This window comes from Chiloscyllium punctatum, chromosome 12 (assembly GCF_047496795.1).
Source record: "Chiloscyllium punctatum isolate Juve2018m chromosome 12, sChiPun1.3, whole genome shotgun sequence".
Taxonomy (NCBI): Eukaryota; Metazoa; Chordata; class Chondrichthyes; order Orectolobiformes; family Hemiscylliidae; genus Chiloscyllium; species Chiloscyllium punctatum.
The window spans coordinates 5,066,258-5,127,205 of NC_092750.1; the positions used below are offsets into that span (position 1 = coordinate 5,066,258).

At 42.8% G+C, this 60,948-nt stretch overlaps 1 protein-coding gene across 1 annotated transcript; it reads right to left on the reverse strand.

Moving 5' to 3' along the window:
- Window positions 1-3,971: 3,971 nt before the first annotated feature.
- Window positions 3,972-56,218, reverse strand: rab7a (RAB7a, member RAS oncogene family). The gene is made up of 6 exons (XM_072581785.1): window positions 56,056-56,218; window positions 34,037-34,097; window positions 12,496-12,622; window positions 8,761-8,979; window positions 7,349-7,477; window positions 3,972-5,004 (listed from the first exon to the last, which is right to left on the reverse strand). The coding sequence occupies exons 2-6, from the start codon at window positions 34,087-34,089 to the stop codon at window positions 4,909-4,911; spliced, it is 624 nt and encodes a 207-aa protein (XP_072437886.1). The 5' UTR covers window positions 34,090-34,097; window positions 56,056-56,218; the 3' UTR covers window positions 3,972-4,908.
- Window positions 56,219-60,948: the final 4,730 nt, after the last annotated feature.

The window sequence follows — 60,948 nt, forward strand, 5'->3', positions numbered from 1 at the left end:
TACTGACCAATGAAAGTCAGGGTGCCAATATACCTGCATTCAAAAGCAGGTATGAACCTACACCCTTTGGCCTTCGTTGAGCCCTGGGGAGTATTGCCGAGCTGTCCTTCCCTGGTTTGCCTTACCAAAATGCAACACCTCGTTTTTGAAAAAAACTCCACCTGCCTCTCCAACCCATTTGAAGATTCCATTGTAATGACAATTTCACTGTCCACAGCACCAATTTTGGTCTTGTCTGCAAACTTAATTTGGATGTGAATATAGGAGATATGTTGAAAGCAGCAAACCCAGCACCAAGCTGGGTAACACACTGATCACAGGCCTCATCTGAAAAGCCCCGACCACCACAGCCTCGTACAGTTAAACAAAGATTGGTGTCCTATTGGCTAGCTCCCCTTAGATTCCATGTGATGAGGAGTCTATGTAGAATCTTATCTATATGCATTTGACAGCATGACATCTACCCCTGTCTTTGTCACTTCAAAAACTCAGACATATGCACAAAGCCACATAGAAAGATTGTAATCAGTCCTTGCCTAAAAGAATTAATCCTGTAACTCCAACCCCTCCAATTCACCTAACATTGATGGATTGCTGAGCCGATAGTCCCTTGGACTTTCCTTACCACCTTTAAACACCACATTAGCCATCCTCCAGTCTTCTGGCACCTCACCCATTACTATTGGCCCAGCAACCTCTTCCTTGGCTTTCCACAAAAATCAGATACATGTAATCTGGCCCAAGGGATTTGTCTAGCTTTAAAGACTTCTAGCACCTCTGGTGTGGACACATAAGAGGTATGTCATCCCCCCAGTTCCCTAGCTAATCACATCCTTTGCTACAGTAAAACTGACAGGAAATATTTTAGTCTCAAATGCACACCAGAAGCAGACCCTTCAGTCCAACTCATCCATGCCAAACCAGATCCTATAAATCAATCTAGTCCCATTTGCCAGCACTACTGTATTCTAAACCCTTAGATAGCCATCCAAATGGGTTAAGTGTTGTAATTATACCAGTCTCAAATTCTGGCCGCTCACTCCATACACCACCCTCTGCAGGAAGTTGCCCCTTAGGTCCCTGAAATCTTTCCCCTCACCCAAAACCCTCTATCTCTAGACTCCCCCACACCAGGGGAAAAAAAAAAACTCTTGTATGGATCTTATCCATGCCCCTTGTGATTTTACAAACCTCCATAAAAAAGTCACTCCTCAGCCTCCAACACTCCAGGAAAAAACCCAGCCTTTTTAGGCTCTCCTACATCTCAAACCCTGGCAATATCCTAGTTCATCTCTTCTGGGCCTTTAAATTTCAGAACATCCTTCTATAGAAAGGAGACCAGAATTGCACAATATTTCAAGAGTGGCTAAAACTCTTATAGCCATAAAAGACCTCCCACCGTCTATACTCCATTCTGACCAATAAAGAAATGCCTTCATTAGCCTATCTGCAACTCCACTTTCAAGCAACTATGAAACTGCACTCCAAGGTCTGTGTAGTAACACTCCCCAGGACCTTACCATTAAAAGGTAATAAGTCCTGCTAATGTCTTTCCAAAATGCAGCACCTCACATTAAATCTAAATTAAACTCCATCTGCCACTCCAGTCCATTGAGCCATCTGATCAAGATCCTGTTGACGTAACCTTCACTGTCTGTCTATTACAACTTCAATTTTGGTCCTACCCATCTGTGGTTTCACAGGTGGTGGTGTTGGCCTTTTGGATCTTTGGGAGTCTGTTCTTTCCCTGGTTTATCCAAAAGTGTATTTATCAAATTTGTTGGATTCTCTAACCCTTTTTACCCTGATTTCCCTCTCATCCTTACCATGTGAGATTCACTCAAGCCCAGATGTCTGACATGCCTCAGGTTGTTTGGAACTACAATTTCTATCATCCAGCATTCAACATCTACCAGCCTTGCCCTAACAGGAACAAACTGTCTCTGCACATGTAGCTTCTCCCCAGTCAGCATGGTGGCTCAGTGGTTAGCTCTGTTGCCTCAGCACCAGGGAGCTGGGTTCAATCCCTGCATTGGGTAACTACTTTCCTCCTACAATCTGAAGATGTGCAGGCCAGGTGAATTGGCCATGAGAAATTAGTGTTCAGGGATGGGTATTAGTCCAGGGTAAATGTAGAGCATAGGGGAATGGGTCTGGGTGGGTTACTCTGAAGGTCAGTGTACTTTCAAGGGTCTGTTTAAAGGGTCAGGTACATTTTGGCACCGATCATTTGGTCCCACTGTTTTGGACCTCATTAGTTTGGCACTAATTCAGAATAAAAGTCATTTGGTTAGTCATCCTCTAATGACCTGATTTAATTCTCAACTAGCAGGATTTGATAGTCAAAAGCCTAATGACCTGTAGATTCAAATCTCATTTTGTAATCACTCATTTAACAATTGTCATCTACTGCCTTGATGATACTTAAGCCCTTCTGTCTTCACATTGTATTACAGCTTTCCAATTTTTCTACTTTCTTGTAGAGCCCATACCAAAAGTGGCTGAAAACATTCCAAGAGAGACAAACCAAAATGCTCCCTATGGTTATCTATACACATTTGATAGATGTAGAAATTCACTTACGAAAAATTAGATTCTTCCAGTGCAATAAAAATGAATTTCATACAGGCTACACTTATTCTGAATTGGTGCCAAAACAGATCAAAGTAATGAGTGCCAAAATGGTGGCACCAAATGATTAGTGCTAATAGTCCCATTTCACTGTTTAAACACTATAGGGATTTGTCACCTTGACCGTTCCTGTCTAAACTTGAGACAGAGGCCAATTTTGACCTTCACTGATCAGTTCTATTTCCATAGTTTGGAAACTAGACTTTCCAAGGTGTTCTTCCATTGACAATGGTCACTTGCCCTGCTTTATTTCAGAGATGGGTTTTTCTCCTCTACAGGCATCCAGACAGAATATTCTTGTCCACTTAATTGCTCTCTATCCAGTCCATTGAGATAATGATACCCCCTTCAGTTCCACCCACAACTTAATTGGGCATACTCCCTGAAAATTATCTTCCAAGTACTACTAATGTAGTTATCCTTAACCAAAACTACTTATCCCTTAAAACATCTATACCCCCTCCCTGAACCACATTGTAATAGCTATGATATCCCATTCCCAACCATGACCATACCCCTTGCATTATTAATACAGTTAAAATCAGACCTCATTCTCTGCTCTTGCCCACCTTGATTAACTTGCTCCCCATATCTACTTTAGCAGCCTCAGTGTTCTTTTCACACCATCTTTATGTCCCACATATCCCTTTAGTGGGAAGCCTCAGTACTGGTGAGTCTCCCCATCAGGGTATTGGTTCCCTTCCATGGGACTTCTTCCCCCTAAAGTCCCAGTGGTCCAAGATGTGAGCCCTTGCTCCTTAGCTGGGCATTTGTTTGCCCTATCTTTTCCTACTGACTAGCCCATGGCACTGGTGCAATTTGGATATTACTAGCCTTGAGAACCTCCTGCCTAATTTCTATTCTCTGCAGAACCTGTGATTGGTACCAAGGGACAGGTGTACAGCTACCTTCTGCTGGTCACTCCCTTCTCAGACTGGGAAGAAAAGTTAAGCACACAAATAGCCTACAGCAAGTTGCTTGCTGTGGAAAGTTACATACAATACTTCGAGGATAGCAAATTGGTCATTAACTTGGATTGCACAGATCTGGCTCCAGTTGTACCTAGTAACACAAGGCTCATTAACTTGGGTGGCCTGGAACAAACTGCAGTAAGTCAATGCTTCCCCCTACACTAGTCACAGGTATGGATCCCCATGACCAACTGACTCTGAACCAATGTTAACTAGATAGTATGGAAAACAGAAGCAAGGTAGTTATGAGAATTCAAGATAGGCAAAACCTGGGTTGAGTTGGGGTTTGGGAGAAGGGGGAAATTGTCTGGATGAAGCAAAAAATAGACCAAAACCATACATCTGAAGAGACAAAAAAAAGAAACAAAGTCACTCCTGTTCTATTTATTGGCAATATCCTCATGATTACAGAAATTTATCCCATTTACTATAACGTGAACCTTTGCAGGAAGTAGATGGAAGTGTAATTTAAAGCTAAGAAGCAAGACTAGCAACTTTGGCAAAGAGTCACTAGTACCAGACATGAAGTCTGTTCAGCAGTAACTTCATGTTACTAATCTTCTGTGGGTAGCTGCAGGCAAAACAAGTTGACTTTAATACTGATTTTTGCATACAGTACTTCAAAGCATAAGTAAATCAAATTTAAGAACACTTATAAACTGAAAACCCAGATGCAAAGATTAAGCAATTGATGTATTTTTTGGAATATTGGACTGAAGTCATTTACTTTTAATTGCCAATAAAAGTATGGCCTGGTCATACCATCTCCCATGAATTGCTGGTGCTCATTGAGCATTTTATTCCTTGTCCCAAAAATCAGTTCAAAGTAAATGGTGTTTCAAATGAGGTCACCATGAACTGGGAGGCAATGTGCAACACTAAATAGGGAGCAGATAAAGGAACAGGATGAACATAATCCACAGCAAGATGACTTTCCCTCAATTATCTCCAAGAACAGTTCAAAAAAATGGACTTTGAAGATTGGGAGAAAGAGCACTGGTCATCTCCAGTTCTCACCTTTTAGACAGAACAGATTTTAAAAATCATTTAATCATTCATTTTACAGTACAATTGTAAAACATGGGTCTTCAAACAATAAACTTTGTTCAGTATACATTAGTTTCCTTCCAATGTTACTACCAGTTATACAACAGCTCTGCTAATGAGATGCAACTCTTCCTTGTGCACAGAGGGCACTACGCAGTGTGCACAATGGAATCTTGGCTTGTGGTTGGTTGAGGGAAGGGAAAGGGCAGGGGTGAGGACTGGTGTCAAAGGCCTAATTTGAGGAAACTTTCCCACCCACTCAGCAGCTGCAGCTCTCTGCTGGAGTCTTTGCCCGGTCATTCTTGTCTAGTTTGATTGGTTCTGGAAATTCATTGTAGAGTTCCACTTCAGTTTCCTAGGAAAAATTAAATTATGGTTTAGACTACATTTAATAAATCTTGTTTGAATAACTTAAAAGCCTAATCCAGAGTCACTTAACATGCATAGGAACATTCACTACAGTTTTGAATTCTGAAGTACCCACACACTTCTGTCCCTGGAATTTAAGGGAAACCAGCCTGCTGCAAACTTGCTTAACAAAGCAGTCTTGTATTAGGGAATTATATGTTGATTCAAACTTATCAAGTCAGATTGTGGGCAGCACGGTGGCACAGTGGTTAGCACTGCTGCCTCGCAGCGCCGGAGACCCGGGTTCAATTCCCGCCTCAGGCGACTGACTGTGTGGAGTTTGCACGTTTTCCCCGTGTCTGCGTGGGTTTCCTCCGGGTGCTCCGGTTTCCTCCCACAGTCCAAAGATGTGCAGGTCAGGTGAATTGGCCAGGCTAAATTGCCCGTAGTGTTAGGAAAGGGGTAGATGTAGATGTAGGGGTATGGGTGGGTTACGCTTCGGCGGGGCGGTGTGGACTTGTTGGGCCGAAGGGCCTGTTTCCACACTAAGTAATCTAATCTAATCTAATCAGTTATTGGGGTCAGATAAAGCACACTAGGTGCTGAGTGATATATACTCAGCTCATGCCTTTGGTGATACAAATTGGAATTTAAAGTAGGGTTGCCCAACTGGAATGCCTAATCAAAGTCAAAGGCAGCAAATAGCTATTTTACAGTAAAGACTGTCTCTGGGAATTTTCTCCCCTTTGAGCTATTTACTGCCTGCATTTGAGTACAAAGGGCAGCCATTGAGGCACAGTGGAAGCTCCTTGAATGGTTGACAGAAGTGGTACTTGGAAAAAGGTACAGTGGTAAATGACAGTACAGATAGACAATCCTAAACTCCAGAGGCTGAAGGTTTGTGAAGTTCTTGATGTTGAGGGGGGGGGTGGAAAGGGAAGAGATCCTATCACCATAGGCTTTGATTTTGTTACAAGGCCCATTTTACTTAGTCTGCTGTTTGGCAAGACTTAAAATTTCAATGTCACTGAATTCCTCAAATGTCAAAAACAGCTGGCTAGGCACTTGTACTGGGATTAAATGCTAAATCTCCATTCAGTGTAGCTCTAAAAGAGACGGGTCTTCAAATTGTGCCACTTGCTTCTTCCCCCACCTCTCAAAGTGGTGTTTGACAGTTCTTTTCCCTGCTAGTTAAAATAGGGAAACAATAGGAATAGCAGGGAGAGCACTGGATAAAAAAGGCAACTAGCAGAATTCGCCAAGTGAGAAAAATGCTGGCGATTAGAGTCATGTGTGGTGCTGGAAAAGCACAGATCAGGCAATATTGGAGGAGAATAGACTTCAGGCACAAGCCCTTCAAATAAAGAATGATCTCATCCCTAAATGTGAACTTTCCTGCTCCTTGGATGCTGCTTGTCCAGCATCACTAATTCACTGTAGTCAACTCCCAAATTGATGTTCAGACAAGCAGATGCGGTGATAGGACTCCTTTGAGGACTGGCTACTTGTACCAGAGAGCAGGGAAGAGTTATGTTTTGGAAAAGTGGACCAAGAGGAGGAACAGTTTAAGCAGGTTGTAAATAGGTGAGAGCATGAGACATTTTGCCTGAAGTTATGTACAAAGGTTACTTTGGTATGATGCTGAACAAACTGAAAAGGAAAAGCAGTAGAGATTACACACCTTTCACCAGTGTTTGCTCAAAGCAGATAGTTGGAAGACAAGTATCACAAGATTAAAACGAGGGAGGGGATGTGTGTGGGGTGGTGTTGCAGGTAGGGAAATGTGCCACTAGAGACCAAAGATTTCACTAACTAAAAAGACAAATGAAACCAAGAGTCAAAGTCATGGCCCACTGAAGGGGACTTCATCAGGAAGTACAAATAGCATATTCAATTCAAGCTTTAGACTTCCTTCCTATAAAGGGTGGATCTTTTACCTCTGGTAAAACTCAATCTATTGATATGCCCTTTTAAAAATCACCTAGGCAAAGATAGCAAACACATTGAGTGGAAATAGTTTGAGGAAAACACAGTCAAGTGAACGTACACTCCAATTTTTACCCTGCTGCAGTATTTCAGGGTGACCAGTGTCCAATTTGTCTCAAGGGAATTAGCTGAATTGATTTCTCCATAATGATTCTTGGCTTTTTGTCTAAGAATGCTAGGGGAGAAGGATAAGCCAATATGTAACATCCATTCCTTCAGAAGTGGTCACAAAGTCCAAGTGACCAGAGTTGTGATCACCTCAAAAAAAAAGAAACTGTGCCTCTAAATAGATCATGTTTGAAAACTGTGGTGCTGACCAGGTGACTTCATATAGTATGCAACTGGTTTTAAAGTACAAGTCATACCTGTTTAAGTGCATTCCGTGCAATTGTTTGAAAAGCCTGTTCCACATTTATTGCCTCTTTTGCACTGGTTTCAAAATAAGGGATATTATTTTTGCTCTGACACCATGCTTGTGCTCTTTTTGCAGTGACCTGAAGGAGAAAAACAAAGTTCATGTAGTATCACTTTCATGCAGATGTATCTGGACAGCTATAATCTCAGTCTCCACTCTGGGAGACAGTTTAGCTTTTAGATGCAAGTTTTGTATTTATTGCCTTCAAATAGGTGGTTCTACTTAATCCTGAATCCTGGAATCTAAAACTAAGAAAAGGCTTTACATTCCCAGTGCACTACTGAGGAAGCACCACCCTGTTGGGAATTTAATATATCCCATGGCACAATTCAATCCTTAGTGTCAAGACCAATATTTATCCATCATGAAATCAGATTAAACCATTAGCCTTTGAAACACTTAACTGCCAATTTTCCTACAACTGGTGTCTAAACTTTAAAAGTAGTTCATTGGTGAAATCATGAAAGCCACTACACCAAATGAAAGTCTTTCAAGTGACCTATTTGGTTCACAAGGCTAGAGGGAGGGTGGGCTCAAAGACAAGATAATGAAGACTCTACAGTGAAGTGATAAAAAACTGACTGGACACCAAAACAAGTTTTAAAAAGTTGCTGTCCATTAGTGTTCAACTGCTTTTAACATTGCTCAGAGGCTCATGGAAATAGATCCAACACCTGGTTTGTCCTGTTGCAGGAAAAAAATATGTTTGTACATCTAGAATATAAACTTCAATTTTAGGTAAAAGCAAGCAAAGCATCTGAACACATTATCCAGAGAATGGAAATCCAAATCCTGTCAAGGCAGCTTGGAGAATTTCAAACCCCATTAAACAAAGTGGTAATTAAACTCCCAGTCTGAACAAGATTCAACTATTAGACCCACATGCTTTTCAGGTAGGAAAAGCATGATTCAGCCAGTTTGGCTGAGATTCCAGTCTCACCATTTCTTACTCCCATGTGAATTGGCTTGATGAGCAATAAACAGCCCTAACAATTAACCACTGGCTACCCACAAGTGAATGGTGTAAGAAGAAAATTCTCAAACTGCAGATGCTGGAGTTCAGAAACAAATCAGACTGGAGAATCTGTAGGTCTAGCAGTATCAAATATGGAGTTCAGTGACTTCAAAAAAAAAAAATCAGAACTGGACACTAAACATTAGCTTCCTTCCCAGATGCTGCCAGACCTGCTGAATTTGAACTTTCTCCAGGTTGCTGAACTGGAGAGCCCAGCTTGTAGTCTAGTGTTTGGGATGACAAGATTTAGTAGGTTAAGCACCAGACTGACATGGGAAACCAAACCATCAAGCAATTTAGGATTGCAACACCTTAACTGGTGATACATAATGCAAAGTTATACATACTTGTCGGTTTTCCAAATCAATCTTGTTTCCAAGGACAACAAATGGAAAGTTTTCTGGATCTCGTGGACTAGCTTGAATGAGAAACTCATCCCTCCAGCTGTCAAGAGTTTTGAACGTATTAGGCGCCGTTACATCAAAGACCAGCACACAGCAGTCAGCTCCTCTGTAGAACGCTACACCCAATGACTGAAACCGCTCTTGTCCAGCTGTATCCCAGATCTAAAGGGGAAAGTTTAAAATTCCACAGCTTCAAAATTTAGATCTCTAGGAAAGTATTCCTAGACCCACCACATGTACAAGCTTTCATTGCCTGGCAAATATTTAAGACATTTATTCATCCACTGGTTGATTTTTTAACAACCAGAGGCATATGCAACTCAAATGGAGAGTTTAAATACTTGCATTAAAATTTAAACTTTAGATTGAAAGACAGAAAAATTCTTGAATCCACTGTCTGGTCATGGTTAAGACTATTGGTATGATGGAATGGCATTCAGAGCCCAGGAAAATACTGGGGAGAGAGAGAGTTTAAACACCATGACAGTGGATTTAGATTTAAATCACATTAGTTTGTAAAGGTGAGTTTCAATAATATTGACTGGGCAGACCTTATCTGGTTCATGCTATTGTAGAGCAAGGAAGATGACCATTTTCACTTAACAGGACACCAGATCCACTAAAGTGCTACAGCAAGCCAGTTATATAGTTAACAAGTGCTGGCCTTGCCAGTGACTTGAAAGTAGTGTTGGCCAACACCAAAAACCTGCAGGGACAATTGGTATACAGACATTTTAGGTAGTAGAATGCATGTCTGGAAGGCACATTGAAAGGCTTGGCAAGTCTACTCTATAGGATGCACTATATTCTTCCAATAGAGGGTGAATGTTGGAGGTAATGGATGGATGCCAGAAGGCATGCTTTGCACTGGCTTGTAACATTAAGTTGCACATGCTACTAGAACAGCATCCATCCAGATGAGTATACCATTACTCAAGCAGCATTTTGCAAGGCTAAGAATGAGACAAAGGAGGTTCTGGCAAGAATTCCAAGCTTGCCTAGTAGCATTTATACAGTTGATCCAGGCAGTTTGAGATTGTCAACCCTAGGATGTTATTGTAGTCTATGAAGTGTGGTAGCACCATTGAAATTACATGGCATTTTACCATGTAAAGTTACAAGTGTCTGGCTGGCGAAAGGTGGAGTTTAATTCAGATAAATGAGGTGCTGCATTTTGGGAAATCAAATCTTAGCACGACTTATACACTTAAATGGAAAGTTCCTAGGGAGTGTTGCTGAACAAAGACCTTTGAGTGCAGGTTCATAGCTCATTGAAAGTAGTCACAGGTTGATAGGATAGTGAAGGCGTTTGGTATGCTTTCCTTTATTGGTCAGAGTATGGAGTACAGGAGTTGGGAAGTCATGGTTTGGCTGTACAGGACATTGGTTAGGCCACTGTTGGAATATTGTGCACAATTCTGGTCTCCTTACTATCAGGAAGATATTGTGAAACCTGAAAGGGTTCAGAAAAGATATGTTGCCAGGGTTGGCAGATTTGAGCTATGATGGAGAGATTGCATAGGCTGAGGTGGTTTTCTCCAGAGTGTCAGAGGTTGAGGGGTGACCTTAGAGGTTTACAAAATTTGAGGCATGGATAGGATAAATAGACAGTCTTCTTTGGGATGAGGGAGTCCACACCTAGACAGTATAGGTTTAGGGTGAAGGGGAAAGATATAAAAAGAGACCTAAGGGGCAACTTTTTCCACAGAGGGTGGTATGTGTATGGAATGAGCTGCCAGAGGAAGTGGTGGAGGCTGGTACAACTGCAACATTTAAGGCAGCATCTGGATGGGTATGTGAATAGAAAGGGTTTGAGGGAAATGGGCTGGGTGCTGGCAGGTGGGACTAGATGGAGTTGGGATATCTGTTTGGCATGGACAGGTTGGACTGAAGGGTCTGTTTCCATGCTGTACATTTGACTCTACAGAACTCAAGCCTAAAATGTTGAGATCTTGCTGCATGTGGGCTACTAGTGCCATTAGACCTCAGATCGATGAAGCAGTTGAAGATAGTTGAAGACAGTTGAAGACAACTGTCCTGAGCCATGGTGGGGACCATTAACTACAGCTATCTTCCTTCAGAGATAGAGCAGTTTTTCCTTCACATTCCCACCTGACTAAGTTTGATTAACATGGCAGAAAGGAGCTACTGAATGTTGCCATTTAGATCAATCACCCTCACCTTGAATTCAGCTACACTGCCCACATTTTGATCAATGTCAGGAACCAAATGGCTCCAGTGATCAAGTTGTTCATTTCCAAGTACTGCTTAGTAGCAGAAATCAACAGAAAGGGCAATTACAGAAAAGCAATAAGTGCTGGCCAGCTGGCAGTGCTTAGGTCAGCAGTAACTAAAAAGTATTTTCCACCACTGGACAGCAGTATCAGGTGTTAGTTGACCAGGCTGAATTAGTCCTGCTTGATGGTTTCACATTGTCAGATGCCAGTATTGTAGCTGTACTGGAAAACATGGCTTTGGGTGCAACTATTTCTGGGACAGTTCAGTACTATGGCCAGAATGTGGGCACCATTAGAGAGGTAAAAACAATTACCGCAGATGCTGGAAACCAGATTCTGGATTAGTGGTGACTATCATATTAGCATCCATGTAACCAGAGTGTTCTTAAAACATCCAACTTCAACACTGCATGGAATGTCATTAGGGGACTAGGTTATTCACATTCAATAAAAGTCAGTGATTTGACAGCAGGCCTTTTGTCTGCCCTCTTGGGAAACTTGAAAAATTCTAATTTCTCCAAACAGCTGGAGAATTAAGTTCAACAGAAGTCAAATTCAAACTTGACAAACTCAGATTGCAGGGTAACCTGTTAAGATGGAGGCAAATTTGTATTCCTACTCTGGAAGTTTACTGACCATTTCACCAGAGTCCTTAAAGGCCAAATATTGGTTTTAGCAATTGGTGGCCCTCAGTCAACCAAAGGGAGACTTGGCTGCAAGCTGACCAATTATTCCTATTATTTTCCCCAATGAGAGCAGCTTTATCTCTGCCCTTTAGGAAAGGGTCTATTGGCTCATGCCGAGCTTGTAACAAGATTAGTTCACAAAAGTTAAACATCTGTTTAGTTAAATCAGTGTATTTTCTTTAAAGAAATTAGCGGCTGCCAGTCTTATTTTTCTGGTGGCAAAATAGATGCACTCAATCTTCTGCAGCAACTTCACAGTATGCAGGCGATCAGTTCCAAGACACTAGTCAGCTTCCAGTCCCCTCAAAGTGTACTTTGACTTGAAGCTCAGCTATTTAGTAACAGCACCTGTAATTTCTTGAGTGGATGAGACCAATTGAGAAAGCTTACAGGGACTAATGGATTTCCACTTTTATGGAAAAAAGTATTTTACCATTCCTAGCCTTCTCCCTCATGTCACTCTACTAGCTTCTAAAAAGTAGCTTTTCCTGGTTTTGCCATTAAATTTTAGTATCATACAGGCTTTCAATTTGAAAGGGTCCTCAGTTAGCTGGAGATTTTAGAACTGGAGGAAAATTTGAAGGATGTATCTAATAGCAACCAGACCCAAAATTCACTGAACTGACTGCAAGGAGCCAAGCTTAGTATTCTGCTTACTTGTTGAGCAGAAAAAACATGCAGGATCTGAGAGACCTTGTGAATTTTATTATTGCTAAATAAACCAAGCAGGCAAAGTAAATTTGGTTTGGCATTACCTGCATAGTCACCAATCGATCATCCACCATCACTTCCTTTGTGAGAAAGTCTGCACCTATAGTTGCCTTGTACTGGTTACTGAATTTTTTGTTCACATACTGGTTCATCAAGGAGGTTTTCCCTACCCTAGAGAAGAAAAAAAAGGGATATTATTCAGTTTGCTTCAAATTAAAAATTCAGCTCCTGCTAATAGCAACTGTTTCACAGCAAAATTTACAGTAAATGATTCAGTGACAGTTAACTGGAACCTTGAACTTTGGACAGTGACCAAATGCTGGGAAAAAAGGTGACTTAAATGCTACCCTTTGTGAAGACAGCTAACTTGAAACAAGTGATAGACTGCATTTGTGGCCTCTACATTCCCTCAAGTGACAACCACATGGCAGAGTGGAGCACAGCATTCTGAAAGGGTGACATGAGGCCTTAAAGCCAATGACAAAAGTGGGAAGAGTCAGATTGGTAAGAGATAATGAGGAAGATTAGGGTAATCTTAGAACAGATTGGGAGATAATAGAAAAAGCTATACCAGACCTGTTTGTGTTGTGTTGAGATAGGATTGTGATCTCAGAGACAAGACCATGAGGCAGCAGTGACCACTTCCTATTTGGAAGAGGGAAAGGGGGGGGTGCGGGTAGTGGATCAAGATTAAGCACAAGTGTGATATCAGACTGAGGTGGACAAGATAATGTGACCAGGTTTAGTCTAAACAGGTTTGAACTCAAGCTTGGAACACTGCCCCTTCATCAGGTGACTTTACCTGAAGAGGCAGCACCCAGCTTTATTTCAAGTTATTAGACTACCCTTGTCATTCAACTTTCACATTAAAATTAGGGAAAGGAATGAATAACTGACTAAAATGAAACTGCATTTCAATTGACAATTTGTGATTTGCTGTGGCAGACTAAAATCAGTCATTTCAGAACAGGGGAGGCAAGGCAGAGTAGCAGTTAGGCAATCCAGTCACCTGCTAAAAGTTCAAAGAGATTTGTAGCTCAGGTGCTAGTTGTGGTTCTGTTTGCCAAGCTGGGAATTTGTTGCAGATGTTTTGTCCCATCTTGGTGACACCCCAAGTGGGAGCCTCCTGTGAGGTGCTTCTGTTTCCTCCAGCATTTAGAGTGTTTGGTCTCTGCTGCTTCCAGTTGTCTGCTGGAGTAGCTGGTATATTGGGTCCAGGTCCATGAGTTTGTTGATTGTTGTTATAATCTGAATGAGCTGCAAACACAACGTGGACCCAATATACCAGCCACTGCAGCTGACAACCACAAGTTGCAGAGACAAGCCACAATGCTAGAGGAAACATGTGCTTCACAGGAGGCTCCCAATCACTGAGGATGTCACCTAAACAGGGGACAACACATCTGCACCACAAATTCCCAGCTCAGTGAACAGAACCACAACAACCTGCTAAAGTCCAAGACCCACAGCACTAGTTGCCTGAAGAGAGATTTGGAATGAAACTAGACTGACCACCTGGCAAATACTGGAAACAGGTTGTTGTTCCCACTCAGTATGGAGACTGTGGAATCAGTCTCAGCCTAGTCAAAAAACTAGTCATTATACAGATCCACTTAAGTGTCCCAGACATCACCCAGGTTGTCCCACTGATGAATGGAACCAAGAGTAGGATTAGGCAGTTTAGCCTGTCAGGTCCATTCTGCCATTTAAGACCAGCTATACTTTCCTGCTGGCTTCCCAGAAAGCTCAATTTTTGAGCATTGACTGATTCTACCTCCACTGCATTCGGACAGAAGTTTTGAGCCTACCTCACTAGTTATGGCCTCAAGACTGTCCTATAAAAAAGGACATTTGTTCAAGATCCACCTTAAATCATTTCAGCTCCAGGATAAAGGACTCAACCTAACCAATTGTTTCAGTGAGCTTCTGAGGGGAGAGGGGATGTTTGATGACTACAAAGAGTCCAGGACCACTCAACTTGGTACTAAGTCCAATAAGATCAGAACATCCAGGACTTGGGTTGACAAGTGGCAATGAACATTCATGCTACAAATGCCAGGAACCTGCATCCAACTACACCTCATTCAATTACTATCAGAATCCCCTATTGATGCCTCAGGTTCTGGCCAGAAAGTCAGCTGGACTCCATTGAAGTAGCTACAGTAGGTCAGGCTAGGAATACTGCAGCCAGTACACAGACTCCTAAAACCAGTTCACCATCTAGACTAATCAGTAACTGAAATGCAGAGTACTGGGCTAAAATGGTAAGATTCTTGATAGTGTAGATGAGCAGAGAGATCTGTGTCCAGGTACACAGATCCTGGAAAAGTTGCCACCCAGATTGACCGGGTTAAGGCATAGTGTTTTAGCTTTAATTGATAGAGGGATTGAGTTCCAGAACCATGAGGTTATGCTGCAGATGTACAGAACTGGTGCAGCTGCACTTGAGTATTGTGTACAGTTTTGGTCACCACATTCTAAAGCTTCCACATTCTCCTTGTAAAGGGTGCTGTTTTTGTTAAAAGGTTGAGAGGTGACAGATGTGATCAGAGGGTTAGATAGAGTGGACAGGGGGAGCTTTTTCCCCAGTAGGGTGACAGTGAGCACAAGGGGACATAACTTTAAATTGAGGGGTGATAGATATAGGACAGATGCCAGAGGTAGTTTCTTTACTCAGTCAAAAGGGTATGGAATGCTTTGCAACAGTGGTAATTCGTCAACTTTAAGTACATTTTAGTCAGTGGACAAGCACATGGACATACATGGAATATAGTGTAGTTAGATGGGCTTCAGATTGGTATGACAGGTCGGTGAAACACCAAGGGCTGAAGGGCCTGTACTGTGCTTCTATGTTATGTTCAGATGGGGGTGTAATGAAATACTCCTGACTGGTCAGGATAAGTGCAACACTATCTAGTACAGTAGCTTGATTGGCACCACAAATTTCTAGTTCTGATTATAGCAGAAGTGTGTACTACAGAAATTCAAGGATTATGACTGCACCTTGCAAACCCCACCTCAAAGGGGATAGCAGACTGGAAACACTACCAGCAAGTCCCCCTCCAAGCCATCCACAATTTGGATTTGGAAATATTCCTTCAGTGACTGGATTAATTCTGGAATTCCTTCCCTAAAGGCATTTGATCAACCCAAAACATAGGGATTGCACTGGTGTAAGTTAAGGGCAACAGAGCTTTCATAGGGTGCTTTTATTCCAACATTAATCTTGTGGCATATAGCATTACCATTGCTGCTAATGCATAGAACTTCTAAAGAGGGTGAAGATGTTGACAATTAACTCACTAGAGGCATATCCAAGACTATCCTTAACCCAGTGAATTTTTGGGCTGAGCTCCGAAAGCATTCAATATCGCATTAGCATTTCTGGCTGGATATTCCATTCTTGGTCTCCAGAGAATGGAAGACCACAGATTCAAGTTCAGTTAGCTGAACTGACTAAAGACACTAGAGGCACTGGATACTACAGTGGTTATGCTTCCAGTCCACATTTTGGCAGTAGTATATATAGATGCGCTCCAGAACTTGCTGGATCTAGTGCAGCTGTTCTGCTACAGCTAGATTAGCATTAGTTGATCAGAAAGCCTGTACACAGGCAAACAAAACCTCAAACTGTATGCTGGAAAACAAAAATCAAACTCTAGACTGGTAGGTCCAGTGACCCTTCAGAACTTTTCCTAGCTACCATTAGTTTCTTTGAAGATAGGTGCAGAGTGAGAAGGCAGAAATGTTTGCCCCAAAGGGAAAATGTTGACCACTACTATCTGTCAAGTTTAGTTGCGAAGATCAGTTTGGAGGAGATGAATATTAGTCACTGACAATGGGTAGTGTAAAAACAAGGTCTAGTATATGGGGATTAGGGGAAAGCACAAGGAGAAAAAGGCACTCAGCTTTAAAAGTAAAACTCCAGAGCACTTCAGGGTTCCCATTGGAAGTGGAGGTGCTTTTAGTTTGCATTGTGTTTTGCTGGAACAATGCAGCAAGCTTGGAGGTTGGCCAGACAGAACTGATATCTTGAAGTGACAAGGAAGATAGGTGTCTGTTCGTGCTACAGATCTCTAGTCCAACTTCTCCATACCTGAAGAGATTTCCAAACTGAGCCAGCATTTAGTCCATATCCTTCAACCCTTCCTGTTCATGTGCCCACCCACATGCCTTTAAAGTGCTGTAATTTTACTAGCATCTACCTCCTCTGGCAGCTCATTCCATACATGCACCACCTTCTTAAAATGTTGCCCCTTAGGTTTAAGATGAGGGGAAGCTAAAGACCTATGCACTTTAGGTTTTTGAATCCCCTACCCTGAAGACAGACTTTGACTATTTACCTTATCCATGCCCTAATTTATAGGGCTTTTAAAAAAGGTCACCCTCAGCCTCCAACAAAGTGAGAGTTAATTCAACCTCTCCTTAGCTGAAACCAACAATTCAGGCAACATGTCAAATCTTTTCTGATCAAAGTTCAACATTCTCCTATAGGAAGGAGGCTAGAATTGAATGCAGTATTTCAAGCAGCCACTCTCACAACATGATCACCCAATTCTTAGACACTGACCAATCAGGCAAGCATACCAAATGCATTCTTCATGATTCTGTGTCTCCACTCAAGTATGAACCTGCATACCAAAATCTCAGCAACACTCCCCAGGGCCTCACCATTTATGTATACAAATCCTGTCCTGATTGGCCCTTCCAATGAGCAGTGCCTCATTTATCCAGAGACCAGGAACTACTATTCCTCAGCCCATTAGATCAAAGTCCTGTCAGCTTCTAGTCCAAAAAGCAACCTTCTGTCTACTTAAGAGTTCTGCAGACAACTGGCTTGTTCTTAGCCCACCGTCACTTCAAGAAACCCAAGTTAGAGATCTAGGATTTCCCAAAGCCATGCCAACTACTCCAAAAAAACCATTGTATTTTTAAAACTCTTTAAAAGGCATTAAAGGACAAAAAAAAGGTAATGAGAATAGGGCCCCTCAAAAGATCAGCAAGGTGGCCTTTGAGTGGAACTGCAGAAAATGGGGGAATACCAACTGTGGAAAAGGATATGGAAGATTAGACTGTAGGGAAATGGATGGTGACATCTTGAAGTGCCCCTATTACAGGAGGAAGTGCTGGATGTCTTAAAATGCACAAAAGTGCATAAATCCCCAGGACCTGATCACGTGTACCCTAGAACTGTGGGAAGCTAGAGAAAGGATTGCTAGATTAGTGGTGCTAGAAGAACATAGTTCAGGCAGCATCCAAGGAGCTTCGAAATCGATGTTTTGGGCAAAAGCTCTTCATCAGGAATAAAGGCACTGAGCCTAGAGTGTGGAGATAAACTAGAGGTGGGGGTGGGGAGAAAGTAGCATAGAGTACAATGGGTGATTGGGGGAAGAGGATGAAGGCGATAGATCAGGGAGGAGAGGGTGGAGTGGATAGGTGGAAAAGGAGATAGGCAGGTAGGACAAGTCCAGACAAGTCATGGGGACAGTGCTGAGCTGGAAGTTTAGAACTAGGGTGAGGTGGGGGAAGAAGGGGAAAGTGAGGAAACTGTTGAAGTCCACATTGATGCCCTGGGGTTGAAGTGCTCTGAGGCAGAAGATGAGGCGTTCTTCCTCCAGATGTCTGGTGGGGAGGGAGCAGCAGTGGAGGCCCAGGACCTCCATCTCCTTGGCAGAGGGAGGAGGGGGGGGGGGGGGGGGGGGGAGAAAAAAAAGTTGAAATGTTGGCCCGGGGGGGGGGGGGGGGGGGGTGGGTTGATTGGTGCAGGTGTCCTGGAGATGTTCCCTAAAGTGCTCTGCTAGGAGGCATCCAGTCTCCCCAAATGTAGAGGAGATCGCATCGGATACAATGATATTGTGGATGTGCAAGTAAAAAACTTTGATGGATGTGGAAGGCCCTTGCCTCTTGCTGAGATATTTGTATCAATACTCAGGTGAGGTGCTGGAAGACTGGAGGTTGACAAATGTGGTACTACTGTTTAAGAAAGGTCATAAGGACAAGCCAGGGAACTATAGACCAGTGAGCCTGACAGTGGTGGGTAAGTTGGAGGAAATCCTGAGGGACAGGATGCATATGTATTTGGAAAGGCAAGGACTGATTAGGGATAGTCAACATGGCTTTGTGGGGAAATGTCTCAAGCTTGATTGTTACTCTTCAAAAAGCTCAAAGAGGATTGATGAGGGCAGAGCAGTTGGTGCAATCTATGGACTTCAATGGATTTGGATGAGAGCACAAGAGGTACAGTTAATAAGTTAGCAGATGACACCAAAATAGGTGTAGTGGACAGTAAAGAGGGTTCCCTCCGCTTACAACAGGATCTTGACCAGATGGACCAATGGGCTGATAAATGGTAGATGGAGTTTAATTCAGATAAGTGTGAGGTGCTGCATTTCAGGAAATCAAATCTTAGTGGACTTATACACCTTGATGGCAAGGTCCTAGGGAGTGCTGCTGAACAAAGACCTTGGAGTGCAGGTTCATAGCTCCTTGAAAGGAGAGCGTCACAGGTAGATAGTGAAGGCATTTGGTATGCTTTCCTTTATTGGTCAGAGTATGGAGGACTGGAGTTGGGTCATGTTGTGGCTGTATATGACATTGATTAGGCCACTGTTGGAATATTCTGTGCAATTCTGGTCTCCTTCCTATTGGAAGGATGCTGAGAAACTTGAAATGGTTCAGAAAAGATTTAAAAAGGATGTTGCCAGGGTTGGAGGAGTTGAGGGGTTGAATAGGCTGGGGCTGTTTTCCCTGGAGTCTAGGTTGAGGAGTGACCTTAGATGTTTACAAAGTCATGGGAAGCATGGTAGGATAAATAGACAGTTTTTCCCCCCTGGGGTCAGGGAGTCAAGAACTAGGGGGCATAGATTTAAGGGGAGGGGGAAGATAGAGACTGGAAAAAAGTTGGCCCTTAGAGGGTGGTACATGTATGGAATGAGCTGCTGGAGGAAGTAGTAGAGGCTGGTACAATTGCAATGTTTAAAAAAGGCATTCTGGATGGGTAGATGCATAGGAAGGGTTTGGAGATATGGGCCAGGAGCTGGCAGGTGGGACTAGATTGGAATCTCTGGATCAAAGGGTCTGTTTCCATGCTGTACACTTGGTGAAAGATGTAAACCCTACATGTCACCACTGATGTCAAGCTCACTGGTCTATAGTTCCTAACTTTTCCTTAACATCTTAAACATTGCATTCATTAGCCAGCCTCCAGTCTTTTGGCACCGCACCGGTCAGCATGGATTGTATAAACCTGAGGAGCCAGCTAGTCAGTTCCCTAGCTGGCTACAAAATTTAGGGTATACCCAGTAAGGTCAGGTTTAAAGATATACAGCTCCTTGTCTAGAGGATGTGGATGCACTCCCTGTCCCCCTCTCCAATGTCCTCTCCACATTGAGAAGTTTCAAAATACTTAAATGAGTATGGCACCTGTCTGGCAGTTCCAGTCAACCCAGTGATCTTTAATGGGGCCTATTCTCTCTATTCCTGTTCTTCATTTATTATTGAATCCCCTTGATGCTCCTTAACACCATGCCAAAGTTATGTCCCATTGAGGGGAAAATCAGGGCACAATAATACTCCCTACTGCCCATGTACTTTCAGAGATTCACTTGATCCTATCTATACCTGACATTTTCCTGGAAAGCCTCAATTTCTCTAGTCATCCAGCATTCCCCATGCCTACCAGAGAAGGTGGCAAACAGGAGCCTAGGAGAATCATTTTGTATAGTATGCAGTGTTCAGTATGCTTTCCTTCATTGTTTAGATCACCGAGTACAAGAGTGAGGTCATGGAGGTTTTAAACAGGATGTTGGTGTGACTTCTAGAGTACTGTGCAGAGTCATGTGCTTCAACTATATAGGCATGGTCAACATCTGGAGTATTAGTTACCTTAAGGATGCAAATACATCAGGTAATTTGAACTTTGATTTACTGCAGTTTTAACAGTCCACTTAGTTTTAGAATTTAAATTGTGGATTATGAGAAATTTTACCTGGAGGGCTGAACAGTAGCAATTGATTTCTAAAGAGGACTTTGCAGCTCCGTGGAAAAAAAAAAGTGTTACTTTATGGCTGTATTTAAGGTCAGAAAATTATGGAGTCAGACACTTGAAAGATAGGAAATGAAATTAGATTAAGTGAAGACTGGTTTTGTAAAGAAAACTGGTTTCTGACAAATTAGTGTAGGAGTCAAGATACCAACTGAATTATACTTCAACTGTTTCACACCTTATATTTTAATTGTAGAAGCAACCCAAGGGTTTAAAAGCTAAGCTTTTTGCTGTTAGTAGACCAAATAAATTTGATGACATGGATATTTTGGGATCACCAAGCTTGGACAGTAAAAATCTTGCAACTGTTTATGAAATTTAGTGCATGAGAAATGTTTACCACTGGTGGCAGTTGGTTATAGCACTGACTTTCTGCCAAGCCAAATAGTTTTAATGTTCTATTCCACTGTTTGAAATTGCAGTTTTACACATTCCCACCCACTTGGAGAGAACAAGTCAGCTGTTGATTAACCACCAATTGACAACACAAGCAGGTAAATTGTTACATTTTACCCATTAAAAATGAAGTTTTTAAACAGCTATGGCACATGATTATGCTGGCGTTTACAGACACTTGAAGTGGGAACAATTCATTGAATCTTTTAGTGCCACTATCCATTTTATTATGCACCACTTGTTTCACTGGGCTTGAAGGCATGACGTCAGATTTGTTTGTGCAAGCTGCAGCTCTAGTTACAGCTGAAGTACAGGACACAGCAAAAGCTCTTTCATAATCTGTAGCTTTCCACAGAAGATATCAAGTCAGCTACACAGTTGGAGAGAATGCCAGTTCTTACTGGACTTTGTACAGCATTTACATAACACCACAGCCAAATCCTGAAAGTACACAAATATTTCTCCAGTAAATTGTATGATTAAATGCCTAGAATCTTTTGTATGATCACAGGTTCCAAACAGTTGGCATATCACTAATATTGCTTTGAGTACCAGATCAGACCAGTCACATCTGAGGTCTATAGAAGTCACTGCATTTGAAGATACAAGCTCACTGCTACCACCTAGGAGGGCAGATGTATGGGTACATATGCAAGTTTGGAAACCTCAGGTGTTTTTCCACTGTTGCTGGGGTCAAAATCCTAAAACCTGAAGTGGGTGTATCTACTCCCATGGATTGGGCTGGTTCAAGGTGGCAGTTCTTGACACCTTTCAGGAGAGTCAGGCACATGTTAGACACCTACATTCAAGTACTAGCTCTTTCAAATAGTGACAGGGCAATTGGCTCAGTTACTGAAAGGAGGGCTGTTTATCACATTAATTTCCTGCTGATATGCATTCAACTTTAAGCTTAGTCTAGTCATCATGACAGCATCTCTACTTGAGCCAGGAGGTCTGGGTTTGTCTCACTTCAGTTGGTGAGATACCATCCCAGACCAGGATGGTTAAACACAGGCCAGCTCTTGGTCTCAGGTTACAGCACTCCCATTTTTGGGGGAGTGGCTTCTAATCAGGTGCCACTAGAGATTGTGACTTCAGCCACAAGTGGCATTCAATTTGACCAAGGCTCAAACAGTGAAGCCTCCTTACACCACCACTTTCAGCTCAGATGGAGAACATCCTGAACTCTTGATTCTTCCTCATGTCCATCTCCTAGTCATCATTGAAGTACATAATGTTTCTTGCATTGAAACACATGGCTTGGTGTACACAATCTGTGCTCTTCATATTACTGATTCAGTACCCACATGCCAGAGTGGAGACTAGAAATTTGGAAAGTTTTAGATTCTTGGGAAATTTGGATCTGCATTATGCTGGAAAATGGGGGTGATTATTCTAGAACATGGTAGCTAGATTCTCAATTATTCAATGTGGTCAGGAGAGAGAATGAGATTACCAGATTTCAACTTTCATTTAAAAAGCAGGCTCAGAGAAAGTGGCAGCTTCTTATTCCAAATTGTATGGTATTGTCAACATTGCTCACGCATGGAATAACTTTCCAAAAATTAAAGAGGTCAAGCAATTAGTATACTCAGCCCAAATAGCAATGTAGAAAATAGTGGACAAGAAGAATGGCCAGCAAAAAACCATCAAACCCATTCACTAAACAGGTATCCAAGTTTAAACTATAGAAAAAACACTTGCCACCAAACAGCAGTTAACCTGTGGCCAGTTGTGGTAAACCCAAAATACCTGATTACATTAATCTAGAAATGACCTGCAAGAGTTTTGTCTATTTAAGTTGATCGGTTCAGTGAACATTGATTTATGCACAGTGAAACTGGTTAGAAGGATGAAGATTTTGCTTGGTTGAAGAGACTATTTATAGCAATTTAGAGCATGGCAAGAAAACTGTGGTAAGTATGGTAAAAATGGGGGAAAAGCCAAGAATGTACTCAACATAAAGAATCCTTGGATCTGTTAAATCAATAGGTAAAGCAAAGATACTAAGCTATGTAAAAAAAAAATTAAATAGGATGGTGGTCTGGCTAGTTTTTGGTGCCCTTTCCATTTGAGGGCACAAAGTGGCCACTGGATGATACCAAACATGAAATTCATGAAACTCTTCAGCCTTGTCTGCAGTGTAATGACAGGGGAGGGCTTTTCTTTAGTTTGAGGGCAATTAAAAATCTATTTGTGGTCATAGAAAGTGTATAATGGGGGGGGGGGGGGGGGGGGTGCAGTGGAGGTACCTCTGCTAAGATTACAAAGGACAAAGGGTCAGAGGAAAACCGTAATGGGGCAAGGGTATGTAGTTGAATTGTTTTTGGAAAACAGCCACAAATACTGCTATGGTCCTAAGGGGAGGTGCCCACTGCAACCTGAAGTCAGATTGCTGATACATTTACACATTTAGACACTAAGAGATTGAAGGGTGGCTATAATCTAGCCATATTAGAATCAAGTCCAATTGACATCTTACCAATGTCTTCAAATTTGCTTTGCCAAACATTCCCAGCTTGTCCCTTTTGGACTAGTTTGTCTTTTGGGATCTGTTTCCTTGTGCAGCTTTTTCATACTTCATAAAATCTTAGCATAAACTACACATGGGAACAGGTGCCAAAAAGACACTATTCCAAAGAGGGGCAAGCTGGGGAATGAAAATCTGCTTTACCAAACATTTAAAACTGGTAAAAATAATCTTCAGTTGAAAAGCAGCAACAGGGTGAACAAGCTAAAAAATGAAGCTATACAAGATTGCTCACCTTTGACTGCAAAGCCAAGTCTTAGGGAACCTCAAGAGCAAACCAATTTATGCTTTAAGTGAAAATGGAGAAGCAAGCTTTAGCTAAAAAAAAATGGCTAGGGCATCTCCTATGCAGATTTAAAGTGGTAACCTGGTCTAAAGCAAGCCAAAGTTGGACTGCAGAGACAAAAAAACCAAGGAGAGGTCTGCAAATGCTGGAGATCAGAATTGAGTGTATGTTGCTGGGAAAGCTCAACAGGTCAGAGAGTCTGAGGAGCAGGGAAAACCTGAAGTTTTGGGCTGGAGCTCATCAGGAATGAGCCTGGGAGCCTCTGGGGTGGAGATATAAAATGGGGAGGGGTGGGGCTGGGGAGAAGGTAGTGAGGCTTCAGAGACAAAGCCAAGTCATGACATTAGTCATAATTGGTGCCTAATTGGGAATATTCCCAAAAGTGTATTAATGATTACACAAAACACCAAGCTTACATTTGAAAGTGAGTTCCTTAAAATTTAAGGATTCAGGATGGCCATTCAGCTCATGCTCAGTTGGCATAATTCACTGAATCTCACTCAATCCAAAGATTTATAAAAACTTCATATTTTGGCAAAGAATGAAATAATCTACTTTCAAGAATGCATTGCAGATGGGAAAATGTCAGTAATTGCTAATCCTTCTCCCCTTTGGCTCGTTGAGTAAATGGCTGTGGCTGAATGTTAATGCTCAATATTGAGCAAGTTAGTAATGGTAAATTAATGTTCAAATAAATCCACAAGTTCCTCACCCTGTATTTTGGATGCTAAAAATGTGAGCCCCTATGAAAGGCCATTCATACAATTTGATGAATTTAACTCATTGATACAGCAATCTGATTATCCTACAATTGGAAGGCATCTTTTCTATTGGTTTTGCAAACTTCAGTTTCCTTTACATTCTAAATTGGATGGCAGTTACTGAGTCTGAGCCATAATGTTAGATATACAGCATGGAAATAGGCCCTTCAGTCCAACTTATCAATGCTGACCAAATATGGTCAATTAATCCAGCCCCATGTGCTGGTATTTGGCCCATATCCCTCTCTAGACTTTTAAAGTTGCAATTGTACAAGTGTCCACTAGCAGCTCATTCTACACATGCGCCACTCTGCATGGAATGTCTCCACTAAAGTCCCTTTTAAATCTTCCCTTTACCTTAAAGGTATGCCTTCAAGTTTTAGGCAACCACCCTGGAGAAAAACTTTATTCATCCTATCTATGCCACTCTTTCAATCAACCAACCTCTTAAAAAGGTCACGCTCAACCTCCAACACAGGAAAAAACACCATATTCTGGATTAGTGGTGCTGGAAGAGCACAGCAGTTCAGGCAGCATCCAAGTAGCTTCGAGCTACTCAGATGCTGCCTGAACTGCTGTGCTCTTTCAGCACCACTAATCCAGAATATGGTTTCCAGCATTTGCAGTCATGGTGTTTTTCCCTGGTAAAAACACCAGCCTATTTGGCCTCTTTCAGTAAGGAGTTTAATTTAAAAAATGTTCCTCAATAGCTATTGCACAAAGAAAGGATTAAGGGAGATTTAGCAATTGATCAAATTAGCTAGCTGGCTGATAGGAAGTGTTCATCCTGGAGTTCAGTTACTAGTAATATGGAAATCTGTTTGGGGCCACTGCTGTTTGTCATAAGTGATTTAGAGGACATAGAAGGATGCAAGTGACACTAAGGTCAGTGGAGTGCGGATAGTACTGAAAGAGGCTTAGGTTAGAGGGACAGATAAGCTGCAAGAGCTAGGCTGTGGGGCAAATGGAGTTTAATGTGGAAAAAAGGTGAATCAGGAATACACAGTACTGGGCCAAGTGGTAGAGTCTCAGCAGTGTAGATGAGCAGAGAGATCTGTGTCCATGTACGTAGAGCCTGGAAAGCTGCCACCCAGGTTGATCGGTTAAGGCATATGGGGTGTTAGCTTTCCAAAGGCAGAGGGATTGAGTTGGAGCCATGAGGTAATGCTGTAGCTGTACAAAGGACTCTGGTGCAGTTCTAGTTAGTGCATCATGAGGGGTATGAAAGCTTGGGAAGAGGGTTTGGAGATTTACTAGGATCCTGCCTGGTATGGAAGGTAGGTTGAGGAACAGGAGGGACTGGAGGCTGTTAGTGAAGGTTAGAGGTGACTTGAGACACAAGGGTTAGATAGGGTGGATGGTGAGCCTTTCCTCAGATGGTGATGGCTAGCACAAGGGGACAGATATAGAATGGATGTCAGGGAGTTTTACTTAGTAGGGGTGTGGAATACCCTGCCTACAATAGTAGACTTGCCAACTTAAATGCCCTTAAAGCAATTGTTGGATAAGCAATGAACATTGGATGAAAGTGTAGGTTAGATAAGCTTCAGTTTGGTACCACAGATCAGAGCAACATGGAGGGCTGAAGGGCCTGTACTGTGCTGTAATGTTCTGTTCTATGAACACCCATTTACCTGCAATTCATTTTAACTATAAACCTGTACTCAAGTTCTTGTTCAGAACACACCCTAGGACTATACCATTAAGGTGTACAAGCTTGGCCCTGACTGGCCCATCTAAATACACTACCTCATCCAAATTAAGCTTCATCTATCATTCCTCAGCACACTGGCCCATCTGATCAAGACCTTTGCACTCAGGTAATTTTTGCTATGCACTAGGTTGGATTTGTGCCATCCGCAGAGTTACCCATAATTCCTTTTACATCAAGTGATTTGGATGTGATTAGTGACAAAAATGGTTGACTCAACACCAGTCCTTTTACAGCCAGCCACTTCAGACTGGAAGCCTATCTACCCAAACAGAGCTCTCCCTGTATCTGGGAGATCTAATATGCTAACCAGTCTCATGAACTTTGTTAAATGCCTTACTGAAGTCCAGAAAGATCACTATTGATCAGTCCTCAAGTCTTCAATACTTCTGCAAAAAACAAAAAAAACCACAAGTGGAGACATTTCCCCATTCAAAAACCCATGCTGACTATTCTTAATCAGTCCCCACTTTTCCAAGTCATATCAACCCTCAATTTCTTCCAACTTCCCTAGTAAGCCTGACACTGGTCTATAGTTACCTGGCTTTTCCTGATCTTAGTTTTTAATTGAAAAGTTGTATTTTGAATTGCTGCAAGAACTAAGAACAAGTAAACCCAACTTCCCCTCATGTACATGTATTATTTGTATATAAAATTAATAACTCCACTTAGACAAGACAGCCATGTTTGCAGTTCCTCCTCTGGAAATTGGGCTTGTAAAAACTTATATAAAAACCAGTTACTTGGGCACATTTGTCTGCCACTATCCCAAAGAGGGCTGCCATATCTTAAAATTCAGTTTTGTGGTGTACCATACTTGAGAAAATCCAAGTGATATGCTCCATGACAATCTGGTCAACCTGAGGAGTTTTGGATACCCAAACGGAGATATCCTTTGCACAAACTTATCACTTTCTGCATCGGCAGGGAACATACTGGGCAGGTCAAAAGATTAGGTCCTTCTCCACCCAACATCCTCTATTGCACCCACTTCAGTAGGTTTGAAGCCTACCACAGGCCCAGGGATAACAGGTAAGGAGTGCCTGTACAGACCCTGCACTAGGGACTTGAAGATACCACTAGTTTAAATTTTGACAAATGGTCTAGAGGCAGAGGACCCTGGAGAATCTTTCAACTGCAAACTGATGAGTTTTTGCAAATATCTTGCCATGCTGAGGAGACCTCAATACCTAGCTCTCCCACATCCTGTGAACTGAGGGGGCACCTTCCAATTGGTGATAAAGTGCTGACAGAACATGTACTTGCACCAAGTACCCTCCTGTCAGATTTAGACAGTCAAAAATGTAGTCTTTGAATGAATCCCCAACTTAAGGTTGGGTAGCTAGCTTGTCCTTTGATCAGTCAGCATGGAAATACATGCTTGCATCTCCCTCAAATCACCCATGCAAGACATGCCTAGCTACCCAATGTTTAAATCCTGAGTCCATCATCTCTGGTTGAAAACCAGACATACCCACTGTAGGTGTAAGAGAAGATGTTTTGCCAATATTGCCTTCCCTCTGCCAAATTGCACTTCATGCTTGAGCAGGATTGCTAACTACTGGGTTATGGCAATATCCCTGAACAGTCCTCATTTTGTCCAAAACCAGCAAGCTAATAAGGGGACATCTTGCCTGGGAAGTTGCAAGATATAAACCATAAAGACTGTTGGGGAGGAGTTATGCCCAGGAGCTCCAGATCCTTAACTGTGGCCTGCACCTCCTCAAGCCTAGATTGTTATACCCAATTGAAATGCCTAATTTTTGGAGTCCATGTTAGGTTCCCAGACCTGTAATTGCTGTAATGGCTTGAGGTACATTTTTGGCAATATATGCCAGTATTTGCCTGACCTGTCACCATGCTTGTGTAATCTTTGCTTTGCAAGAGCTCTTTTGTCTGTGAACACAATTCAATGCAGACTGCAGCACCATAATCCCTGTAGTTTGACCAAGGGCCTGTCAAAGCCAGGCTTGTCAGCTGCCTTCAGCCATGCTTTGAGATGTTGCTGCTCCTACTGGAAGGGGAAATAAGTAACCCTGGCATAGGCTTTGGCAGTTTCCCCAAGGACAGATGGGCTACTAACAGAGCTAGAGTCATGGGTAGGAATGCCTGAAATTCCCTAGAGAATTACTCTACAAGTAATCTTAGAGTAAAGGGATGATTTGCCAGTACATCAGATCCATTAGCATCCTTATCTCAAGAGGTAGAGGTACACTGGAGCATGATCAGTGATGGTAATATTACCTATTGTACAAGATGCCACTAAGTCCAGTGTTACTGTGGGGTCAAAAACCCAAATTTGCAGAGATGGCACCAGGATTGTAAAAACAAAATCCCTGCCTAGAGTGGATATTCCTCAGATCCACTAATTGTTTAATTTGTAGAGGGGTCTTTGGGCAACCTGTCTATTGTGGGTCATGAGACATTTAATCTCCCCTATAAGTGATAGGTCAGGATTCAAGACTGATTAGCTTAGAAAGCACACCTGCCAAAAATTTGATGGTATGGGCCAGAGGGCAATAAATATTTCAAACCATACCCTTCCATTTGTCAATACTTTGATCATTACAAAAGCTCCTGTCTTGAACATTAGTAACTTAAAGAGAAGATTCCTAACCAATATATGGTTAGCACTGTTGCCTCACAGCGCGAGAGACCCGGGTTCAATTCCCGCCTCAGGCGACTGACTGTGGAGTTTGCACGTTCTCCCCGTGTCTGCGTGGGTTTCCTCCGGGTGCTCCGGTTTCCTCCCACCAGTCCAAAGATGTGCAGGTCAGGTGAATTGGCCATGCTAAATTGCCTGTAGTGTTAGGTAAGGGATAAATGTAGGGGTATGGGTGGGTTGCGGTTCGGCGGGGCGGTGTGGACTTGTTGGGCCGAAGGGCCTGTTTCCACGCTGTAATGTCATCTAATAACCACTTTCTGGCTTAGAAATGAAGTAAATCTGACCAAGCCACTGTTATAGATTCAAGTGCTCCCTATCATCCAAGGGAGTCTCCTGCAACAAAGTACCTTCTTTCTAGGAATTGAAGAGCAACTCCCTTGATATTCCAGGTACACCATCTAATTGAGTCTTAGCCATAACCTCCTGTAGTAGGATTTAGATTCTAGAGAAGGAACTGAAGCCACAAAAACTGATCCTTAGTGTCACAAGATCTACAAAGCCAAAAATAAAGTTATATACACAAAACCAAAATGCTAATAGGGGAACTCACCCTTCTGCCCAAAGGGCAACCACCTAGCCCAAAACCCAGTTTCCCCATCCTGCTGGGAAACTGCAACCTGGGCATTTAAGTACTTGAACTGGGTATAAATTGCCTGCAAGTATGCATCTAGCCATCCCAACCTTTTCTCCTTTTCCTACCTAGAACCACACTGCAAACAAGCAAACAAACACTATGGAACAGTGAATAAAGTTTTTTTAAAAAGGGGTGAATATCCCACACATCCTTTAGTAGAATATGAAGGTGCACATCAACTGCCAAACATTGGTTTAAACCAGATTACCAAGAGAAAAAAGTCCTAGACTTACTGTTTAAGAACAAAGTGAGGACTGCAGATGCTGAGTCTAGATTAGAGTGGTGCTGGAAAAACAGTAAGTCAGGCAGCACCCAAGGTGCAGGAAAAAACAGATGTTTCAAGCCAAAGCCCTTCATCAGGAATGATTTGAAGGGCTTTGGCCCAAAATGTTGATTTTCCTTTTTAAAAAAGGACACCTAAACACTTTAACTTAATCTGTACAATTTTCAGTAGGTACAATGTCTAGTCTCCGGCCTAGAAGGTGTCAAAGCAATCTAAATCTCCATCAAGGGTGATCCTAAGCCCTGCCTGATGGGACCCATATAGATCCCAAGCTCCCTCAGCCTTCTCTTGAGGAAGAGATTATCTTTTCTGGATCACCATTGCTAAGTACTAGAAAAAAACCTTGTTAATTAGGGCTTTTGGAATCTTCCAGACTCTGGAAGCTTCCAGAATTCTCTACCTCTAAAAAAGAAACTGTAGAATGAGGACATTGACCCAAACCCAATCTGTGCTGTGACCCAGTGAGCCTTCTTGATCAAGTCTCATTTTAGCCTCCAAAAAAAGCATTTCAGCAACCAGCCCTCATTCTACCAGCTGCTCACCTTCCTTACCCTCCAGCAGACTGACCCAAGTATTTCTCTCCTGTGCAAGATCATCCACTTAGTAATGCAAATTGATTCTACATTTGGATCCTATCCTTGGAGGAACTGGTATCAGCTTCCAACACTGACTGCTCAACCTCATCGGTCCTCTTTCCAGGTCTCCTTGCTGTTAATGCTTCTACAGCATGTTAGAATAGAGACCAACTTCTCTGCCTACCAGGCCCTGGTGAAGGAGCTCCGAAGGGTAACCAATCTAGTCAATCTTACAGGCTGGGCCATGGACCAGACATTGGATGCTCCTTCTCTGGATGGAGAAAAATTCAGGTAATTTTGCAGTAGAGACTCAGCTTTCAGGAGTCCCAGGATATCAATGGTCCAGGTTGGGTGGGTTAGAAATTCATCCCACTTGTTGCTGAGCTCCATGCCACAGCACATCTTCTTCCTAGATAGCCACCATCTTTGCCTCAAGGGTGGTGGGGAAGGAGAAGAATCCATGTTAGTCTTCTCACACCTTGCCTGTCACTATCAATAATACAAATGTCAGCAAGAGGCCCAGCTGACTTTCCTAGCTTCTGGGTACACTGGTTCAGGTCCTAGGGATTTGTCCAGCACTACCATAAGTAACATTGAAAAGTATCATTTCCCCCACAATAGTCTTCCATATCCTTCTCCATGGTAAGGAGATGTGAAACATTTGTGGTTCCACATTTGGCCTTGATCTTTAAGAGGCCCTATTTCCCTCCCCCCCCCCCCAAAGTTACCCTTGTCTTGAAGTTTTAAAATCCCTTTGATCCCTCCAAAACCCCATTTGCCATGCTCTTGCCCCTTTTTGCCCTGATTACCCTTGCTTTTATACTACTCAGGGAGTCAAAGGGTGCAAATACATTACAACCTTTACTCTTGACCAAAACCGGTTTCTTCAGTCAGCATTTCCACATTACCAGCCTTTCCCTACATTAACAGGAATGTACTAACTCAGTCTGAAAGACTTCCCAATGAGTTAAGATTTGTAGCTCAGGTGGAGATTCTGGATGTAGGTTTGCTCACTGAGCTGAAAGATTTCCAAACATTGTCACCTGACTAGGCAACATCTTCAGTTAATGAGCACTGTTAACAAGTCCTGCTTTCCATAAGATGTCTATTCAAACAGAAAGCAGGACTAGTGTTTCATCTGAGGCCCACTGAAGGTGTTACCTAGTGGGGTGACTGTCTTGAAGGCTTCCCATTTCCTAGCTGTCCCTGAACTGCAAGGTTCAACTTCTGAATGTTTTTACGATATGGTCAAACCTAGCTTTCTTCCAATTTAGAACTTCAACTTTTAGATCCAGTCTATCCTTCTGTCTATTTTAAGGCTAAGAATTATGCTCACTACTCAAATGCTCCCCTTAAAACTCAGTCACCTGCTCTTTAATTCCCACAAGATAATGTTTTATTCTCCATTGGGTACATCTACATCCTGAATCCGAAAACCTTGTACACATTCCTCTTCATCCACATCCTTAACACTATAGCAGTCCCAGTCTGTTAAGGGTCCAACATCACTATTCTTACAAATAGGGTTATGGTTAAGATATTTGCTTCTCCATTTCCTGCTAACAATAGGGTCTATTGTACAACCCCAATAGAGTGGTGATGTTTGAGATACAAAACCTCTGAACCTATTCCTAGGAATAGGCTCCTAAACACAGCTATAATGTTAGCCACTAAAACACCACCCCCTCTTACAAGCTCCCATAATAAGACCTTGAAGTTCAACTATCCCATAAATCCTGTTTCCAAGTTGGAAACAAATTTGGGTGAGATGGGTTAACATGTGAATTTCTTAACACATATGCTCAGATCAACTTGCAGAACAATTGTCCAACTACCTTTAAAGCCTCAAGTCATGCAGCACAGAAACAGACCCTTCAGTTTAAGTCAAACAATCCTAAACTCAATTAAATGCACTTGCTCACTGCCCATATGCTATGTGTCCAAATGGGCAAGTACCCACATCCACCACCCTTAAATCTTTTAGATAGGTGTTCCAGTCTTTAGCCCTGGATGGGGAATAACTACCTAAGCACTACAAAAAAGTCAGAGGGGGTAGAGTAAACCAGTCAGCCATATCAAAACAATGTTTTTATGAGGTGCCACAAGCAAGGTGTCTTAAACTAAGCGACCCAAATACTTTAGTTTATCACCATAAGAGGACCAGAACAATTCTCAGATTTGAAGTGCTCATTAGCTATAGACTTTGACAGATGACCCAACATAGCAGCCAGGACCCAAAGTAACGTCAAGGGATGACAACTTGGGGTCATGAGCTGTACTCATGTAAATACAGAATGTGGTTTAGATCTTGCAGTGTTAAAAAAAATTGCAAGCAATCTGATATTTCCCTTCTTGGCTCAAAGTTTTGAGAGAGCTTCTATGGAGTGACAGCATTGTAACCCTTTCCTTGATTAAGTGATTGGGTATATGTGGGATAACTTAGTTTGCAGATGACAAGTGAGCAGACAAGTGATAGAGGAACTTCACTGCAAAGTGAGGTGAACATTTGGTAGTAAGACACCAAAACAAGAGGGTCAATTCTAAGCAGGAGGTGGAGTGGAGGGGTACATGGATCATTGAAGATAACAGGACAGGTACAGCACAAAAGCCAGCCATTCCCAACTCTTCTTGGATATCTGCCCTCATCTTCCCAAAAAAGTGGTCTTCATCAGGTTGCAATATTGAAAGAGTACAAACAGTAGGAGTTTTAGCTCCAAGAGGCAGCCAGGAAACATCTTGCCAGCAAGCCAGAGAAACTGCTCCTTCCATTACACTGCCCACTTCAGTTACTCCCCATGGCACCATCTATGCCACTGCTAAAATTGCAAAATCAACCATTCATCTCTTCACTGTCCAAGGTCTAAAATCAGACTGATGCAGAGCTTCACTTGCTTTTTCTTTAATCTAGTCTATTTGCCTTTCAATGGTCTCCTTTACATTAAGAACAATGCCAACTGGGTGACTGCTTTAGAGAACACCTGCTTGGTTTATAGCAATGATCTGGATTAGTCATTCCAATCATTCAGACCACAACAACTTGTGCCAGGAACACTGTTTAGGCATGTTATAGCCTAAAGCTTAATTCAGCTTCTGAACAGTGACTGTGGTTACCACTATTGCTTCAGTGCAAGTGAAGCAGGTTGGACACCAGCCTTGGTAACTGGAGAGTTTGCACAATCTCTCCATGTCTGGTTTCCTCCAGGAGCTCTGGTTATCACCTGCAATCCAAAGTGGTGGATTTAGGTAAATTGGCCATGCTAAGTTGCCCAGTGTTCAAGGGTATGTAGGTTAGGTGGATTAGTCAGGGTAAAGTGTACAGTATGGGAAGGGAATGGGTCTGGGTAGGTTACTGAGGGTCAGTGTGGACCTATGGGACCAAAGATGGCTGGTTTCCACATTGTAAGAATTCTATGCATACTTGTTGTTACAACTTTCCTTCCCCATCTTATTTGCTCAGTAAGAGCAACTGTTTTACACTTTCATACTTAAACATTCCAAGCCCTTTCAGTTCTGAAGAGTCATTGGACTTTACTAGTTTCTTTCCAGGTCTGGTAAGATGTGAAATTTCTCTTGCATTTGTCTGCAAGTTTAAGGGAGCAAGTTGGGAAGCAAAGCTTAACTAGGATTTTGTACAAGTCATTTGTTGATAAAAAAAGGTAGCTCATCCACAAAATCTTTAAAAAGTGATAAAATAACTTACCCTGAATCTCCCAAGATAATGACTTTCAGCAAAACTTTCTTCCTAGATGTCATTTTTGTGGCTGGAAGAGAAAAAGATTTTGTTCAACATTTGTACAAAGTTGCTGTTTACATTACTCAAGTACCAACTAATGAGAATGAAACAATATTTACAACTGAAGTGACACTGAATCAGCTTTAGTACTTGGCATTATTAAAATGTTTGGGAAAACAAGCCTAAGTGCTGGAGACTTGAACAGGTAGGACACTATCCTTGCACTACAGGAGCCACATTAACTTGTCATTTGGCTATGAATCTACTGTTATTATTTTGAAAGACTAGATAATCACATTAAGATGCACTTTTCTAGCAGTCAGGACCTGAATCCAGGGTTGTTTCTACTCCACAAAATCCCAAAAGTGGGATTTCACAAGGTTATCCTTGTGCAGGAGTGATGTCCTATTCCAGTTTTAGTATTTGTTTAGTGATTTGACAAATTTACACTACTAATGGTAAAATATTTCAGCTAGTTCATATGCATATCTAGGACTGGACTTTAGCCTATGGCTCAGAGGCAGGTTTATCATTAAGAGTGGGGTAAAATCAATGACTGCAGATGCTGGATTAGTGGTGCTGGAAGAGCACAGCAGTTCAGGCAGTATCCAAGTAGCTTTGAAAATTGATGTTTTGGGCAAAAGCCCTGGCTTTTGGTTTAACTTACCAAGAGAAAGAGTCAATATGGCATGTGATTCCAGTTGAAACCCAATTGATTCAATGCTTGGGTGTCAAGAACTGCTTATTGCAGGATCCTTCATACCCTGACTTAGAATATTGTCAAGTATAACTCCATTTAGACAATTCCTTCAAGTGTCTTAAGTTTGTTTTTTGAAAGACACTCAATGGATAGCCATTTAAAATGCACAATGACTGCTGTGAAGTCAGAACACTGTTGGACACAAGCTGAACAATAGCTTTAAATGAGCTTTCAGTTTGGATTTTAGTGTATTTATAGTCTAAATTTTAAGTGATTAGAACTGTGGGATGTGGCCAGCATTTATTGCCCATCCTTAGTTGGGATGGTGAGCTGCTTTATACCATTGCAGTCCACCTGTAGTGCCATTGGAGAGAATTAGCCCACATGGAAGGCCAGTTTGCTGCAGGCCAAGCTGGGAGAGTTGAAATGCTCAAGAATGATCTGTTGGTACTAGGTTAAGTAGTTTAATTGGAAGCACTAGCTTTCAAAGCACTGCTCCTTCAGTGGTGGTGGTGAAGGAGTGGTGTTCCAAAAGCTATGCTTCAGATTAAACCTGTTGACTATAACCTGGTATAATGCAATTTTTAAACATTGTACACCCCACTCCAACAGTGGCATCCCCAAATCATGTTTTAATGGCTGAGTTAGAAGTCACGACACTAGATTTAAACTCAGCTTTGAGAACACTGCTTCAGAAGCAGTGGCAGAATACATAGGTGGAGACATTAAGATAATTCCAGGTAGTTAAGTGTCAGACAAGTACAAATAGAGTGCAACTGTTTTGCCAATAAGAATGTTTGCATTACCTGTAAATTGTAGGACTTAGTCAAATATTATAGAAACTGCATGATTGCTTTGCAGGATCTTTATTCTGAATAAGAGAATTAACCTTGAAGGTGGTGACGCACATTTGAGTGTGCAAGGGGGACAAGATAATCTGTCAAGTTTTTAAAACATTGCATTAGACCTGGTCAAAAAGTGAACCCATGGTGTCCAGAGCAATTTGGATAACTGGGTCCATGTGGACTTGATCTCTAGCCAACTGCACCAAGCCTATAACTCAATGTGCAATATTGCAAAGTTACTCAAATAGTCAGTGAACAGAATTATTCAGCCCAGCTTCAGACAACTGAACTGGCTAAAAGAACAAAAAGAGCTAAAAAAAGGGAGCCAATTAAGCAGCTTTGTATAACCAGTAGGCTCTAGACTATGCTGATTTCCCCTCAAAAAGAAATGGATGTTCATGAAATGACAAGAGCAAAGGAGGCCATTTCGCTGATTTGGCCACACCAAATACTGTTGTCTATTAGTCAGGAATGTGACAGGCCTGTGCTGACATCTTGCCTTCATGATTAGTGACAGACCTTCAGGCAACTTCTAAAAAAATTTGAATCTATTAGTCTTATTAGATCAGGTGTCATCTTGATGTTTACATGTAAATCAGACACATTTCCAGATGTTCTCAATCAATTCCCATTACAAAATTAAGTGACAGGTATTTTAAGACACTAGACAAACATTGAAACGTGAATTTTAGACTTTAGCTTGCCTCAGCTGTATAGACTTACAGGTTATGAAAAGTTGAACCAATGGGAAATTCTCTCCAAGGGGGTGAATATTCTATTTTCAAACTATAGAGTATTAAACAGGAATGCATTATGAAATAATTAGGGAAACTATCAGTAAGGATATCCAAGGAACCTTAAATTTGGTGCCCTGAACAAGGCAACTTGTACCAAGTTAAACAAGTTCATTTGAAATGTAGAAGAGTTAAAATACCCTCACCATTAGATTAATGTGCTTTGCTGACCTGCAGGATATTGGAAAGGGATGGTAATGTAGATTCTTACATTGAGCCATCTGCATGACCTATTATTCAGATATAATTGGGCAGCAGTGGTTAGCACAGCTGCCTCACAGCACAGACCCAGGTTCAATTCCCACCTCTGCAAACTCAGGCAGTTGCACTTCTCCATGTCTGTGGGTTTCCTCCCAGTCTGAAGTGGGCAGGTTAGGTGTGAATTGACCATGCTAAATTGCCTGTCATGTTAAGTGTAGGGGAATGGGTTGCTCTGGAGTGTCAGTGTGGACTTGGGCTGAAGGGCCTATTTCCACACTAATCTGCATCATCTGGAGACATTAGTTGGAATGTTGACTACTCCTATAAAAACAATTCAGATTTTGCCATTGAGGAGATTTTATGTTGTTTCTGGAAATGTGGTCACTGCATTGTCTTGAAGAGGCATGTGACTAGGGGCTAAGATTGTATAAAAAGGGCCTGTTTCCTTGTTCAGAGACCTCTCTACATGCTTCAAGCATGAAGAGCTTAAACAGTTTCTCCAAAGTTTATACTGTATTTGCTTAGAAGTTTGGCTGTTCAGAGAACTTGTGTATTGCAGTTAGATCATGTAAGAATCTCTAGAAGACATTAGAGGTTACAAAACCTGAAGGGCCTGGATAGGATGCAGGGGGAAAAAGGGAGGCTAGAACTAGAAGGCATAGGTTGAGGGCAAAGATATAATCAAAGACCTAAGCAGCACCTTTTCAGAGGATGGCACATGTATGGAATGAACTGCCAGAGGAAGTGGTGGAGGCAAGTACAATTGCAACATTTAAAAAGGCATCTGGTTGGGGTATGAATAAGTAACTATTTAGAGGGATATGGGCCAAGTGCTGGCAGGTGGGATTAGATAGGGTTGGGAATAGGTGGTCAGCATGGACAATTTGGACTGAATGGTCTGTATCTATGCTGGAAATGTCTGACAACCACCCCCATAAAAAAACTTTACTGCCTCAGCACCAGAAATGAGGTTGGATTCCAGCTTTGGGTGACTAGAGTTTAAAATGTCAGTGTCTGCATTGCTTTCCCCAATCTGGGCAAGTATATTGGCCTTGCTAAAAATTGTGTTGTAGTGTCTAGTTCGGTGGGCTAGCCATGGTAAGGGGGAGGTTGGGATTGGATGGGATGCTCAGAGGGTTGGATCAGACTTGATTGACCAAACAGCCTCCCTCTGCATTATCCTTGACACAATTGAATCTGCATAAAGAGAACAAAAAAAATTATGCCCAGGAACAGGCCCTTTCAGCCCTCCAAGCTGGAGCCGATTCAAATGTATTGTCTAAGCCCAGTCAGTTCCTATGCACTTGTATCCCTCTGCTCCCACCTATTCCTGCATTTATCCAGACATCTTAAATGAATCTATCGTGCCTGCCTCTACTGAGCATTCCAGGCACCACCACCCTCTGAAGTACTTGCTGCATGTATCCCCTTAACTTTCTACCTCTCCTTGAAAGAGAACGCTTGCTATTGAATCCTTCACCCTGGGAAAGGGAGGTCTCTATCCACCTTGTCTATACCCTTCAAGATTTTGTACACCTCCATCAGGTCCCCACCCCCAATTGTTTTTAAGGAAAATAAGCCTAATCTACTCAACATTTCATAGCTAGCACCCTCCATATCAGGCAACATTCTTGCCAACCTTCTCAACACTTGGTCCAAAGTGTTCACATCCTTTAGGTAATGTGGTGACTAGAACCATACACAGTACTCTAAATGCAGCCAAACCAATGTCTTGTACAAGTGTTGTGGAGATGCTGGTGTTGGACTGGGCTTTGTACATGTTAACATGACTTGCCAGCTCATACCCCATCCAAAGGCAAGCATACCATATGCCTTGACCACTAACCACCTGTGCAGGAACCTTCAGGGTACAATGGACCTGTACTCCCAGATCTCTGCCCAACTTTTCCCAAGGCTCTTCTGTTCACTGTATAATGTGCTCTAGAATTAGTCTTGCCCAAATGCATCACCTCATTTTTCTGGATTGAAAGCCATCTGCCACTTCTCTGCCCAACTCTCCAGTTGGTATTCTCCTGTATTCTGGCAGTACCTTGTTTTCTGCTACTCCAATCTTAGTGTCATCTGCAAACTTTATCAGTGCCTTCTAGAAGATGGATAAACTTTCTCCATTGAAAAACTCCCAACTACTTCTGTCTCCTGTTGCTCAGGCAGTTCTCTATCCACCTAGCTAGAACACCCTGCACACCATGACTTCACTTCTCCATTAGTCTACCACAGGGAACCTTGAAGTCCATGTATAGAATAGCCCTTCAACTTGGTTACTTCAAACTATTAAGTTGGTAAAGCATGATCTCCCCACACAAAACCATGTTGTCTATCACTGATCAGCCCATTCTCTTGTATGGAAGAATGATTTTAATCACTCAACTTATCAAGCAACTTTCCTACTAACATCAGGCTCACTGGTCTGTAGTTACCCAGAATACCCCTACTACAGGGGGACAACATGAGCAACCCTCTAGTCCTCTGGCACCTCACTTGTGTTTAAGGATGCCACAATCAGAGCCCCAGCTATTTCCTCACCTCCCTCAGCAACCTGGAATAGATCCCATCCAGTCCTGGGGATTTGTCCACCTTAACCTCTAGCCTACCCAACATATCTTCCCTACTTACATCAAGTGTGATCCAGACCAACCAAAACATTCATATTCCTCTCCTGAGCATTGATGCAGAATCTCACCCATTCTCAGGTTGGACAGCCTTCCTTAAGGAATCCTTTAATGAACCAACCCATTGTCTAGTTACCCATTTTATTAGGCAAGTACTTTGGTATGCTCCTTAATTCTGCTTGCTAAAAGCAATTTCATGACCCCTTTAGCCCACTTGATCCCTCATTTAAGACTGCCTACTCAGATGTGTAGGGCTTGTTTGGTTCTTAGCTGCAGATCTGGCTTACAGCTTTCAATTTTAAAAGTTTCAGTTCTATAAAGCAATTCAGCCAACCGTAACCTGCACTGGCCTTGAAAGGCTATTTCCTTCAGGTTTGTCTTTACAATACCCGACACATTCAAGTCTTACCTTTAGTAAATAAAACCATCCTTACTGTCTTGTCCAAAGACTAGCTCAATTAGGCAACAGTTGCTGGGTCAACCTTAAGCTCAATCATATACATCTTACAGGGATTTACTCAGTGTAGAGGAGCAGAAATCTTGGTGTCTAAGAACCTTACCATTAGCCCAGTACTGCATTCCTCCTTCCAAAAGGACAACTCACTTTTCTGCATTAAGCTCCAGTCGCCACCTCAGACCAGCTCTGCAGCTTATGTCCCTCTAACCTGCAACATCCTTCAGCACTATCCACAACTGAGTGTCATTGGCAAATTTACTCATCCTTCTATACCCTCTAGGTGAGTCATTTGTGACATTAAGTAACAGTGGCCCCAAAACAGATCCTTGTGGTACAATAGTAACTGAACTCAGGCAAGTGTTTCCCATCAGCCACCTTCCAGCTCATTTTTGATGCAAACTAAAATCACCCCAATTCCATGTCTGTGCAATAGTGTACTGTGGAAACCTTCACTGCTTTAAAGGAAAATTTGGGCCCCAAACTTTGAAGGACATACTGACACTGGAGCATGTCGAGCAGAGATTCACAGATGATCCCTGAATGTTAGGCCTAACATACAATGAATGGCTGAGGATCCTGGAATTATATTCATTAGCATTTAGAAGGTTGAAGGGAGATCTAAGAAATTTGGATAATGCATGGCTTAGAAAGGGTGGCTGCTGGGAATGTTAGTCAAGGAGACTAGAACAAGTGACAGCCTTAGGATTAGAGGGGTCAATTTAGAACAGCAACAAGGAGACATTTCTTCAGCCAGATTGATAAATTCTTGACCAAGGAATTAAGGGCTATGAGGAGAGGGTGGGTAAGGGGTTAAAATACCCCACCCATTTAGAGTGGGCTCAATGGCCTTATGGAAAATCTATACCCCACAACTGCTTTACCCTCATCCACCTGTTAGGTCACCTTCTCAAAAAAGAGAACCAAGGTTGAGGCATGACCTACCCTTCACAACAGTTGACTATTCCTAATCAACTTATTCCTCTATATGGAAATAAATCCTCAAAAAGCTTTTCAACACTGCTCAATTGAAAGCAGGCTCACTGGTCTGTGATTACCAGGGTTGTCTCTACTCCCTTTGAGACATATTTACTATCCTCGACTTCTGGCCATATTCCTGCCACCAAAGATTAAAGCCAAACTCTACAATCTCCTCAATGGCTTCCGAGAGAATCCTAGGATAAATCCCATCCAGCCCAGGGGACTTATCACTACAGAATTGCTAACATCTCCATGCCCTCAACTTAGTAGTCATTTCCTTGTTAACCTTAATGCTGTGTAGTCGACAGAGTATTCAACATTGGTCAGTATTCACACTGAAGAGATATCTAGTACTTTCCCTGACTCCAACTTCCCACTGGCCATAACCTTGAGATTTATTCCTGACAAATAGGATCAGGAATAACCCTAAAGTTTTCTCTATCTGCCAACTACTTATGGCCCTTCCTGGTTTAGTGTTAAAGATTAAATTGGGCAATCTCCCTGCAATATTAAAAAAGGGAGAAATGGTCTTTGGGGAGTGTGACATTCATGCAGGAATGTGATACTCCCTTCATTTGGGGAGCCATTTTCACTACTCTCCTGCCATGAAATTAAACTCAATCCAATAGTTTAGATGACATTCCCCAGGATCATCCTACTATCTGGGATAGGATGTTATGGGGAGTGGCCAGAGTATCTGAGCATTACCAACTGACCAGAAAGGGATGTGTTTCCTTTGTTCAGGACATCATTTGACTTGATGTTGCCCACCTGCGAGGAGGGTCAAAGAGGGAAGTCACCCTGCTTGCACCAGCTTTAATATTGTAGAAATTGGTGTGTGAATTGCATTGAGAGAAACCTTAGGAAAACCTAACTGGCTCTTAAGGTCCTTCCTGGCTAGCCTATATGGCAAGCAGGTAAAAATAATGACTGCAGATGCTGGAAACCAGATTCTGGAGTAGAGCAGTGCTGGAAAAGCACAGCAGTTCAGACAGCATCCGAGGAGCAGTAAAGATGTTTTGGGCAAGAGTCCTTAGTCAGGAATACCTCAAACCACCTAGTGAGCCTTCACATCTCAACCTAATGAGCCTTCAGCTTAGAAAAGCTGCTTTAAACCACATTCTCTTTACCTAAAAGTAAATACTTAAGGACATGTCATTGAACAATACCCATATTTCAATTGTGCCTATCCCTTGCAGTTTCTTTCCCCATCCTACACATCAAGTCTTGCCTAATTGTATCATAATAGCCTTTCCAAGCATTACATATCTATCCACTGCTAAAGGAAACAAATAGAATTTTGGCCACTATTAAAGTGACCACCTACCTTCAACTTTAACATTTATCAGGTTCTTTACCTAGTACCAAATTAGTGGCCTCTCCCCTTGTTGACTTGTCTACATACGGTCAGGAATTGATCCTGCACATGGGGCAGTTTTGTCCCATCTAAAACACTTGAACAATATCTCTCCAATTTGACTGGAAATATAAAGTCCTGTAACTACCCAGTTAGTCTTGCTCCTATCTAGAATTTGCAATCCTTTTCTCTGCATTTCTGGAACTATTTGGAGGCCTGTAGAAAACGCAGGGTAACCTCCTTTCCTGTTTCTAAACAGAAATCTTCAAAACGTCCCTATGGTAATTCAGTCCTTGATTAAATGCCACACCTCCATTACCATCTTCTGTTCTTAGAAGCTAAATCCCAGAACCTGCAACCACCATTCCTGTCCATGTCTCTGAAAGGGAGACAAAGTCCCAGGTACCAACCTATGCTGCAAGCCCACTTATTCCAGGTGCTCCTGGTTGAAGTAGACACTTCAAACCACATTGCTTGCCAGTGAACTCCTGCATCCTTGACCTCACTACTGAACCTCCTGGACATGACCTACAATTTAGGTTCCCATGCCAAATTAGTTTAGACCCTTAGCAAGTTTCCCTGTCAGGAAATGGAGATCCTCTGGTTCAGCTGTAGAGCATTCTGTTTATAAAGTGTCCACCTACCCCAGAATGAACCCCAATTATCTGAAGCTCTCCCTCCTGCACCATCCCTGTGGGGATTAGAGTGGTGCTGGAAAAGCACAGATCAGGCAACATTTGAAGAGCAGGAAAAACCTCAACATTTGGGCAAAAGCCACTAGCACAGGCAAACCAGAGATAACTGTTCCAACACTAAGCTGCAACCATAACTCCTGAATTTCAGCCTTTAGTCCCCATCCCTTTTTCTACCTGGAAAATTAGTACCTAGGTGGACCATGACTTGGGGCTACTCCCCCTCAAGGATCCTAGACATAGGCCATGAGCCCTGGCACCTGGGAGGTAACACCAACATGAATCTTGTTCCCATAGAAGCTATGGAGGACCTAATGAGTGCTCTACTCACCTCCCCTTTGAGGAACAGGGACAGACTATACCAGGTTAAGCCTTGAAGTACAAGTTCTTTACTGGGGTAAAGTCATTCTCCCAGTATCCAAAACTGGGATGGAGGGGACTAGACAATTGTTCCCTGCACTGCCAGTTGCCTTTGTTGCCCCAACTGTAACCCATCTACCTTCTTGATATGTGACCACCTCCCTGTAATTCCTCTCCACCTCCCAAAGGATCAGGAACTTCATTCAGCTTCTGCTCCCATTCCCTAACATGGTTCAAGGAGCTGCAGTTGGGTACACTTCCTGTAGATGCAGTCACAGACACTAGTAGTGACCCTTACCTCCCCACATCCTGCAGGGGGAAAACATTCAATTGCACTATTCTAAAATCAGTGATGGACTGAGAGAACTAGTGAATCAGTGCTTGATTTTTTATTAAAAACACAGCCAGAGAAAATGACTAGATGGAGATCAGAGCTTAAAGTCTTGCTGGAAAAGCACATCAGGTCAGGCAGCATCAAAGGAACAGGAGAATTGACATTTTGGGTATAAGCCCTTCAGGAAATGTTGATTCTCCTGACGGGCTTATGCCTGAAATGTCAGTTCTCCTGTTCCTTGGATGCTGCCTGACCTGATTTGTTGCTGGAAAAGCACATTAAGCTTTTTACATTTGCCCTGGCAGCCTGACTCATGCAGAAGGGAAACTAATGTAGGTAGGCTGTGCCATCAAGCTGTCACTAGAGACCAAATTATCATTCAGAAGTTTAAAGTCAGGCATTCAGCACAAAGACCCTTTGGTTCAACTTGAACATGCTGACCAAATATGGTTATCTAGTCACATTTGCCAGCACTTGGCCCATATCCCCCTCAACCCTCCCTATTAATTACCCATCCAGATGCTTGAGGTGCAATTGTACCAGCCTCCACCATTTCCTCTGGCAGCTCAGTCCATACACCCTGAAAATGTTACCCCCTTGGTCCCTTTTATATCTTTCCCCTCTCACCCTAAACCTACACCCTCTAGTTCTGTACTCCCACCCTATGAGGGGACCTTGGATATTTACCCTATTATGCCCTTCATGATTTTACAAGTTTCTAAGGTCACCCCTCAGCCTCCAACATTTCAGGAAAAAAAAAGTCCCACTCTTCAGCCTCTCCTTTAGCTCAAGCCCTCCAACCTTAGCAACATCCTTGAGAATCTGAACTTACATTTTACAACATCTTCTGAAAGGCAGGCCAGAACTGCATGCAATATTCTAGAGGCCTCTCCACTGTCCTATAGTCACATGACCTCAACTCTATACTCCATGCTGTTTAACAGGAGCATAAACATGCCTTCAATAGATTTACCTCTACTTTCAAGTAAGTATGAACCTGCACTCCAAGGCCTTTGTTTAGCAATGATTAGGAGATGCCAGTGTTGGACTGGGGTGTACCAAGTTAAAACACCAGGTTTAGTCCAAGCTTATTTGGAAACACTAGCTTTAAAAGGTGTTACACCATCAGGACCACCACCTGATGGATGCACTCAAAGAAAGTGCATCAAATAAGCTTGGACTGTAACCTGGTATTGGAGATTTAAGTTTTGTTCAGCAACACTCCCTAGGACCTTACCATTAAGGTGTCTAAGCCCCTGCTCTGATTTGCTTTTCCAAAAAATGCAGCACCCTGCATTTACCTCAAATGCCATTTGTCACTCAGGCCACTGGGCAGAGGTAATCTTCACTGTCTACTATTCTTGTCACCTGCAACCTTCAGCTATACTTTGTTCACATCCCAATGTGAATAGTGGACCATTGTTCCGTGGTATACCAGTAGTCACAGACCTCCAGTCTGAAAAGCAACCCACCACTACCTTTGAGCCAATTGTATCCAAATTGCTAGTTCTCCCTGTACACCATGAGATATAACTTTACTAACCGGTCTTCCATAAGGAAACTGGTCAAACACTTTACTGAAGTCTAGATTGATCACATCTACTGCTCTGCCCTCAATCTGTTACTTCAAAAACAGTAGTGAGACAATTTCCCCACAAAGCCACACTGACATCCCTAGTCAGTCCTTGCTTTTCCAAGCAAAAGCAATCTTTCCCTTCAGGATTCCCTCCAACAACTTGCTGACTAATGTCAGGCTCACCAGTCTATAGTTCTGGCTATTCTTAAATAGTTAAAATCTTGATTTATAATGTTTACATGGATCAAAGAGTTGTGTTGACAAATGGGGTTATGTTAATCTGGAGGCAGTCATTGAAAAGTTGGGACAAATTGCTAACTGGATTTTTCTGTTGTGAAGTAGTGAAAGTTACTTCATGGTAGCTTAGGCTGGAGATGAAATGTCAATTTGATTAAGTGCCAGAATCTTTCCCTTCCAACCAGGAGGGAAGGTAAGATGAATCAAAAATTTCAGCTGGCCCTCAAACTGGTGCTAATGTAGTCACCACCAACCCTAGAATGTGGTCATTCCTCGGGCCTGCGTGAAGCAACTTTACATGGTTGCTCCCCAAAGCCTTAAACTACTTGTGGGTTGATTCAACTGTATGCATTTCATTGGTCTTTATGGGCCTAAACTCAGATTATGGCTACAATTCTTGAAGTATGAGCACCTAACCAAGAGGAATGGCATTGCCAGATACCTCTGGTCACAACTAACCAATGATTCAATAAACTGGCAAATGTCAAGGTACTGAAGTCTAAGGCAGGGCATCTGCATTAGCCAATCCTTAAAAGCTCAAGCTACCCAAAGCATGGTGTGTATTATAGCAGTGAAACTGCAGCTTCAGTCAAGTTTAGTTTTTATGCAAAAAAACCAGTCCAACTAGAAGATGTTGGAAACCTGGAAACTAGTTGCTCAAGAAGCTTCAGGTCTGGCAGCATCTAGGGAAGAGAATGGAGTCTGAATATAATCCAGTGACCACCTTCAGAACAATGCAGAAAGAATTGTTCAGACCACAGGATCAACACCAACTCCACATTCTCCCTCTAGACCCACAGTTTGTCCAGCAGATTATCTACTCAACTGGTAGATAAAAATATTCATCAGCAACCTGGGCAGTACAGTGGCTAGCCCTGCTGCCTTAGCAGCAAGGACCTGGGCTCAATTCCCATCTTAGCAACTGTGATAGTTTGCCCATTCTCCATGTCTGGGTTTCCTCCCACTATCTAGGGATGGGCAGGTGAGGTGAAGTGGCCATGCTAAATTGCCTAGTACCAGGTGCATTGGTTAGGGTGGGTTACTCAGGGGTCAGTGTGGACTTGGTGCTAAAGAGCCTGTTTCCATATTGTAGGTAATTTAAAAAAGTATAATACAGCTGAATGAACTTCTCTTTGGCAGGCCCCTCAAATTGCATCCTTCACTATTCAAGTAGTGAAAATGCTGCCAAAACCACCAACTCATTTCAAGGATTTGTGGGGGGGGGGGGGGGGGGAAGAGAAAATAAGAGCTCTATGGGAGTGGGCAAGAAAAGAATCGAGACAGGATAAGATCAGCCATGTTAAATAGAGCAGGTTTGAAGGGCTGAATTGCCTACTCCCACTCAAGAATGTTCCTATTAGGAAGACAGCATATTTGGACATAAAAATACTCAACAAGCTCACTACTTGCTTGACAAGGTGTACTAAAAAGATTAGTTTGGTGCCACTATTCAGATAAGAAATTGAAAAAACAAGCCAATTGCCACCTAACCACCTTGTTCTAAAATCAGAATTACAACTATTTGCTAAATGGATGACTGCAGAAAGTGATAGCAAAAAAACATCCTTAAGCAATGGTCTGAAAACAGGAACAAATTCAGTCCAAAGTTGATTAAGAACCCAACCACAGGGAGGCAGTAATGCAAGAATTTCTGATCAGAGGTTACTTGAACAGAAAATCCAGCTTGCTCTGAAACTTGTGACCCAGTTCAGTTTCAAGTTTACAAAACTAAAAACAAAAGTCACTCAGGTGCCACAATTGGGGGTGGGGAGAAGAGACTGACTTTACGCCAGACAACCTCAGTCAAGTGTTATAATGCAATACAGGCACATCAGCCCTTGCTGTGCCAGTGTGAAATTAATCTGAAGCCCGTCTAACCTGCACCATTCCACTATGGATATGAAGAGCCATTAATGTCAGCAAGTCCACTACTGTTGCAGGCAGGTTACATTCCCTACTTGAAGAAACTACCCTGATTGGTCCTAAATCTATCATCCCTCATTAGGCTTCACCATCTAAGGATGGAGGCTCACATTCCACCCTAACCCTCAGATTATCTTGTCTCAAGTCATGTCAACCTGGTCTCCAACAAAGAAGAAAGTGAGGACTGCAGAAACAGGAGATCAGAGCTGAAAGTGTGTTGCTAGAAAAGCACAGGTCAGGCAGCATCCAAGGAGGAGAATTGACATTTCAGGCATGAGCCCTTCCTGAAGGGATGCTGCCTGACCTGCTGTGTTTTTCCAGCAACAAATTTTCAGCTCCAACAGAAACAGCCTCAGTTCCCTCAATGCCTTCTCATATCTGGAAGCATCCTAGTAAGTCTGAATCCTTTCCAAAGTGTCCACATCCTTTCTATATTGCAGTGACCAGAACTGTACATAGTACTCCAGGTGTGGAGTACGTGTCTTATACACCTGAAGCATGATCTAGTGACTCTGAAACTGAATCCCCTACCAATAATTACTTAGTCATGCCATCAACCTGGTACCAACAGTCCAGCTATTATGCACCTGGACTGATCTGTTCATGTACACCACCAAGAATATCAGCATTAACCCAGTACTGTGTTCCTGATGCTTCTGAAGTGAACTATCACTTTTCTGCATTAAACTCTAAATCTATTCCTGATGAAGGGCTTTTGCCCCAAAACATCTATTTTCCTGCTCCTTGACCTGCTCTACTTTTCCAGCACCACTAATCTAGAGTCTAGTTTCCAGCATCGGCAGTCCTCACTTCTGCATCTTATACCCCTTGTAATCCACAATATCTTTTGTCACTATCCTCAACTACCTACTTTAGTGTCATCTACAAGTTTACTAACCAGCCTTCTACACCACATCCAGATCATTGAGTGATACAGTGGCTCCAAAACAGATCCCTACAGCACACCACTGGTAGTGGAGCTCCAGGACAAATATTCTTCTCAACTACACTGCCTTTTCAGCTAGAAAATTTCTGATGCAAATCACCTGTCCAAAATACTTTTGACAATAGCCTGTATGGAACCCTAATGCCTCAAGGAAATTCATGTACACCACATCAGCTACATTACCTTCATCCCCCTGTTTGGTCACCTTAGGTCTAACTTGACTCAAACTTACTATCCCTAGTCAAATGCCTTTCTAAGAAGAGAAATCCTTAGATTTCAAGACCTTACCCACAAGGGAAGTAAGGTTCACTGGCCTACAATTTCCAGGGTTGTCCCAACTCCTTGAAAGATTGGTTATCCTCCCATCTTCTGACACTACTCCTGTTGACAATGACAAAGATCAAAGCCAAAGGGTCTGCAATCTCCTCCCTAGCTTCCCAGAGATTCAAAGAATTAATCCATCTGGCCCAGGGTCCTATTTTCAAGTCTTCCAAAATGCTAAAACCTCCTTTGTCAACCACAATCCCTCTAATCTAGTAGCCTTTTTCTTGTATTAGTGGGAATAATGTGAAAAAATGAATATTAAGCACATTTGGCATCCTCAGGTTCTAAACAACTTCTAACTGTCCTGGACTGTCCCTAATCTTACTCTAGTCATTCTTAATTCCTGATTAAATATAGAAGGTCTTAGAATTTTCCTGGATCTTATCTGGCAAGAACTCATGTCCCCACCTGACTCTCAGCTCTAGATCTTTTCTGGCAAACTCCAAGCTCCCTAATGAGCCTTCATGCCAGCAGCCCCAGAAATGTTAACCATTGATGTTGTGAAACTTGAAAGGGTTCAGGAAATATATACAAGGATGCCGCCAGGGTTGGAGGATTTGAGCTATAGGGAGAGCTTAAATAGGCTCAAGCTGTTTTCCCTGGAACAGAGGCTGAGGGGTGACCTTAGAGGTTTACAAAATCATGAGGGGACATGAATAGGGTAAATAGACAGTCTTTTCCTGGGGGGGGGGGGGGAGAAGAGGAGTCTAGAACTAGAGGGCATAGGTTTAGGGTGAGGGAAAAAATCCAAGGGGCAATTTTCCAGAGGGTGGGACATGCATGGAATGAGCTGCCAAAGGAAGTAGAGTGTGGGACAATTAACACATTTAAAAGGCATCTGGATGGGTATATTAATGTAGAAAGACGACTGCAGATGCTGGAGGTCAGAGCTAATAATGTGTTGCTGGATGCTGCCTGACCATGCTTTTCCAAGGAGCAAAAGCGACATTTTGGGCATGAATCCTTTAGGAATGAAGGGCTCCTGCCCAAAGTGTCAATTCTCCTGCTCCTTGGTATGTGAATAGGAAGGGTTGAGCCAGTTGGGACTAGATTGGGGATATCTGGTTGGCATGGATGAAGTGGACCAAGGGGCTGTTTATTTTGGAGAGCTTTGCTATCAAGTTAGAGGTCTTCAGACTGCAGGCATTGGAGGCCAAGGAGGGTCATACACATCAGGTGATGGCCCCTTGGTCATTTTCAAAGTGAAGTTAGAGGCAATAAATCCTTTTGATTTACTCAAATCTTTGCTCGCCAAACTTAATCTGATGGACCAATGCACATTAAATGGTCAACTTAATTTTGAGAAAGTTCCCTTTGGTTAAGGCAACCATTAATCCAGGAGAGGGAACTTTCAGGTCTTTGATCCAGCCCCAGTTTAGAGCAAGCTTTCAGGCCAGGTTCTTTTCCATGGAAATGTTAAAGCTAGTTGTGGTCACAGGTTCTACAGTGCTGCCATTAACACCAGTCGCTTGCTGTGCCTCATTTCTCAAGAGGTCATGTTGTGCATAATGAGAACAAGCATTTACAAGTTAATTTTTTGAACTAAATTCCTCCCCAGCCAAGCCCTTACCTGCAGTAAGGTCAGTCTGTTCAGAAAGTAAGTCTCCCTATATTTGCTCAATTTCTCACCAACTATGGGGATGCAGTACAATCCTAAAGTAATCACCCTCTTTCTAGTTAGAACTAGGTCTTCCAAAGACATCCCTTAATGCCCCAAGTATTACTGGGGCATTTTCACCAAAAACACCATGATTTTACCTCCTGTTCTATTCTTCCTTTAGGATCTACCTGGAACTGCCAACCCTGTACCTTTTCAGGTAGGTCTGGTTTAAAAGTGATATCCCAGTTCCACATTCCATTCATGCTACAGTTCATCTGTTTTACTTGTCAGGCCTCTTGCTGACAAACTGCCTTGGTCTTCCTCATTCTGCCACGCTCATCTTTGTCCATTTAAGATGGAGACCTCAACACTAGTCAACCACCTTTACTGGATTTAACTCATTAGTTAAAGTCTCCCACCAGGATATTGATCCCTTTCCAATTCAGGTGCAATCTGATTCTCCTGGAGGGGAGTGTGACTGCACAAAGGAGATCCAGTGATCAAAACCAAATCCCTGCCCTAGCTCTTCAGCCACATTTGTCCTACACTTATTCCTCCTCACTAAAACATGCACCAGTAGTCGTCTTGTGACCAATTACCTCTGGCTGCTCATGCTTCCCTTGGAGTGCTGAAACTGCTCCACAACATCCTTGACCCTGGCACCAAGTAATCAACACCACTCAAATCTTTCATGGCCACAAAGACCTGTGCCTATGACAACAGGCCTCCTTTATACAGCCAATGCCAACAGTTGGGCTGCTACTTTCCTGATGTTATCTGTAGTATCCAAAGTAGAGATAGGAGGGATAATGTAATCCAATTTTAAAGCTATTTGACTGGAAACAATATGACCCAAGTATATTAGCTTCTACTGTGGACATCAATTTATGGTCAATCAAGCCAGATTCCACTTTGGGATCAGAGACCTAACTAGTTCAGCTAGAATCACAACTTAAAGCTGGATTCCAGAGAGCCCAGTGAACCAGATCCAGTGCAGACAGCAATAAAGAGATTATGGGCAGGTGCCCTTTACTAGCTGCTTACAAGAATGGTGTGAACATCAAGTACTGAACAGATCATGCATGGCAGCTGCAATGATTCTTTCAGCAAAGAACTGGCTAAAGTGTCATATTAGTAAACAAAGCCAGTGGCTAAAGAGACAAACTGATCTTCAGCAGTTTATGTTTTGACTTTAGCCACACTGCCAATTTCATGCTTTAATTAGGTGCAACCTCACTAGTTTAACTAGACGTTAAGACAACCTAGTTAAGGGCTTTTGCCTAAAATGTTGATGTTACTGCTCGTTGGATGCTGCCTGAACTGCTGTGCTCTTCCAGCACCACTAATCCAGAATCTGGTTTCCAGCATCTGCATTCTCTTTTGCAACCTAATTTTATTTCCATCAGAAATTTAGGCCAACTAGCAACACCATAACAGATGAGATTCCTCCAATGAGGAGACTACACCTGCATAGGTGAGTGGAGATCTTGCTCCAGTTAAAAACCAAGCATCCGACTAATCTGTATCTTTATTAGTTTGCATAGGACTGGACACCTGATCGACTGTTGAAAGCAATATCACCCAGGGAAGTGCCATTTTATTTGGCTCTTGTAGGACATGCTATTCTGAAATCACACCAAGTTGGTGCAAACTGACATCTGATCCCATGCCATTTGTTTCAGGGAACAATGGCCACCTTCCTGTGCTCCCTCAGGAGTGGAAAGATCAGATTTCATCTCATGTGCATCATTACTCTGCAACAACCTCAATTTCAACAAGTTTCCCTTTAGTCTTTTCAGAGACGAGTGAAATTCTGTATGACCAAGTCCCCAACACCATGTGGGATCTTAGTCACATCTTCTGGATGCCAAAAGACTGGCTAGTGCCCAGAATGAGACATTACCTGGAGGGCAAACTTGCCATTTAAATTGTTCAAACTTAATTGTGCAACTAAATCCCAGCAAGTAAAATTTATCCACCTCCTCAAAAACACCATGTCTATTCCTGCATCCACTGACCATGAATTTTGGCAATTCCAGAGGGCATTTTTAAATACGCTGGGGTTTTAAACTAGTAGATGATCACTGCAATATCATGCCAGCTATACAAGTCTAAATCACTCATTCTGCAGTGACATTTAAGCAATATACAGCCTTTAAGTTTTAAATGAATGAAACTGCAAAGTGTTGTAGTGAACTTGGCTGAAATTTTTCAAACCCAAGCCTCATCTGAGGTAGAGTCAGATAAGAGGGATGATTAGAGTTAACTTAGAAGGGTGTACATATATGGGGGTAGCTGTGGTCCTCTGCATTATCCAATCAATCCACAGTTGCAAGTTAAAATAGGATGGTTGTCAAAGTTTGAGCTCAAACAGGAAATCAGACTCTTACTGATCATTTAAAGTCAGCAACTTTAAACAATAGATAGAATGTCTGTACTTGTTCACAAACTCAAGAGGTCTTTGATACAGGCTTTTCAACCCCCAACTAGTTTGATCACTGTTCTAATGCAGAAGCAGTGTTAAGAGAAAGCCTGAATTTAAGGTGGTGAAACTATGACTGTCAAAGACAGTTTGCAAGAGACTGTTAAGATCAACAATTGCTTCAATTATTATGGACACAATAAATCATCCATTTAGATGGGATTGTGCAAGACTTTGCACCATCCCAGCAGCTGTTACTGAACAGCATATCCTGGGAAAAAAGGATGGTCAGAGGGGTAAGAGTAGACATTTCTAGTCAGGACCTAGAAAGGTCAGACCAGAAACATCACTTGCTCCTGCTGCTTTTTCCCAGCTCTACACAACTGACTTTCAGTATCTGCAGTCCTCACTATCTCCAATATCTTGTTCATTCAATGAATGGCAGGTAATGGCTAGCCTATCACCACTGTGCAGGAAATCCAAACAGGAAGCACAGACAAGGTTAATGCAAGTGAATGGTAGAGATGGTCTGCTTTCAGTATGGTAGCCATCTCGGATAAGAAATGGTGAATGGTCACAGAGGCCTTTTAAAGTACTCAGATGGTCAGGTTCTGCTTTTTAAAGCAGCAGAAGCATGCTTTTAAAACACCATGATACTATGTTGGAGAGTGGTAGATACCCATGTTCAAACATGGACCCAATAAGCATAAACATCAAGGAATTACACAAACTATTTTAGTAGTGAGGGAAGGAAGAAGTCAACTTTTCAAACAATTTAAATTTTTTCCACTCAGTTAACTCAATACCTCAACCAGAAGTTTGATCAGTGTTACTGAATGTTGTATTGTAATAGGTAGTATGGAATATTTCCTCTAGTCTCAGAAGGATACTTCACAACCTCAAACTAAAGTAGACACTAGCCTAAAGGCTGGTAGGAGAATCCCTTTTCTTTTATCCAATCAAGTGATGAAATTAACTGAAGAAACCCATAGACTGCTACAATAGTAGTGTCCACAAGCCATTGCCCAGAGTTAATTGTATGTGGAGAGAGTTCAGCATTTGAATGAAATGCACTACAAGTATACACCATTGAACAGTTCAGTCCAGGAACAGGCCTTTCAGCCCAGTGCTTGTACAAGCAAAACTCCATTTGAAACAAATCCTATCTGCCTGCATATGGCATGTATTCGTCAAGTCCCTTTCTGCTCTTTGTATAAATGTTGCTTTTGTTTCTAGTTCCCCAGACCACATGTTCCAGACACCGTGTCAAAATCTTGTATATTCTTACAAAACAAAAAAATTCATCTTGAACCTCCACCCCTCAATGGAGTTATCTAACCTAGCAGGGAAACAAAACTACCCCCTTATCCATACCTCTTGCATATTAGGTCACCCCCAGCCTGTGGTGAAGTCATCCACACTTCCAGAAGCAATTGCCCCCTCTGGGGGAAGTGTTCCAATTATCTTAGCAATGTCTCAAGTTGCTCTCATTCCCCATACTCTGGGGGCAGGTATGGAAGGACAAATACCAAAAACACTACACCCAGCTGGAAAATGTCAACAAGACAACAGGATGAAATAAGTTCCATGATAACAGCTCAAGGCAAGGTAAATCACATTTGGGTACCCAAGTGATGAACTGAGATCTGCACAGTACTTAATTCCACTAATTCTCACCTGCACTCAGTTGATGAGATAAGCAACTGCATTCCAACTTTAGTCATTTAATTCCACAAGGAAGTATACCAAGCAAACTAAAAGTTTAAGCTAGCATCTAATCTACCACTCACTGATCTGGTAGTGTTCCACCTCTGGGCAAGATCAGGTATGACCAGTGATCATGTCTGACTAGTCCTAACAAGATCCTAACATGGTTGAACATGTTAGCTCACTAAAGCTGAGCTCTATTGCATTCACTTTCAACAGTGAAGAGTGATACTTTCAAATATTATGGCTAACCACCTTTCACTTTGCTCCCCAAATATACACTATTCAAAACAAATACGTTACTGTTCAGGGACAAAAACCAATTGGCCCCCTAACTTAACACTAGTACTAGATTACCCAACCTCGAACTGGAAGTAAATGAATCATACCTCAAACCTCAAGAAAACATGCACACATGGCTGTCAGGGACAGCAGCAATGTGGTTACATTTTCCCACACCATACACCTAAACAAGTTAGGATAATACTTTTATACAGGAGAAAAAAAGATTGGTCTAGAGTATTTAAAGATTAGTCAAGTTTGCTGTCAGGATCAACGAGGGTACTAAAGTCAGTTTATCATGTCAGTCTGCGGCACCATGAGCCACAAGGGGACATTCTATTACAGGGAAACATCCTTGGCAACAAGATATACACAAATCCAGTGTTCGAGTCTGCTATTCAGAGTCATGTGTTTCATCAGCTGCAACAATCACGAGCAGGTTTCTCGGACTTCCAGAACGAAGCAACAATCTTATTTACAAGATCAACCATCCCCCAGTCTTGCCAACTGGGCAGAAACCACAACGTGATACCCATCTCACAACAATGCAGTTCACAGATCGCTGTCCATCGCGCAAACAGAAATGAAGTCGCACATTCAGATGCAAAAAAGTTGACAAACTAGATAAGAGACTACTGAAGCGGTGCTGTGGTATTATGCACCATTTTCTCTGCTTAGGGAAGTATTACTAAAGAAACAAGTGTTGGAAATACTGCTATTTTGACACGCGGACAAAAATCAAATACCGCTTTCGATTTAGTACAAGCCTTCGTGAACAAGCTTTGAAACTGGCGAATGCCACAACAGACGAGGACTACCTCGATCACCAAAGACCTGGAAATCTTAGTGATATTAAAAGTGAAACCAACTCAAAGAGCTTAGTCACCCTGAAGACAAGTGAGCCAGGTTTAAAGTTTCCACAAGCTCCATGCATGCAATAAATACAGCGTCGATGGTTCGACCAACAAACAGATATTGGTGTGGGAGGGGGAAATGCGGAGCTCACATCTACATGAAAGCGGTCAAAGAAAGCCCAAGCTTCAGAGCTAAATAGACGTATACCACTGAAATATTAAAGAGTGGCCCCAGACTATTTTTCCAGCTCCTTTAAGTGCTAAAATCAGGACTAAGATTATATTGAAGAACTGAGCGCAAGTGATAACGTGTACATCATGTCAGCCAGTAATCTTGTGTTTTGCACCGAACTGATTATTAAAGCGAAAAGAGAGAGAAAAGGAAAAAAAAAGGAGACAACTCCCCACCAGGACACTCATGTATATTTGATGCAGCACAGATGCTAACTCGCTGAGGCTGCCAGGGCCTGGAGGGCTGAGAGCTCCTGTCAATCGCACGGGCCGTTGTTAAGGTGCCCCGGGGGCAGTTACTAGGGCTCAGCCCCTCCTCAAACACTGAGGGGGGGAACCGTTGCTAGGATGAGCCCGGGGACGGTTGCTAGGGAAGGAGGGGAGCACGCAGCACCGCGAGCGCGGCCGTTGGGCGGACCCTAGGCCCCTGTCTGACTCTCGTCCTCTCTCTCTCCCGAGGCCTCGGGCCGCCCCCCCCCAGCTTACACCCGCGGGCTGAGCGGCCTACCCCTCCCCGGTCCTCGAGTCCGACTCACCTGAAAGGGTAAGGGAGGTTGAAGAAAAGAGAGCTGCCCCTCCCCGGCCTGTTGACGGTTTGGTTCCGTGAGCTGTTCGCTGGGCTGGGCTGCTCCTGCTGTCGTAGCTGCTGCCTCCGACTCGCCGCTTATCATCCGCACCCTGCGTCTGACGTCACCGCGTACCACGTCGGCGCGTGTTGCGTCACCGCACGGGACCGCCCACCGCGTGACTTGCGGGCGTTCGACTGCGGGCAGCCCTGCCGGGTCCTAGCGCCCGCCAATGGAGGGGGACTGGGAAATCTGGGATGTGATCTCAGGGCAGAACAATGGAGTCATGCAGCACGGAAACAGACCCTTCGGTCCAACCAGTACATGCTGAACATAATCCCAAACTAAACTGGTCCCAGCTGGCTCCTGTTGGCCCATATCCCTCCAAACCCTTCCTATTCATACACCCATCCAAATGCCTCTTAAATGTTGTACCCTCATGAACCACTTCCTCTGAAGATTCATTCTACATTAGAACCACAATCTGTGCAAAAACATTGCCTCTTCTATCTTTTAAAAATCTCTGCCCTCTCGCCTTACAAATGGACAAATAGAGATGTACAGCCTGGAAACAGACCCTTTGGTCCAACCCGTCCATGCCGACCAGATATCCCAACCCAATCTAGTCCCACCAGCCAGCACCCGGTCCATATCCCTCCAAACTCTTCCTATTCATATACCCATCCAAATGCCTCTTAAATGTTGTACCCTCATGAACCACTTCCTCTGAAGGTTCATTCCACATTAGAACCACAATCTGTGCAAAAACTTTGCCTCTTCTATCTTTTTAAAATCTCTGCCCTCTCGCCTTACAAATGTAACCCCTAGTCTTGAAATACTTCCATTAGTTCACTTCTCAACCTACACTTCAATGAAAAAAAGTCCCAGCCTATTCTGCCTTCCTTTACAACTTAAATCCTCATACCCGGCAACATCCTGGTATTTCTCTTCTGAAGTCCTTAAGGACTTAAACCCTTGAATGACGAAACAGACTGGGGGGGCCTGTGTTGGCCTACTCCTGTAATAGTAAAACAAAGATCTGTGGATGCCAGATAGAAACAAAGACAGAAAGTGTTGGAGAAACTCAGCAGGTCTAGCAGCATTTGAGCCCAGATAACCTTCAGAACTAAAGTTGCTGAGCTTCTCCAGCAATACCTGTTGTTTCAGACTTTCATCATCCGTGTTTCTTTGTTGTATTTTAGGACCTTGATCTTAGCCAGCATGGAAATTAAACTCAAGAGTGTGGTGCTGGAAAAGCACAGCAGGTCAGGCAACATCCGAGGAGCAGGAGAATTTACGTTTTGGGCATAAGCCCTTTATCAGGACTCTGATCGCCAGCATCTGCAGTCCTTACTTTCTCCCTGGGAATTAAACTCGCACTGAATAGTGCCTCACAAAGCAGCTGTCCAGCCAACTGAGCTGATTGTCGGAGAACCTCAGCATCTTTGGAGAGAGTAACAGTGTTAATATTTTAAATGTGGTATGATGTCTTCAGAACTAAGATAGCATACAAGGTTACAGGCTAAGTGTCACTGAATCCTACAACCTGTTGAAAGATGGTTTAGATTAGATTACTTACAGTGTGGAAACAGGCCCTTCGGCCCAACAAGTCCACATCGACCCGCCGAAGCGCAACCCACCCATACCCCTACCCCTTACCTAACACTACAGGCAATTTAGCATGGCCAATTCACCTGACCTGCACATCTTTGGACTGTGGGAGGAAACCAGAGCACCCGGAGGAAACCCACGCAGACACGGGGAGAACATGCAAACTCCACACAGTCAGTCACCTGAAACAGGAATTGAACCCGGGTCTCTGGCGCTGTGAGGCAGCAATGCTAACCACAGTGCCACCGTGCCACCCTGGGATGAGAATGGATGGATATTTCATAACCTGTGTGGACAAAATGGGCCGAAGGGCCTCTTTCTGTGCTGTCAAAACACTATTATTCCAGGTGCAGCAAACAGGAAGACAAGTTGGACATTGAACCTACTGAATGAGGATTTGGATTCAGAAAAAGGGATGTCTTACAGCAATTATACAGGGGCTTAGCGAGACCATATCTGGAGTATTGTGTGCAATTACAGCTCATTCCTGATGAAAGATCGATTCTCCTGCTCCTTGGATGCTGCCTGACCTGGTGTGCTTTTCCAGCACCACACTCTCGACTCTGATCTCCAGCATCTGCAGTCCTCACTTTCTCCCTTGCAGTTACAGTCTTCCTACCTAATAATGAACATAATTGCCATAGCGGAAGTGCAGGAAAGATTCACTAGGCTTGATACCAGGGATGGCAAGACTGCCCTGTGAGGAGAGATTGGTTCAACTGGGCCTGTATTCACTAGTGTTTAGAAAAATGGAAAGGAATCTGATTGATAAAATTCTAACAGGGCTGGACAGACCAGATATAGGGAGGGTGTTTTCCCTGGTTGGGAAGTCTAGAACCATGGGGCATGGTTCAGGGTGCATTTAGGAGTGAGATAAGGAAAAGTTTCTTCACTCAAAGAATGGTCACGCCAATGAGTCAGTATATTCAAGAAAGATTTTAAAGGCATCAAGGAATATGGGGAGGAAATGGGAATATGGCATTGAGGATCAGCTATGATCATATTGAATGGAGGAGCAGACTCAAAGGGCTGAATGGTCTACTGCTGCTCCTAGTGTCCACATTAGGATTGGTGTATGGAAAAGGGGTAGGACGTGAGACTGGATAAGGGAAGATAAGGAGAAGGAGGTTTAGAGGGAATTTGTGGAAAGTGTTTTTCAGTCATAGTGTGGTAGATACCTGGAAGTCACTTATGGGTTTTAGCTGGCTGGCCCAGTTCCCACTTAGAGGGTATTTAATTACCTGTGATGTACTTTGAGTGATGTTAGTGGTTGTGAAAAGTGCTGTATGTTAGGATGCATATATTTATGGGCACATTTGGAAATTACTGGGTTGTGGAGGATTTATGATGTGATTGCTTAGAACTGGAAAGTAAATACATTATCGGGGGGGGGCAAGACACAACAAAGAACTGTGGGTCCTAGTGATCTAAAACAAACAGAAAATGCTGGAGAAACTCAGCAGGTGTGACAGCATCTTTGTGGAGAGAAACAGAGTTAACGTTTCAAATGCAGTGAACCTTCCTCATGGTACATTGGCGAGACTGAGCAGGGACTATAGCAACAGAAGAATGGGCACCGCACAACAATCACCCATCGGGAAACACTTCAGCGGTCCAGGACATTCAGCGTCAGACCTTCGGGTGACCGTCCTCCAAGGCAGACTTTGGGACAGGCAACCACAAAGAGTGGCCGAGCAGAGGCTGATCGCCAAGTTCAGTGCCCATGGAGATGGTCTCAACTGGGACTTTGGGTTCATATCACACTACAGGTGACCCCACTGCATAATACAGTCTATCACACACGCACACAAGCATGTGTGTGCAAACACACAGACACACACACATCTACAGACCCACACACACCCTCTCTCATACACAAGCTCTCTCTTGTAAGCTTGCACATACATCCCCCACACTCACACACACCCTCAAACAGACTTATACTCCATTATACACACACACTCTCTCTCACACAGACACTCACATTGCACCCCTACACACACAACCATATGCACACACTCACACTGTCTCCCCTGCACGCACACATATATCATTTGTGGGGTGAATTTGTACTTGCAGAATTACATTTTATTTTGCTCAAAAACTGCATAAATCCATGTAAGATTCTGTAAACCCCACTTTAGTAACATTGGGACACAGGCAGACTTTAACCTCACACCTTCAAAGCAGAATCTGAGCTGAGATGGCACCTATTGTCAAAGCTAATTTGACAATGTAACTTTAAAGAAGTTCTGGGATTTACATATGAAAGAACTGAAACTAACTTGGTCATTTAAAGGATGAAAGATTTAATAAACAATCCATTTTTATTTCAGCATATCATTTCAGTGGCATCACACTGAAATCCTAATCTATAAATTCTGTGTTATATGGTCTTGCACTCCACAACCACCTGATGAAGGAGCAGCACTCCGAAAACTGTTGGACTATAACCTGGTGTTGAGAGTGTGGTGCTGGAAAAGCACAGCCGGCCAGGCAGCACGTGAGGAGCAGGAGAGTTGACAGTTCAAGCAGAAACTCTTCATCATTCCTGATGAAAAGTTTATGCTCAAAATGTAGACTCTCCTGCTCCTCAGATGCTGCCTGACAGGCTGTGTTTTTCCAGCACTACACTTTGTGACTCAATTGGAAAGCAGTCAAGTTCACCCTAGTGTCTTGCGCAATATTGGATCCTCGGTCTAGAATACATACATACAGATTCCATACTGATAAGCCCTTCATTAAGAATCACACCTGCAATGGAGTTATTTTTCCCCTGCTAACTGGCCTCCTCTGTCACTGAGAATGGGGTGCCTGGGGAACCTCATCCCCTGTCCCTCGGTCATTGCTCAAATATGATGTTAAATGGACCCCCTGTCTTCCCCGTCAGGTGAAAGTAAAACAATCCCATAGCCACTGGTTCGAGAGGAAAGCAGGGAGAAAGTGAGGATTGCAGATGCTGGACAGTCAGAGTCAAAACGTGTGGTGCTGGAAAAGCACAGCAGGTCAGGCAGCACCTGAGGAGCAGGAGAGTTGACGGTTCAAGCAGAAACTCTTCATCATTCCTGATGAAAAGCTTAGGCTCAAAAAGTCTACTCTCCTGCTCCTCGGGTGCTGCCTGACCGGCTGTGCTTTTCCAGCACCACACTCTCGACTTAATCTCCAGCATCTGCAGTCCTCACTTTCGCCTAGTGGATTTTGAACTTTGTGCCCCCCCAGTTCAACAGCAGCACCTCCATATCAATTTTCAGA

What these genes read in the sequence shown, in the direction of transcription:
- rab7a (XM_072581785.1), bottom strand. Translation starts at nt 34,089, where the DNA reads ATGACATCTAGGAAGAAAGTTTTGCTGAAAGTCATTATCTTGGGAGAT. An exon ending in ATTATCTTGGGAGATTCAGG is followed by an intron (nt 12,623 to 34,036) that starts GTAAGTTATTTT and finishes TTTCTTCTCTAG; the next exon opens with GGTAGGGAAAACCTCCTTGA. An exon ending in TTGATTTGGAAAACCGACAA is followed by an intron (nt 7,478 to 8,760) that starts GTATGTATAACT and finishes TTTCTCCTTCAG; the next exon opens with GTCACTGCAAAAAGAGCACA.